The 69446-nt window shown below is 41.3% G+C and overlaps 1 protein-coding gene across 1 annotated transcript; it reads right to left on the minus strand.

Moving 5' to 3' along the window:
* Positions 1–15301: 15301 nt before the first annotated feature.
* IPCEF1 (interaction protein for cytohesin exchange factors 1) lies at positions 15302–58552 on the minus strand. Its single transcript, XM_009572285.1, has 10 exons — positions 58529–58552; positions 52471–52507; positions 51628–51797; positions 42883–42956; positions 41218–41289; positions 38490–38551; positions 34712–34800; positions 28938–29304; positions 19046–19236; positions 15302–15502 (listed from the first exon to the last, which is right to left on the minus strand). Exons 1-10 carry the CDS (start codon positions 58550–58552, stop codon positions 15302–15304), a joined length of 1287 nt encoding a protein of 428 aa, XP_009570580.1.
* Between the last annotated feature and the right edge of the window lie 10894 nt (positions 58553–69446).

The following is a 69446-nucleotide window of genomic DNA, read 5'->3' on the forward strand; positions in this document are numbered from 1 at the left end:
CCTGCTGGCCACGCTTCTTTTGATGCAGCCCAGAATACGGTTGGCTTTCTGGGCTGCAAGCGCACATTGCCAGGCAATGTTGAGCTTCTCATCAGCCAACACCCCCAATTTCACTGTTCTTTTCATCATAAACTTAGAGGAAAAAAGTGATGCCTCTCTTTACACTCTCATTGATATCCCTGCAAAAAGCCCAGCAACGGGTGTCAAATACGATACTAGAAACTATGCATTTAAAAGGAACAATCATTTCTAGAAAGGGATAGGACCGGAAAGAAAAGCATTACACAATGAACAGAAGATTGCTGCTGTGTTGGGGAAGAAGCAGCAGTAGGTCCACTGACCTTACACCAGACAGGAGGTAATATAGCAACTACAAAGCACAGGCAGTAATGTTAAAGGGAAAGGGGTGGGGGAGTGGGAAGGGGAAACCTTAGTAAAACAGCCTGTGGAGATAACCACTTACGTGACATTTAAAACTTGCCATGGGTTTTACACCAGTATAGGTAATCCTGATTTCACTGAATTTTCCTGCATAATAAATTCACTTATACTGTTCTGTTTGTTTTCTTTTTCTCACTCATTTCTAAATTGTATTTTATTGTTGATGTATGTTTGTTCAGGGCTTGTGAAAGATTTGCTGCAGTTTTGCCATGGTTACCTAAAATCTACTGCTACTAGTGACCTATATTATTACTTTTAAACCAAAACACTGAGGATTTCTTCAGATGGTGTTTTGCTCATCCCTTACAAGCAAATTCACCAATCCAGAGATTTGAAGGCCAAAACCAAATGCTATAACCTTCTGTCCAGACTTTCTACAAAACCATTCTGCTAGTCTTTTACCAAGTCCAAATGATCCCACAGCATGATGTAGCATGTTTTTTAAGAAAAGTGGGGAGGGAGGGTATTCTTGATTCAATGAGTTTAAAGGACAGAAATCCCATAATATCCTCATGATAGTTCTGTCCAAAACATGTATCTGCTACATATATTTTACACAGTGGAGCTACCTGAATTGGCCATTGCTTCACTTCCTGCCTATTGCAATCGCTTTTCTGAGAGTTTAAGGACCCCCTGCTATTAGAAGCCACTTCCTTGGATATTGAGTTTGTATGAGATGCTTCTTAGAGAGATAACTTTGTTCTAGTGAATTTATTCTCCCAACTTACCCTTGAGTAAATTCAAGGCAGAGAGGCAGGCTCCTCCAGGGCACGTATCCCTGGGAACCTCGTCTGAACCAGAATGAGATTCAGCCTCATTAGGAAAAAAGAGACCATTGCAAACTCTTTCTAATTCTCCGAATACATTAAATGAAACACTTTGCACTCCTTAATTTTCTTCCTACAAGGCATGTTTTTTTTCCAAATTTCCATTCATTGTGTATCGCTTACTGCCAACTAGCCTGCTAATACCAGTGTCTGTGTTGGTGTGGAAATGAGAACAGTACCCAAAGTTTCAGACACATGCATGACATTTCAGAAATGCATTCATATACTAGCCACTGTCCTTCCTGAAAAATAAATATTGGGGGCGGGGGGCATGATCATCCAGGGGTTATATTCTCCAAGGGCTTTATTCACTTTATCAGCATCATACCAGGAGCTCCTACTCATTTAATCTTTTATCTACAAATGTGTCACAGTTACTTTATTTCAGCAATTTTTTTGTTCCCAGATCCATGTGTCCTGGTTTTGGCTGGGATAGAGTTAAATTTCTTCCTAGTGCTGTGTTTTGGATTTGAGAAGAACGTTGATAACACACTGATGTTTTCAGTTGTTGCTAAGTACCTTGTCAAGGACAACTATCCTCTGCTACCAAGCTAGACTGGGAGGGAGCACAGCCAGGACAGCCAGCGCAGCTGGCCAACGGGGTATTCCATACCATGTGACGTCATGCTCAGTATATGAATGGTAGGTGTGATCCAGGAAGTACCGATCACTACTTGGTTATTGGTCAGCACGGGTGGTGAGCAATTGCATTGTGCATCACTCATTTTGTATATTTTATCATTATCATTATTATTGTTTTCCCTTTTCTGTTCTATTAAACTGTCTTTATCTCAACCCATGAGTTTTTCTCACTCTTCCCCTTCCGATTCTCTCCCCGTCCCACTGGGAGTGAGCAAGCGGCTGTGAGGTATTTGACTGCCTGCCAGGTTAAACCACGACACCATGATTTTTGTATCTTATGTATTAAGACATACAAGGATCAAATGAGTCTCCCTTACCAAGCTCAATCATCAAAAGCCAAAATAATAATGAGCAAACATAAGTTTGAACATAAAACCGAAGCAAACTCTTCAATCTCGTAAAAACTAACTTGAGAAAATTAAATAGTAGTAAAATAAATAAATGGGTTTTTTAAAAACTCTATTAGCTAGCCACATTCAAATTTAAAACTTCTAGTTGGTGAAGGGTCTGGAGAACAAGTCTTACGAGGAGCAGCTGAGGCAACTGGGGTTGTTTAGTCTGGAGAAAAAGAGGCTGAGGGGAGACCTCATCGCGCTCTACAACTACCTGAAAGGAGGTTGTAGTGAGGTCGGTGTTGGTCTCTTCTCCCAAGTAACAAGTGATAGGACAAGAGGAATCGGCCTCAAGTTGCACCAGGGGAAATTTAGATTGGGTATTAGGAAAAATTTCTTCACCAAAAGGACTGTCAAGCATTGGAACAGGTTGCCCAGGGAAGTGGCGGAATCACCATTTAAAAGACGTGTAGATGTGACACTTAGGGACATGTTTTAGTGGTGGACTTGGCAGTGTTAGATTTACAGTTGGACTTGATGATCTTAAAGGTCTTTTCCAACCTAAATGATTCTATGATTCTACTTCAGCACAGCTAATAGACAGAAACACAGGTGGTGTGACTGCGAGTGTGTAATTCTGCTGCTACTTCTCCTATTTTTATACTATTAACACGGAGTTTCTCTACCACCGCTAATGCATGGCTTTCTTAGGAGAGAAGAAAAGCTTTCTTACAATTATCCCCTATTCAGATTCCAAATGACAGAGATAATGATGGCAATAAAAAAGGCAACATAAACGCTCTATCAAATACTTTAAAAAAATCAGTCTTGTGTTGCTCTGTAATGAACTGCATTAAGCCAGAGACCACCAGCACAGAGGGAGGTTAGAGTTATTAGCAACACCGATGGGAGGCCTCCTATTCAGAGTTCATCTAGTGATGATGCTCATCTTCTCCATTACCAAGAATTAATGTCAATGTATGAAATCCTGATCCATCATAAGCTGATGCTTAGATTTGGTCTGATCGTCACTTGAAAAAAAGAATTATCATCTTAAACATTGTATAATAACTTTTGTGTTAGTGTTATGATGACACCATTCTCTGCTTTTATCTAATTGCATTATGATACATGAAAGCAATCTTGATTTGTAAATCTTTCAGAGCAAGAGGGTTTGACTGCCCTCATCATCAGACCCCTAACACATTTGGATCCACCAGGTTGTATTTATCCCTCTGACTCAACATGCAGGGAACTGGGAAGAATGTTTTCTTCTGATGCTGCATACTAACAGCATTACAAGAGAAAAATAAAATAAATATTTACAGAAAGAGGCTGTGACAGTAAACAGATGTGCAGAAACACCCAAGTAATGCATCATTTACATGTGAATGGTGCATGCTTTGAGCCCTCCTATTCCCTGTTCTTTTGTCTTCTGATTCTCTGGAACATCAGAAACAAGGAAATACTCCAATGAAGGAATACAAAAAAGTAATTAAATTTGAACAGCCTGTATCATCTCTGCACTATTTGACTAAACTAAACAAACATTCAATAAAGGAAGTTGAATATGTACATTCACAGACTTGCTAAGCAATGAGAGAGAATTTGGATTATCCTGGACTAAATTGCACCTTATTCACAAATACATTTTTTCTTCCAAAAATTCAAAAGAAAAGACTAGTTGTTAGAAATCTCAGGGAGAAAGAAGAGAAGAATATGATCCTGTGCCTAGTAAAAATTCAGCCAAAATATATGAAAGTACAAGTAGTTTTGCCTTCATTCTATTTGCTAAAATGTAATACATGGAAGCACTAATCAGGAGAAAATTTTAAAAAGTTCAAGAGAAACAGCAGATGGTCAAATTAGAAACTGGATACCAGTGGAAGGTAAAGTGTTGATCTTATCGCCTGGTTCGGAGATTTCAGTGTTGACAATCCCCATATGATGTATTTTCCAATCAGTTATCAGTCCTGCCACAAGAGTAATCAATTTGATCCTATACGATGCAGATAAAAGTTTGATACAAAGCAAAAACTGGAAGGAGGCCTTCGTAGGAAAATTACTTTGGACTAAATGACTTTTAAAGGTCCCTTCCAATCCAAACTATTCTATGATTCTGTATTGCCAGCAGCAACCCACATATGAATCATCAGTCCCCAAGATCTGAAAGGTTCACCATGTTACTGTTGATTATCACAGCCTGTATTGGCAACTCTATGTCATCCCCTATTTAATCAGTGGAGTAACACTGCTGGATTTACAGACCTCTGCAGTAGACACTTCTCATCATCAAGTCACAAACAGGGGTCTGAGTGACTGAGTAGGAGTGATTTAATCAAAATCACATGTGTTATCTGTGACTGGAAATTGAACTTTGGTCCTTCAGATCTACATCCAACACTGTACACCTTAAATTATCTTTTCCACCCATATGCATTTCCTTTGCAGAACAAAATTATTATTATTCAGAGTGTACCAGACTCATTCTTCTAGGGTGAAATCAATACATTATGTTACACTGCTACTTCTAACTTGCCTGACCACCCAGTGCCATGTCACACATCACTTCTTTTCACGCAGTGTTACCTTTGCTGCCCAAAGAAACACCCAGCATCACTTAGGACGCAGGACAGGAGGGCCAATCTCAGAGCATGGAATGGCTGTGGAACACGAATAGCAAAAGGGCTGCACTGTTGTCTCGTTTTGTGGTTCTAAAATATCCAAATACATCAAATTTTTTTCTTATTTTCCACAGCCAAATACTAACAGGAAGGTGGAAGTCCAAGGGTAGCCCTTTCATGGTGACCCCACCTATGAACTACCTCCCAGTGGCTCCATGTTCTCCAGACTCCTTTTTGTCTGCTGGGCTTCTCTGTCTCTCTGCCTGCACCAGACCTGACCCAGTCCCACCTTCTAGCTCAGTACTTTTAAGAAAACATCCACCAGAAACTCTAAAATTCATTCTGACAGTATGAATGTATCAAATATGACAGTTTTCAGTACATCTACATCTACAGGTGGTGAAGCTTTGTCCTCAGAAAGCCGTCAAAGTCCCTTTTTTTAACAGGAAGCAGCTGAGGTCACCTGAAAACACACAAGCCAGATACCACTCTCCAAGGCTGTGCAAGTTTGGTTTCCCTTGAGCCAGTATCTTCGTTCTTTTTTGCCGGTCCCCATGTACATTAAAAAGAACAATTATGCAACCCTTTTTCTTACACAGTCAAACCGTGACTTCCTCTGTTGGGTTGATCCAGGATTTCTGCCCTCTGCTTCCATCTTTTCCAAGGCACAAAACTGCCCTCTAGAATTGAGATAAAAGTTTAGGGGAATACTTACGCTCTTTGAAGCAGTATTCAGTCTCTGTCTACTTAGGGATAACACTCATGTAATCAAGGACTGATGAGCCTGCAGTAGTGCTGGGTCTAGAAAGAGACACCAAGTTACGTTTAAGGCTATTACAGACAAAAGTGACAATTAGGGCACAGGTAGAACAGGTCCAGGGTGGCAGAGACTAAGAAGCAAATGTCAGTACATGGCCTGACCCTAGCCCAAATGTTAGTTGTCACCCTAATCTGAGAATGCCACCCAACCCCAAATCAAAATTAAAAGAAAGGCAACGGCTTTTACTAACCCTAAGATATCCTCTGAGCTTTTTCTGCTACCTGGAAAATAATTTGTACCTTCAGCTCTCACTGTGCCAAACTGAACGCAACCCTAGAGACAAGTTTCTGTCTACCCCTGGACCTCCTATCTTAAATCGATCCCATTTGTTCATGAAGGACAGGTAACGGAGATAAATTATTTCTGTCCTGAACCCTGACACAGTCTAAGCCTAAATTCAATCATGAGCATCCCCTTGGCACACACCAGGGCCGCCACAGCTAGAAACAAAGAAAAGATAGGTGCATGATGCAGTGCTCACTTACCTCTGTGACCTCTCCTACGCCCAATATTAACTCACACTTTCTCTGACACAAAAGCTAATCTTAACTGTAGACTAATCTTTATCAGCAAGAACAATTGGACCAACACTGAAATACTAACAAGAAACCCTGGCCAGCCTTAGACACAACTGCAGTCCAAGGACTTGCAGAGGATGAGGCCAGTAAACGAGGCACTTCAGCCACTGCCATCCTGCACCCTACTGCAGATGTTCTCAAGCAGAAATAAAAATGCAGAACTAGACCAGGTGATCTAAGCTGGGCCCGGATCCACAAATCAGCATCGTGTCAGAGAACAGCTAGCATGGGTGCTAACGTCCGGAGGAAAGGCCTGGCTACGTTGTCTCTCATTCCTCTGGCCCAGCAGCCGGGCCTGCCTGGGGTATGGCCCGACCAGGTTGCCCTGCCATCGCTCAGAGCAGCCGTGCTCCCAAACCAGCCAACACCTTCCTGCATCTGGACTTTGTTCCCAGGGGTTACTTTGCACTCGGGTTTTTGTATGAACAGTGCTGTTACACAAACTCTGCCTTCATCATTCCTCTGATTCCTCATGGGATTGGTTTCCTTCCTTTGTTCAATGAGCGAGGTTCCCACATCCCCTTTTCAAGACATATACATCGTTTGTGTCGCTGTCTCCAGAGTGCTGAGCTTTGTTTGCTGCCTCAACCCTGACACTCGCACCTGCTTCTTCCAACCAGTATCAGCACCATAATTCATCCTTTTTTGTGTGTTAGAAAACACAGTTCAGGAAGAGCACATAGGACACAGCCACCTCAACTTGTCATCAGCAAGATGAGCAGAACAAATTCTTTCACAGAAAACCAATGGTGCTCATGATGAAATATCACATCAAGCTGGGAAGGTGATATGTGTGTTTTACAGCAGTATGAAATCTTATTTGGGGCTCCTCCTGGCATTTTTAGAGTGAAATTTTCAAATTACACAGGAAAGGACACCACCACCAGGGTCATCTTCATCACTGCTGTAATTTATGAACTTAAGTGCTAGCCAAGGTGAACTGAATTTACTGTCCGTAATAAAAATAAGATTTAAGAAAACACACCTTAGAAACATACCTCCTACTTCAGCACAGGGCTGCAAGAGCACAGATAGGCCTGTAGATTACCAGGACGTGGCTGCCATTGCAAGGGCTGAGGACATTGGAGATGCCTCTGAATTTTCAGCTGTCTTCCTGTGCCACACAGTGACAGTGGCTTTTGGGTTTTACCAGACTTGCGCAGACGTTTCATGAGGGACAGAAACACGCCCCCGACCTTAACACCAGCATGAGAGCATTTTCCACAAAACAACCTCTGGCCTCTCAACCCATATCTTTTAGGGTGGTCTGCAAAATAGCTTTAACAGTTACTGGCTGAGATTCATGGATGTTAGATAACCAGATAATAAAAATCATCCCCTCTGAGACATCAGTTGTATGGCAGGTTGTGGGTTTCCACCGATCTCATGCCCCTCATTTTCCTGCAGGCAATAATTACCCCTTTCCCGCCCAGATTTACGGCCTCTCCTTTCCTATCGCCTGCCTTGACCCCCCAGGCGTTAACTTGCTGTTCCTCGCAGAGCATCTTTATCCTCAGACTGTACTTGGTTTCAGTTTACTGCTTCTGTTTCAGGTCTGGAGAGGGCCAGTGTGCCAGACAGTGTCTCCTTTTCCACCTGCAGCAAATGCTGTCACCTCACTGTAAAACTTGCTCATCGCGCCTACAGCAGTAACACTATTACTTCCCCTCTTACATATAAACCTGTCATTTTCTCCTTTGCTTGCTGTCTCGCCAACAGCCAGCAGGCTGTGCCAAGGGATCAGTTTTCTCCATCAGAAAAACTTGCTGAAGCTGTGTTTTCCCACCGGCAATACGAGGAGAACTTGTGTGTCTGCCCAAGACTGACACCGCTCTGCCCAGAAGTGGAAAGAGGAAAGACACACGTTTCCCCACCAAAATAACAGAGCAGTTTGTCACCGTGCACAGTATCCCATGTACTACCAAGGCTTCTGTCAGACAATTTTACATATCCCCTAGTGACAATTAGGTCATTTCTTGAGCACAGGAAGATAATACAGGAACGTTCCCCCTGACAGTAGGTACTTTCTTTTAGCAATAAGAAATAGCCCATGATAATATCAGAAGAACGATGACTGAGCCTTTCCAAAATGTGAAGTGATGAAACAGGGACAGATGCTAGGAATGGCGCCTTTGCCCTCTGTGTTGCCAGTGAACATACTGACCCCAAGCTCACAGGGACTGTCTGGAAGCCCGGTGAAGCCCAGCGGTTTTTTTAAGCAGACAAAAGACAAATGTCCAAATCATGATGAGCAACTCATTTCTATTCTTATAAAACTTTGGAACCAGTTATGTTTTGTACTACCACAGGAGGGTGTAAATCAAAAGCCAGAGGAAAACCAGAGGCTGTCCAAGCCAGTGAGGTGCGATTTCATAGCTAGTGTAAACAGGTGCACGTATGGTGTTCCAGCCCCCACCACTGCCTCTCTCATGCCTGCACCAGCATCCCTGCAGCAAGCATGCCAGGAAGGATTCTAAGGAAACATAGCATTGTTTTTTGTAGAGTTTGGCTTTCAGGCCCAGAAACAACACGTTTGGCCATGCATGAAGCACAGAAAGCAAGAGCACAGGCTGAGATCACAGTAAACCCCGCATGAAAACCATTCCCCCAAGTTGTCTTCACAACCATGTGTTGCAGGGGGAAAAAAGGGAAATCATCACTTGGTGAAAGTGAAGCTATAGCTTTGCGGGAAGCTGATGCTCTGCTCCTGAAAGGAAGAGGTCCCCCTCTTCCCTCCCGCTTACGCAGCTCTTCTTCCTTCTGCTTCTGCCTACACAATCCAGCTGCCTCCCTTGTGAGGGCTCTGGCAGGCACTGAACCTCTCCATAAGCCAATTTTATTCACCATCTCAGTAGATAACTATCCAGCTTGCTGTGTCTGTTCCTTGCTGCCTGACTCAGCTGACAGAGGTGCCAAATGATGAGCAGATTAGCCCAAGGCAAGCAGTTGGAGCATGTAGGAGATTGGGAGAACACAGGGGGACAGGGACATTCTTCCTTCAGGGCAGCTGAGCCCTTAGACAAGCTCATTTCTTAGGAAACACACCTTCACTGTGCTGGCCTGTCCGGCTAAATGGAAACTCTTTTGACAAAGATCCCAATCCTCTTTTAATTGAAACAGGTTGCTCTGTGAGCTAAAAAAAATCCAACAACATCCCACGCCTGTCAGAAGAGACCATCCTTCCTTAAGGGTGGCTACAGCAACCGATTAAAGAGAATTAACTAATTTAACAGCAGCTTCAGAAATTACATTGCCAACTAGTAGAAGGCATTCCTCAGTCAAACCGTTCATTGACTCTTCCTGGTTCCAGATTATTCAACTTAATAGTAATATTAGTCCCAAGGGGTATTTGCTTGTTTAAAGAACCAGCAAATCCTTATTTTATCATATAGCAGTAACCTGAAAAATCTGCAATAAAAAGTAAAAAAAAGGCTGAGCAAAATATTCTCTCATTTCAGTGTTTAATTGACAAGTGCAAACATAAGGCTTTCATTCTGCAAGATGTGTGTATCATTCCATTAAAATCAAGTCACATGTGTGGGCAACAAGCAGTAAAAAGGCAGCGCTGAGTGCAAACATTGTGCTTTGAGCTTGAAACCAGTGAAAAAAAAAGAGACTTAGCAGATAAAATACCAAATTGGGATTCCATATACGCTCACGGTGCTGCAGGCCCTGCCCCTGCCTAACAGTTATCCTTGCAAATACTCCTCTATCCAGGGCTTTCCCTGTCAACACAGAGCGTAATGGAATAGACACCCCCATTCCTCCTTTTGGCCAGTCCTCAGCACTGAAAGCTTTGCACAAGAGCACTGCTGTTCGTATGCACATACAGCGTTTCACCAGGTGAGTTATTTTGCTAAACGTTCATAAACAAAGTGACTTACCTGAATCTTTGCTAGTCTAGTGCTAGTTTCTCTTCACATGAGAGTGGGAGACATGTTTTCATATCCTCTTTTCTTTATTTTTAGGTGGGAGAAGGTAAAACTGCCATAAGCAACTTCAAGAGTCCAAATAATTTGGGTAGGTCCTAAGGCATCTAGGATACAGGGAGTGTTAGAGTTCACATGGTTCCTAAGCTATGGTAGGGTGAATTAAGCTATTTGCCCTATAGAAATGCCATACACCTACATCCTCAAAATGGACCTCATGTGGACCAGATGGGGTACATAAGCCTCAGACACTGTGGTAGCTACAGTGGTTTCCCAAAGAAATGGATTTTCTGCATTAAAGGCTGAGTCGTTTAAAGTCAATCATTTCAAGGTAATACATCAAAGTTGATGAACTATCAATGAATTACATGCATATCTCATTTTTAACTTTCTGCCTGCTTCTAAACCACTCCCTTTGGATTTTTACCAGGAGGAAATAAATTAGAAAAATATTCATTTTTCCAGAGCAGACAGGTCTTGGAACTTCTCCCATAGCAAATTTCAAGGAATGTAGTACTCTCCTCAACACCTGACAGTCTTTTTTCACTGTTGAAGTGCCTAGCTTTTGGCAAGCTTAGCTCCCATTACCCTTATACACAGAGACAAGAATTTCAGCCTGATCTTAGCTCAGAGCTTTTCTTTTCTATTTTTCCTGTTCTTTTTTTCACCTCGGTTTTTGTTTTAGTTAATAATGAAGCCAGTTCTTAAAAATGCAAGAACGTAGCAGCTTGAAGCAGACCAAAATGGGATAAATCTTCAAGCCGTCAATGAAAAGCTGACTGACATCTTAAACTGTCTGCTGCTTCAAAATGCCCGTACAAAACAGGAAATACCACTTTGGCTCTACTGCAACAAGAAAACCACTTTGGCTTCCTGTTAACAGAAAGACATGTCTCATATAAATGAAGTAAGCCCAGGCCCTCATTGCAATTGGTCACTTTTGTACCACCAAACAAGCAAAACAACAAAAAAAGCCCAAACCCCAAACTTCAACCACAGTACATGGCATTCCTCACATAGAAGTATGCTTACATGGACTCCCTTGCTACTTTAAGAGTTAAAAAATACAAGTTTTTATATTAAATCTGTAATAGACATGTAAGTTTACAGGCTCACACAATAGACACAACATGCCCATAATTTTTCCTAGTTAGAAATAATTTTAAATTCTGACATTCTACATAGTTTTCAATCAAATAACACCTCTTTTCTTCCCCTCCTTTCTTGGCTGTCCCAAAACAGCCTTTTCTCTCAGTATGAAGGTTTCCTCCAAAAAGAAAATTATTTGCAAAAATAAAAGGCTGTAGCACATTATTTATTCCTGCTTATTCCTGTTTCATGTGAAACCCAGTATTGAGTAAATCATCAGAACTAGATGCAGAAACGATTCACAGTCCCCACATGAAACTTTTCCCATCTTAGGAAAGGAAATGTGATCCCACCTCATTCTGGTAGCTTGTGAGATTTACACCACCAAAACAGAGAAATCCATGTTCCAGAAAAGCCACCAGAGACAGGCTGCAGAAACAGCTGAAGTTAGATATTGTCATTAGTTACTCCAAAATCTGCATAGCTGGACTTACTGCACCAATACCAAAAGGAATGGTATTTTACTGGCAAAGGAATAAGTGTGATGTGCACACATCCACGCATACACACTTTCTCCTGAAAAAGTACATAAAACAAGTCCCATGAGGCAGACGGTTAAAGACTTTTGGACATTCACTAGGGATGCACAGTTCACCTACACTATGAGTCAGTAGCGCAGGCCTTCCAAATTCAGACCAACAGATACCATTCGCCCTAAGGGTCACTATGGAGCACAGAGTTGTCCAAGTTTCTCCTGCTAAGGTGGCTCCCCGCTGCATCCACTAATTGCAGCTGTCGGCTTGTGCACGCTTCTTTCTCCGACTGTGGCTTTCACGTTGCTGTGCAGCCCCTTGTGATGAATCCCGCACCAGGTCAAAACTGTCACCTTAATTAGCAATGCTGGAAAATGAATCCTGTTTTACTACAATTTTCACTTCACGTTTCACCCACTTTCCATTTGTTTTGGGTCTAAATAGTAGCTGAAAAGAATGGAGATAGACTCCCAGCACTGCACTTTCATAAAACTCATACATTTGTTTTCTTGAACACACAGAAATTTGTTAAAATAACAACTGCATTAAAGTAATCCCATTCAAGAATTTGCTGTTCTTTCAAAGAGGGTGATACAGCCCATCCTCAGCAGGTTTTTCAAAAACTCGATAGTTCAACAATAAGTATCTACTGACCATCTGAGAGAGAGTAATTTAAAAGCTGTTTTAGGCTATCTAATCTCATCAAAACCAGTAGCAGAGTTTGGGCAGTTTGAGGACATTTGTCTGCCTCTGTATTTGAGAAACCTGTTTCCTATATGCTTACACAATAGCCAACACAGCGTGTGCAGGCCACATAGCGCTTTCCTTTGTATAGTGCAAATCTACTTCAGCAAACAGAGTTGACTAGGACTTTGCTCAGAACTTTGCAAGGCACTGACTAGTCTGGCTCGGTTTGACAGGCCACTTTTAAGTTTGTGCTTGTTTTTAAGATCTAAGTGAAGATGCTTTTGAAGAAAAATGGTGTTTACATGCTTTGTTTCATGAGAAACTGAATGGTCTGCACCTGCAAGAGAAATTCAACTTGACCTCCACTATTTATCAATTATTTAGCGCCAAGTAATTAAAATTGGGATCGACCAAGCAGATTAACCCCTACACTCCTAACTTTCAGTGTGTGCTCAGCGGTTAATTGACATCACGTGAAATTCAGGGGCTATCCCTCTCCTACCTGTGCATCTGCTTTGAAGAATTTCATTCAGGAGTGGGACACTCACAGATGCCCACTGTCCAGAGGGTCTTCTGGGAACGGTGAAAGATAAAAAACCTTAAAATGGGCTCAATTTTTAGGAAGTGATTACTCTAAACCAAATTGCAACAGGTATTGAGCTTGCTTAATTTCTATCAACTTCTAGTTAGGATTAGTGAAGTGATGAAATCACTGCTTATATGACAATTTCCTGAAAACAATAGCTTTTTAACCAACCTGAGTTTTGTGTCTGCTTCCCCATTTAGTCGTTGTCACCCACTTGCAGGTCTCAGCTAACATTTGTTCTCCACCAGCAGACTAGCCCCAATATCAGCCCTTGCCCTCACACTCCCAAACCCTTTTATACCCAAGGCAGTGATGCTATCCCAAGCACAGCCCTGTTTCTGCAGTCAACCAGCCCCCATTTCCCCTGACCCTCTCCCATTAAAGCTTGTATCAAAGGAGCCTACATTCTTCCTTCTATTTCCCCCTTCTTATAGCTTACCATCTGCTCCTCCATTCTCACACTCAGCACAGCCTTAACTGCCATTTTTTGGTGCAATGGGACATAATTCCACGTCTCTTAACTTAAAAGAAAAGCTGCTGAGTGTTAAAAATGCAATAACAACAGTCAGACTTATCGCTACACAGGTGGAAAAGATTTCACGTTCCCACTAACACTATTAACTTTTGTTTTCTCAGTCAAGCTATGATAAAACATATAATGTATAAAGACAGGTGAATATGGCTGCATCTGTATAGTGTATTTTGCTTTAAAAGATAAACTGTGTTGAAAAGTAATGACAAAGAATATCTTCACGAAATAGCCAACAGAAGCGCAGATTGCCACAGTTCCTGTAGTGGCATGAATTTGAGAATGGCGGGCTAACTCTTGCCTTTAAAAATTCATCACTCTGCAAAGGTCCTCATATTTGTACACATGCAGAAGATGGGAAGGCAAAAAAACCAAACCTTGCACTGAGGACAATGAAGCCAAAAAGTTATGATCCTTCAGCAAAACCTCTTAACATACTTATTTTTGTTTGCCCAAAGAGAAATCCTGAAACTTTCTAGAAAATTTATTTTCCTGCCCTAAGTTGTACAGATTTTCTTCATCTAAAATTCAAAGCTAGAAAGACAGAAGAAAAAGTTACAGCAGATGTCCCAGAGTAGTCTTAGTTGTAGAGCCATTACTGTGATTCATAATGGAACAAAAAAACAAAGAGGCATTTCAAGTCAACCTGTAAGCACTCTCATCTGGGTGGGTCTGGTCTGTGTGTGCCTATCTACATTAGGAAATCCAGTATGTATAAATATATAAATAAAACATATATACAGTACATAGTCACATTCATACAAGCCATAAAATGACATATATTTACAAAAATAGTTGCAGCTTTTACACTTTCAGGTCCACATCAGGAATTTAATTATTTAGCTTCTGTCTTGTGAACTTGATCACCTTCCTAGTAGGAATCTGGGATGAACTTGTACCTTATATATTCACAATTGTCAAAAATAAGAAAGAAGAAAATAATCTTCCAAGGAATTCTGCCAAGTCCATAAGAAAAGTTGAAACTTGTTGAAGCATCAGCTGCCTCACTGAAGAGTAAATTACATGTTAGCAAGCATTGAGGGACCTTCTCTTCTTCATGTAGAAAGACAGTACCTCGGTCTAGTCCATAAATAAATTTGAAACTCATAAAACGTCAGGCAGAGCACAAACTGGGTGCCTGCCAGCTGTCTGTAGTATAAACTCATGCATAATTACTATTCTATTTGTCTCAGTTTAAACTGGTAGAGTGGTGAAAGTGAATGAATGTAGAGATGAAAATGCATACATCAGGTTACCTTACAGGGTAAAAAGGTAGAAAGTAGACTACATTCTGTTGGCATTGTTGTAGCTTCCTTTAACACTAAGTTACATAGGTAAAACAATCTATCTCACATTTATACAGTTTATATTATACAGTTCTGTGACTTCCAGGAGTTGGACATATTTAATTTACTTCTCCCAAGGTGGAAAAACATTTCTTCGCTGTTTCATAAAATAGTCTTCTTAGGTATGTAGCCCAGGTTCAGGCATGCTTTTTTAATTTGGGGGATTCACCCTTTTGACATGAAATAAGATTTGCAAGAGGAATTAAAGCTTTGGAGACGGGGTTGTTTTCCTTTCGAAGAACACTTGGAAAAAACAAACCTCAAAATGCAACAGTTTAAAGTGCCTGTCGTGAAGACCCGTGGGGAAAAATCTTGCCATGAACCATCAGACAATAGCCTCAGATAGCACTTTCAGTGATAGGCTGTGGAGTCATCTCTTGCTCCTCACTATTCTCTGTGGACATGTCCTGGACCTCCTGCTGCTGATAGATATCTTGGACCAGCATGATGTTTGTGTTCCTCCACTCTCTGTACTTCATTGCCGTCAACTTTGGGTCCTCTAGCAACTGGTTAATTGTGGCCAGGTCATGTTCCTTACACTGGAAAGAGAACAAGTGGTTATTTTCCACAGAAACTGTCAAGTTCATTGTCCATAACAAAAACACTCTGGGAACATTAGAGAACCCTGTCACAAGGAGAGATTATCCATCCTCCTGGCAACTTGTTCCCATTTTTAGAACATAGACTATGAAAGTTAAACCCACAGCAGAAATTTGTCCCAGTTGAAGGCAAGATTATGATTTCATGTAGATTTTTTATTTTATAGGAATCTTAGCAAAACTTCATGAGAGAGGATTCACGTGAAAATTAGACGTCGTTACGCTGTCTCACAAGAAGTTAGTACTTGCATGAAACTGGACACAACAGCATTTACTTCTGTAATTCACACCAATTCCAACTTTCTCAAAAAATACTTAATCCCTGGACATATTATAAATGACCCTTCTCTGGGAGCTAGACAGAAAATAATTTTGGATATAATCCATGCACTGACAGTAAAGTTTATGGGTGAATAGAGCACATGTGGCTGCTAATACATCTACCGCCAGCTACTACTAACAAATCTTGTCTCTACTTTTAGACAAGAGCAAGTCAGACCATATATTGCAGGCACCCTGGTTCAATCATAAGACACGAATAGTCACTGATATAGGGACACTGAGACCCTTTATGTCACAGATTCACAGAATGGTTGAGGTTGGAAGGGACCTCTGGAGGTCATCCGGTCCAACACCATTCCTCAAGAAGGGCCACCTAAAGCAGGCTGCCCTGGACCATGTCCAGATGGCTTTTGAGTATCTCCAAGGAGAGAGACTCCACAGACTCTCTGAGCAAACTGTGCCAGTGCTCAGTCACCATCAGAGTAAAAAAGTGTTTCTTGATGTTCAGAAGGAACCTCCTGTGTTTCAGTTTGAGCCCATTGCCTCTGGTCCTGTCACTGGGCACCACTGAAAAAAGCCTGGATCTGTCTTCTTTACACCCTCCTTTCAGGTATTTATATTCATTGATGTCCTCACATTTTCTGACACAACAAACACTTCGCTTTTCCAGCCCTTATGGCCTATCCATGCAGTGGATCACAGGGTAGAAAAGCCCTAGTTAGCAGCTACAATTAATGGAGGTACCATGCTGCACAAACCTTTACCGCTTTTGCCTAGCTCCATCCCCTCAGTCTGTATGTGAAAGCAATGGAATAGTTCTCACCATCTTCTCCTGCTGCCACCGATTTCATCATGCCTGAGGACACTGTGCTAGTGGCTGCCTTGAAAACACCTTGAAAATGCTCCCACACATCCACAACACTTTCTGGTAGTAGCAACAGTATGCTCACACATCCGTATCCCACTACTACTCTAATGAACTATCAACTACTCTAATCCCTGTGATGCCTGAGTTGCTTTTGAAACACAAAAACTTGTTCAGTTGTTGGTTTACACAGGTCCGACCCTCAAGACCTGGTGCCAGCCCTTGCAAGAGGGCTTCTGGCATCGATGCAGAGATATGTGCAGTTAGCCTAAGAGAAGACGAGGAGATAGGGAGGTAGAAGGGAGAGAAGAATATTTCCAGTGGACAAAATTGGTGGCAAAAAGCCATGCTGTGGAATTTTTCTGTAGCACTAAATCTATTTCCCACATTCATGAAGCCTGTGATGAACTTGCACACAGCTTCCCTCTCTTCCAAACTATCCAAAGCATGTTTTGTTAATGATATATTGTGGCAGCAACATTAATCTGTTGTTAAAGATGTGGAGTCAAAAGTCCAAAATTAAAATTGCACTGAATCTTGCATAAATCACTTGTCTCAAACTAATAGGGTTTTAATTAAAGCAGAGTAAATATGGATCAGATGCAAAACTTTCTGATTTTTAAATTTCCAGTAGATCATTTCCAATTATCTCACGTCTCATGTTATATGTTAAGAAAGTTGACTTTAAAAGCATGTAATCCCACTGATGCAAAGAATATGGAACTTTCCCACTGCAGGCATTTGCCTTTCAGACAGGATAACTTAAACACTGCTGTGTATAGCACTCTGTTTGTGTCTGTGAGAAAATGTCTGTGCGAAAATGTCTGTGCTATATTTGTCTTGTCAATACTCCAATTTCTTAGTTTGAAGAAAGCAGAAAAAGATCAACACGTTTTATACATTATGAACACTCCAAAAATGATTTTTCCACATTAAATACAAGTGTTAGACAAGCCTGAGGTTATAAACACTGCTAATCACAACTTATACAATACTCCCGTGCTAAATCAATGCAAAACTGTCCTCCTTGCTCATGTCTGGCAGGAAGGCTTCTAGGCTTCCATTCAGCTCCATACTAATGAAATTGTCCCACAAGATACAACTCCATTTTGTACTAACTGGTTCTTCAATTTATTAGGGAGGCTCCTATTGGGGAATACTTTGCAGTTTTTTTCTATATTTAGTTTCCTGTCTCATAAAATAGGCATACTTTTAAAACTAACTTTCTGTTATATGATGGGCTCACTTTATTGCTGATGCGGATGAATACTGCTATAGTCAGCACCATGTCACTGAAGACTCTTTGATACTGAGGAGAGACTTCACCAGGTCTCATAGGGAGCCTGGAAGCCCTGCAACAGGGAGAATGCCTATATTCCCACTTATCTTTTCAACTGTATCTTCAGGAAGTTTAACACAGGCCGGGGTGCCAAAGCCAAGCCTTCTATTGCAACTAATAATCAAGTCAATGATTGTGCTGATAGGAGAAGTTTTTCACGCATTTCTCCAGCATACAATGCCTGAAGCCAAATACACGGACTTGAAGCAAGATACTCAATTCCTGCTTCTAATGCATACAAAAAGGAACAAGTGAAGCCCCAGGTTTGCATTTATTCTTTCTTCTCCTTACAGTTTAAATGTTATGGTTAAGCTCTCTGTTTCCCTCAGTACCATTCAGAAGCAGGCTTTGAAATCCTGTGACACTTGATGCTGGCGAGTAAATAGCCTCATAAATAAATCCCCATATTCCAGACAGATTTACTGGCCCTTTAATGGAACGTCCCCTGGACCCCTCCACCGCTCCAGTTCATTATATATTTCCAACATAAAAGCAGGATGCTTTTGTTATTAAAAATATTTTAGTTACAGGAGGCCTTTACAAAGCCTTTACAGCTTTGGCACATCCTGTACATTCTCCAATAATCGCATAAGGAAAACTTTTTTTGGCTCAGGGTCATTTTCATGTCCTTTATCATCAACGTACTTTGTTTGCTCTTCCTTTTTTAAGGCTCCCCTGTTTAGTGCATTCAGCCGAGCTTGCAAGTTTTCCAGCTAACTGTGAGAAGCTTTCTTTATTAAATTTTCCAAATGGGCTGGAACTTCTGCAAGAAGGGTCCCTTCTGAACTATTGCGTTCATTTCCAGTTCAAATTTAACAACAAAACAAGGATCAGTATTCAGAATGAAGTAGAAGACAATTTCAAAAACTTAATCAAATTCTCTGGGGCTTTAAGTAAATATGTAATTAGAGTTTGGCTGAAGTCTAGGGTTGCTTCTTTTTTCATCCAAACTGTTTCTTTCTCTCAGGCTTTTCCTTGGCTCGCTTAGCAACCTCACCTTTAATGTGCTGTTCAGCATTCGAATTTTGTGGAGTTTCTCATTAATGGAGGGGTTTTTGCTGCGTTTGATAAATGACTTCCTAAGCTCCTTCTTCGTTGACAACCGACGATCACCAATGGGAGACAGGCTCGCTTGTTCTAATGACTTGTAAAGTCGCTCCATCTCATCATCATCACATTTTTCCTGATCTGCAAAGAAAAGAATAAATTGGGTATGAGAATGTGAATATGGCAGCAGATAGAAGAAATGTTAAGTTCAGCCATCAGAAAGGCACTTCGCCAAGTCAAAAAGTAACTGTATTAGAGTTAAAACCAAGGGCAATTTATAGGGTAATAATGCGTTTAAGAATGACATACTACCAAACTCAAATGTTTTTAAGAATCAGGTCATGATCTAAACAAGCATGATATGAGCATGTATTTCCACTAATAGAGTGCTGCTTTAATGCTCCAAATATATCACAGTCTTTGAAAAACTGTCAGTAATCCTAGATTTGAATGAAAACAACTTTGATAACATCTACGCCCATTGACCTTTTCCAAAAAACTGCACACAGTGAATTACATTTCTACCTGGCAACTCACGGGTCAAATTCTATTTGGTGTACCAATTCATCACCAGGTTTTGGTAATTATTGAAACCAGATGTCCTGGTTTCGGCTGGGATAGGGGTAAATTTCTTGCTAGTGCTGTGTTTTGGATTTAGTATGAGGAGAATGTTGATAACACACTGATGTTTTCAGTTGTTGCTAAGTGCCCTCCTAGTCCAAGGACAGCTCCCATGCCTACTGACTGAGCTAGGTACACAAGATGGGAGGGAACATAATCAGGACAGCCAGCTCCGCTGGCTAATGGGGTATTCCATACCATGTGACGTCATGCTCAGTATATGAATGGTAGGCGTGATCCAGGAAGTACCGATCGCTACCTGGTTATCGGTCAGCGCGGGTGGTGAACAATTGCATTGTGCATCACTTATTTTGTATATTTTATCATTATCATTATTGTTCTCCCTTTTCTGTTTTATTAAACTGTCTTTATCTCAAGTCATGAGTTTTTCTCACTCTTACCCTTCCAATTCTCTCCCCGTCCCACTGGAGGGGGGGAGTGAGTGAGCGGCTGCGTGGCATTTGGCTGCCTGCCAGGTTAAACCACGACACCAGCATTTAAAAAAACTGAGCAACGAAACGAAACATAGGAACGTTTCAGGGGTCCCAAAAGAAGGTCCCTAGAAAACAGATTAAAGCAGAAACCCTGGGGGAACCTGATGTTTAACTCCTGCTATTCACAGATGGCAGCACAGAATTTGCTTGTGGTGCCTCACAACAAAGCCTTGATTATCTCCATCTTAATTATTCTGATGGCTCCCAAACTGCAGCACCATCTTCCAGACGGAGAGGACATGAAAGGAAAAGGTAGCAAACAGCTGAGAATGAAATAGCATAAAAAAAGATAAAAATTGAAAAAAAGACACTTTTTCAGAATAAACCAACTTAAAAATGAACAGTCAGAAACTCTATATATGTACCAGGCATATATAGGGGCATTTTGGCAGAAGGCCATTTTCAGCAACAGACCGTGCTGAAGACAACTTGCTTCTTGTCCCTCAGTCCACACTGCAAGCTTTTCTACTTCAGTGTTTGCTAAAGGAAAATCTTAAAGTTATTGGTGTTTTCAGGGTGCTAACGAGTCCCTCAAGATCCGCTGGGATAACATTCATTTTTATTTCACTGGGGATGGTGGTGGCGGTTCTTCTCAACTGCAGTCCTCCATGTGCCAGTTGAACTGGCTGGGCATTTTTTCTTTTAATTAAAAGTTAACCATTGACTTTTCTAAATCATCTTCAATAAGCAAACGTTTTCCAAACAAAAGGAAAAAGCCCTTTTGCTCACTCATGCTGCAGCAAAAAGACTTCTCCAACATGTCAGCACATTTAGAGGCTGCTCTTTATCTTTTCCATGTTTTAAAAAGTACTGTATCCTCCTACACCCCGTTCTTTCTAAATATTTAGGCTACAAGAAGGTTTATGATATGCTACAAATACTTGCCTTCACTGTGTTGCTGGCCTTTTTTTCACTACTTTGTAATTATAAAAAGCCTGCTGTAACTTGACAAGAACTAAATATAGCTTCCAACATTGGTACAGTGCTGGGGGAGGAAAAGGAGAACTGTTGTATATTTAACAAGCTGCGGGAAATAGAAAAAAATGCAAGTGTAAGGCATAATACACGGCAGTAGTATTTCCTGAAAACTGTCGGCTCATGCCATGAGGCTCGTAATTATAACTAGCTTCCTGCCTATTTTCTTGGGATGAAGCAGCTGTTTGTTTCATTAGCCAGCTCCTGCACAGGACTGGCTCAGCTCTATTGAAGACATCACCCATCAGGACTGTGCACAGTATCACTTTGAGAGATAAATTGACCTTTATCAGATATGCAAGAAAGAGTATATAAGAAGAAAAAAAATTGCATTGATCTTCTCCGGCAACTTTAAAAAATAGTCAAGCCATGGGGGACATGAGGTCCCTGCTCCAGATATTTTTTAAGGCTAATTCATGATGCTCCTCGGTGTCCTAAAAGGATTGCAAGGCAGCAAGCATGAGAAAACACCCTCGCTGAACACTCTTCTTCCATGCTAAGTACTCTGATACCTTCCGTGCACTTGTGGGTGAAGGTAAGGAGGACAGTAATACTCAGCACAGAAAAAGATGGAGCCAAAGTCAGAAAAGCCCAGCAAAAGGCTCCCAGACGATGCACTTGACCAGCAATGTGCACTCAGCTCCTGCATTCTTTCAAGATTGCAACCTTAAACTCCCCTCGTATTTCTTATTCTTCCATCACTCCCACCCCTTAAAGGATTGATCATGGTCAGGTAATTTCAGAGGGAAAGGAATGTGCCAGATTCTTCAGATCGGGTGGATAAAAGGAGTGACAGTGAAGTGGCTAAATGGGATTTCAAGAAACAGTTGGAAAACAAGGGTGAGTGAAGCCTACAGGCGATGTAGAGCCAGGCGTAAGTCATACAGTACTTTTGCCTCTGTCTTTGTCTACACTGATAAGCAGTGAACTTCTCCCACAACAGTTAAAAATAACAAAACAGTATCTTAATATTGTGCTTTTGAATAGAAGCCAATACTGTTGCTATTGTCAAAGAGTATGTCTGCCAATAAACCTCTATAAATTGAGGCCAGACTGTCTGATACCTATCTGGACTTTTACCTTCAATGTCCTGAGTTCCCCTGAGCCAAGCTCAGAAAGCAAAAGCCCATGTTTTGCAGGCTTGAAGCTGCCACTGAACATGTTAGATTGATGCTGTAAATCTGAAAGGGGGAGAGGTAACGGAGGAAGGGGAGAGGCATTATTTCTAGCAACCAATTAACAAGACCAATAAAATGATCTGTGATGAGAAAACATATTTCTCCTCACTCAAACAATGGTGCATTACCGTATTTCACAAGCCTCTTAATGCCATGAAAGTAAATGAAGAAAGCACTACCTATAGTTTGCTTTCTTGTTTTCCCCGCAAAACATCCAATTAAGCTTGGATAATAGAGATAAAGCAACCTGACTCAAGCCTTAAGCACAGACCAGACTTTTTCACATTCAGATTCAAATATTCACAGCACATTTTCCCAGAACTTGGTATTGCTGAACTCCCTTGCACCTGGAGTCAGAGCACTGACCTGCAGATGAACAAGTCTCTAACAGAAGCAGAAGCATTCACCAGTTCTGCATTTAGGCCTCAGTGACTTGGATTCCTCCTATGAAACCCGGGCTGTCTAGACCGTACTACCGAATTGTTACAGAATATTTGCTTTGCATCACAAAGTAAAAATTTATGCTAAAAGCACACAGTACTCAAGCTCAGGCACTGGTGTAAAAACGAACAGATTGTCTGTGTCAGCCTCCCAAAGATAAATGTACCACCCCTACTCTGAGCTTTGTTAACCTCAGGAGGTTTATAATGATGGATATATTCTGCTGGTAAAAATTTTTAGTAACATGGACACGTTGGGCCCCACTAGCACTCCTCTGAAGTGAGTCTTTCTAGCTGGCTCACACAGCTAACATCAGGCATGTTCAAAATCACTTCAAAATACAATATTGCAAGTTATCTCTTCCACTGGTACTCTTCAAGCTAAGCACTTTCTGTCTCAGGCATGCAAGTTAGGAAACAGAAATGCTACTACAGCACTTCTTTATCTCATCCTATTTTAAAGATAAAATACATTCATTTTTCTCTCAGGACCTACTGAAGGATTAGTGGTAAGGAACAAACAGCAACAGTGGAAGGATATTATATATCATGTGCATTTATGAGCGTGTACATGCACGCAGGGGAACGTGTGCATTGTGCACTTTTCCTTTCCCTTGGCAGTATTAACCATAAGCAATTCTGTTGAGTGATGCCACTGGAAGGATCAGTCTTCCTGGGCTCCTGCATGATGCCCTTCACTCACAAGCCTCGCAGCTTGCTAAAGCTTCATGGCACTTCTGGAAAATTCTGTAGTATTGTACAGCTCTTAACTTTGTCAGACTCCACAGAGGGGAAAGTGGAAAAGAACCAGTGCTGACCTGAGGAAAAGGGAAGTCCTGCCCTGAGATATTTTAACATTCAAGAGAAAGAGACCTGCTAGGTTGCAGCGAGGAAAATAAAGTAATATTTCAGGCAAGTCAGAACTCCTGACCAATTCTGTTTCAGGAGAAGTAAAACACAATTTTGTGGCTTGATGCCACTTATCTGGAATTTCCCTGTAACTAACAGGAGATATCATAGACAAGAGCAAGCTGCCAGAAGTTCAGCACGCCAGCTCTTCACCTCCTCAATTTTCAGCTTCCACTGTCCTGTCAGCCAACTTGCCACAGGTGGGAGACATTAAGGTATTGAGACTCCCCACCTTGCAGCAGCAGTACGGGAGCCTGCCTGAAATCTCAACCTTAATGCTCTTTAAGCCTTCAAAAGTGAAATTACCCAGAACTTTTCAAAAAGCAGCTGTGAAAAATCAAGCTGATTGTTTCCCAGCAGTAAAGATATAGAAATTGGCAATGTTTGGAAGAAAGAGCATTTTGCATTAGAAACCACCTCCAACAGAACATATCTTACCAACTCTAAGCTGAAATGTAAATACTTGTTCTCCCATTCTCTAACTGAGATCTCACAGCTCTCCAACCGTGTATTAATCCCAGGAAAAAAAATCTGCTTCTTCCTACTGTCTTTGCTACTCTTATGAGCTTCTTGTGGCTGTGCCAAAACCTCTATTTCCGATTCTGCCAAAACCTTTGATGCCAATGGGACAACATATAGACCCTAACTGGGGAGAGGAGAGGAAAAAATCATAAACCGCTTTTGCCTTTACCTACCTACCCACACACACCACCCCACACCCATCCATTCTCCATAGTGGTAGTAGACTTTTCAATGGGAATATGATGACACCTCGAGGAAATCACATTTTCCACAGAACTACAGAACAGAAAAGACAGGAAATATTTGAATTAGGAGGGCATAGTTTAGGCAAACTCCTCATTGGCAAATGCAGAACTAAAAGTAGGAGACAGTGGGAGAAAATAACAGGAAAAGTATGTTACCACCAACCGTTAGATGCTCTTGACTATAACGGTATAGCGGACTCAGCAGTGAGGGATGCCATTTTAACAAACTGTGACTGAACTGGAAACGACACGAATAAGTATCTCTTTTTCAGAAAGTTCACAAAACCGTAACACCATAGCTTTCACAGTGATTTCTAAAGCCTTTTTAATGGGTAGCAAAATAATCATTCAAACACAGTTGTTTCTCTACACAGTTGTTCTCACCATAGGCATACTTCTTGGCTAGTCTCAGCCACAATCTAGCCATTTTCTGTAACTTTTGCAGAAGGAACAAAGGGGCCAGAGCACACCAGAGGATCTGTTCTGGCTATTACTGGCACAGGCAGACTCCAGAGGGGAAGAGGATGTCAGTTCAGATAAAAGAAGGAATTGACTGCATCCAGCTCCTATTTAACCAACTCCTCCTCACAAAACCAACCCAGATAAAATTCAAGTGGTGTGTGAAAAGCTTTCCAGGTTTTTGAAAATATCAGCACACACCACATCTTCTACCAGCTACTGTGAGCTAAGGTAAAATAAATAAACCAGTAGTGGTACCATAAGAATTCCTTGCCAAGATGCATTAACTTCACATGATCATAAAACCCTCAGAAAATGCAAGGAAGAAGGATGTTATTGCTATAGTAGAAGATGCCTAAATAAATACAAACACACATTCCTGTGTTCTTATAGTAACCTCTCAGTTTCTGCAGCTTCCTTTTGTTATCGCAGTTTTTGATGATGGTGGTGGTGGGTCATAGTCAGATACTTTTTGTTCCAGTGGTTGCCAGAAGAAATACAAAGGGCGGAGTTTGGCTGGAGAGTGTGTCTAGCCATCCCAGACAGGGTAAGGCCGGCTTCCGGACATAGAGCACGTAGTCAGATAGTTGTTTGTATTCTCAACCATTTCTTGTTTACCTTTCAGTTTCTTTGTGTCACAGGCAGCTTTGAATCCTTTGTCACTGTGCATGTAGCAAGTTGCAACATGGAAGTATTAAATATTCCCGCAAAGTAAATGGAAAACTAGTGCTGATCTCCCTTCAAAAGAGAAAACTGTTAAACTCTCCTTTTTTGTACTTTTGTATTACCCTCTGCTACATAACCTCTCCCCAGTAATCAGCACTGAGAATTAAGGCTGAGAATGGTCATAACACCACTAAGAATGGCTGGAAAGGTTCTTAAAAATATCATATGATACAGCTCTTTGCACCAGACAGTTACAGTTGCTTAGCAGATTTCATTAAATAATTTTCATTGAAAAAATAATCCATGATCATTTAGTTGGATCTGTAGTTTCTCTTAGAGAGATTCATTCATTTATCTCTGAGAAACTTTTTTTTTATTGTTTAACTCACCGCTGAGGTTGCTTCATTATTTTTGTATTTTCATGATAAGCTGTTCCCTGAAAGCCACAGCTACTCTTTCTTCCTTCTAGGTACCAACTTTTTGCTCATTGGCCTCTGTTTCTGACTTTTGTCAACAAAAGTGCTCTTCAGTTCTTGAAAACTTTCACCTCAGCTCTAGGCTGCTATCAGCTACAACCAAAAATTCCTCGTGGGGTTTTACTGAGCAGAACATGGCCACAAAGCGGAGTGTGTGACAGGTTTTTTCTATTCTTACAGGGAGAAGAAGGGAGCATGGATAGACATGAAGGCTCTGTGGGGGTGGGTTCAAAGACCACATAGCCGATAATAGCAGGGCCGGCTTTACGCACGTGGGACATGCACTTTCAGGACAGGTGCCGATGCAAGACAGACCTGTCTCCTCATGACGAGCTGTCAGAAATGCACTATTCAGAAGCCTTGTAAAGCAAATAACACAGACTGCACTGAGGTATGCATTCTTGTTTCGCATCTGATAACAAGGGTGTTCTTACTAGTTATTGTAAATCATGAGGTTTTGCAGCTAGCTTTTACCCCAAAATTTGAATTCATCTCACAGTATTTGTGCACATCCTTATCAACTAGCTAGAGGGGGAAATTCTTGGGGGATAAGCCACAGAATCAGAATTGCATCCTTTTTGATAACTTTCATTTGGAACTGAATTGCTATTTTACGTTAATCCTTTTTTCCACCTCATTCTCAAACTGAAGTAGCTTAACTAATCTCCTTGCAAATTATTTCATTTATTTTTTCAGTGGCTGTTGAAAGAGGGGAGATACACAACCCCACACACCAACAGTCTCCATCCCATCCCCATACTATGCAGACTGATAAAGGAAAAATGCGTGTATGGTGTACGTCTTACTTGCTCAACAACAGGTTATGATGCAGACAGTAACTAGTGAGGTTATACAATTTTCATAGTGACTGTCTCATTGAAATGATCTATTTCTGGAATTCCATCAGAGATCACCAATGTGGTTAGAATGGAAGTGTTCTGCGATCAGGGTCGTCCATCAGCTAAGCAGTGAGCAATGGAAGAATTCATTTCCCCAGGAATATTTTTGGGAAAATTAAACCACCTTACAAATGGCAGGAATATACCAAAATGTGCCTTGATTTACATTTTAATCCCATTTTTATTGTAAGTATTACCAAGTCTATCAAACTGTGCTTTAAATGATTACGAATGTGTCATGCTAATTCTATGACCATCTATAAATGTACTTGTCACCATTACGATGGAAAGCATTAATCTATGCATTATTGCAGGATTGCTGACAATAACAAAGTAACATATTCTAAGCAAAAGTTTAGATTTCTGAAGAGCAATCACTGAATCTTGCTCCAAGGGATCTGTAAGACACCATGCCGTATATGGCCTACACTCCAACAATCCACCTGAATGTACCTAATAATGTTTCCTAAAGGCATTACTTGGTCAAATTTAACCAAGAAGGTCAAATTACAAAATGCAGTGCATTTACTACGTCTTTGTGACATTTTAATTAGGGACCCCATTTCTGCCAGCCCCAGCCATTTCACTACTTGCAGTGCCAGAGCTTACAGGAATTAGATTCCATAGAAACTCAAAACATCCACTCTTTTCCACCACAGAGAAATACCACATGCACTTGTTCTCGGTTTTAATTCTTACTGACCTTCATTGCTACAGAAGTCTCTAGCAGAGCAGCCTAGAAGATGGATAATGAAGCTGAATGCAAAACACACTGAAACAAATTTTCACTTTTGTTAAAATCTGTACTTCTCTCAATTTGGGGTTTTTTTTTTTTTGTAAAATCAGAAAAACATATGACAAACTAAAGGGGTGCTGACTGTTGATATCTGTAAAACAACCGGGAGACTGACAATGTGACTAATACGCCTTATACTATAATTTATGTGACTCAGCTCTCAGTGCCCAGTTCACTACAGAGAAATACCCTAAATTCCCAGTGAGGCCAGTGCTGTTTCTTTCCATCTTTGCTTTACCTTCAGCCTGAGCTTTTGGATGCACCTTTGTTTTGCATTGTACTGAGAAAACACTGCTCTTTCAGCAAAGTACTCACTTCAAATCTTTACAAGGATTTCAAAACATGGGTAGAGCCGATGCACAAGAACATCATTCCTTCCTCTCTAGGCAGCATGCTGAGTATTTTCTCATTTCAGCATATTGTATGCAAGAAACTCCTCTTACGCTTCAACCGCTTTTAATGCAGGAAGAAGCAGCTTTGCTCAGAAGGCAAGACACATTGCCTCGCTATGGTAGGAGAGTTATTAACAGTAACAATGACCAAATTCTGGAACTGTGCCACCTTTTTAATTTAGCAGTACATTTTGGTAGGAGGATACCAATGCAGATACCCATTTGCTTAAACAAAATCCAGTCTTAATGGACTTTCTGATTCAGGATTGCAGTTGTTTCCCCTTGATTATTAAGAAGCTCAACGAAACAAATAGGGAATATGTACTGGAAGTAAACGCAACTGCTTTTATTTTTAAAATTGTATTGACCTAACCCCACGTTCACCACTTCCTACATATGCCATTTTGCTTAGGGTGTCAGTTCTGTGACACACTTTCTTAAAATTTTGATTCAACTCTGACTAATAAAAGACAGCTGTAGTGAAATAAAGCAAGCTAATAAAAATATGTCTATGTTAGGATTTTATACAGAGGCTATGATCTTAACATATTAGTAAAATTTGAGAAAAGCTGTAAAGGTGCTTACCAATTAGATACTAGGTTATATATTTAATGCACAATAACCCAAATGTTTGTTATAAATGATGTGCCACTGGAAAACTCTTCAGTGAAGAGCATAAAGGAAGGAAGGGGAAAGGAACGTGAGGAAAACCCCTGAACTCCCACATTGTATGGCTCTGCAGAGAAAAATCTCCTCTCTCATTAGCTCACCTTTGGCTAGTGATCTCTGTCCTGTTGCATCTGGCACAGCTAGACAATGTGTATCCAGACCTAAAAAAGAGTTTTGGGATCCACCACCGGGTTTGGAAAGCTGGACCTCCTGGCTTTCTGCCGCTTCTCCATAGTCTACTTCTGGCAGCCCATCAGAGTGAATCTGTACGCAGAAAGTTAAAGGCTGATCACCCTCTTCTGTGGCAGAGCTGTTAACTAGGTCAAGCCAGGACTGCCTCTCGGAATAAACCACTTTGGACGTCAAGGAAGAAGACGACTCTTGGGAGTTGAAAGTGCTTTCAGGAGAGGAGAGAGAACAAGATGCTTCACTTGACAGAGTTGAGGTGAAAGAAGACTTCTGCTGATCCTGCTTTCCAGAAACAAAGTGGGGGGGGGGGGGGGGGGAAAAATTATTTCCAAGTTATTCCTGTTCCTAGGTTCTACATGTTATAGGTATGCAGCTGAAAGGCTAACTGACCAAAAATTGATGTAATCTGATTAATTATCCATCCAAACAAGCTGAGGTATGGCAGCCAATCTCCTACAGAGCAGTAACTTCAGAAACTAAGCCATAAGGAAGCCAGAGGTAAAACAGATAAAAACCTGACAATGCCTAGAAACAAAAGACCAAGGAAAAATATTGTCTTGAATGTAGCCTTCCATGCTAGGTCTCACACTCATGTTCACTCTTTACTTTGTCTTCACTTTATTAGTCTAATCAAGAGTGCAGAAGAGAAACTGAATTAGCCATTGAACATGAAGTTGTCTTGAAGCATTCAATAAATCCACCAATGTCATAACCACGGATAGACAGAAATGGGCCCAAGCACTGAAGTACTTTGATCTTCTCAGCACACAAAGCCATTTTAGCTGGTCCATTCAAGGGACTAATCATTCACCAAGGCAAGAAGGCTGACAGGTAATATGATGGCAAGTTAATGGTGGAAAGAAAAAACAGACAGCCATGGGGTACAGGGCAGGAAAAGGGGAATGGTACAAGATTTGTGCTGCTCCTTCACCTGCTAAGATTCATCCTTCAGCACATGAATCTGGAAAGGGACTCAAACTTCACTAGAAACACATCAGAAATCATTAAGACATCCTAGGGCCCTCCATACTGTACTTGTCACCCTGCCTCAACAAAAGCACATGCAACCAGAGAGGTCTCAGAGACATCTAACAGTCACCATTAGGAGCTAGAAGTTGAATTAAAGAGGGTATGAGAGATGCACAATTCCATGTAAAGAAAGGTTGAGAGAAAGAACAAAGTTTTGAAAAGTATTTAGCTTCCCAGACAAGCAAATAGATGCCTAGGTCTTTGTCCACAGTAGGCATTTACATTGATTGAGTTGTACTACTATCTGGTCACCAAAAGCAACTCACACAAGAAGAACTAGCCCTAGTCTGCTTCTTAGCCACCAACCACTGAAAAGATGAGCCAAGAGAGTCAAATACACAAGTAATACATATGCAAACACACAAATATACATACAAATACCCAGAAGAGGATTAATTGACAGTAATAAATAAAGTAATGGAAGGCAAGGGGAGACAAAGCCTTACAGTGAGGCCCTTAGGAGAAACTATCAGAAATCATGATGAGATCATCACGATAAGAAAGCCAGATTTCTTGTATCTGCTACTGCAGAAATTTACTCTTTCTTCAAATCACCTGCTACTGGCCAATACCAGAATCAGAACACCAGACTTGATGGACCACAATTCTGGCAAGCTTATGTTCTCAATACATATGTAGAAGAGATCTATATAAGGATTAAAACAGATAATAACTAAACTGGAAGTACTGAAAATTACTGAGAAGGTGTTGCTAGGGAAACCCAGACAAGCTGCAAACACAATAAAGGGACTGGCCTGGAATACTTATTAATAACCCGGTAAACTAGAAATAAGACGTATTCATATAAACCAAACCAAGAGTGACAATTTTTTGGTTTATGATATATAAACTTCTGCAATTCAATGTTGCTGTAATGTATACTACTTCCTTTTTACATTAAAAAAAAGCAAAGTAGATTTGCCTTCCTGTGCTTCTGATCTAGCTGTATCGTGTAGCTACCAATCAATTCAGAAGATGAGGAGGACCAATATCAGATTGTGGGTCTCCATTTGTTCATAGCATTTTCTTCACTTTTGTAAATTTTCAAAGCCATTCCTCCAAGACAGTCCCAAACACTGTGGGACCAGCCTTAATTTATATTCCTATTATGAGAAGTACAACACTGTGTTTCAGGTGCATTTTTGTTCTTAGAAAGGAAACCTTCACAAACGCACCCTAAAGCAAAGGACAAGGAGATGTTGTCATAAACTACATGTATGAGTGACAAAAACATCCTTGGGAACACAGGTGACCTGAAGCATTTAATCTCAGAGCTACTATCACAAAGACAAATTGTTGAAGCGTTTGTACAGCCAAGCAGAACAACCGAACAGTAAAAGCTCTTGCTCACATGGTGTGGATGGTCTAATCTCAATTGTTCAAAGACAGGAAAGGAAAATGTTAGATCTCTCCTCTATTTTTCTGGCATTTGTCCATGCAAAAGAAAGTGCCATTGAAATGAAAACTGTGCCTTACTGAGTGGAATATATTTTTGTTTTCATTTTCATTGTGTGTTAAATAAAAAAATGTGGGTGAGAATGAAGATGACTGCCAGAATGTGCTTCTCTTTCTCTACATACATGTTGTGGTTTTTTTTTCTTTGGCATGACAAATGTTTACTTAACTTACTCGAGTGGTTCCTTTGGAAGTTTTGCAATCATCCATATAATAATAAATCTCTATTTGGGGACATTTTAAAAAGCAGATGCTTGAGCCAGCAGATCATAAGAATTCCACTGGAGATCAGTGAGTCTCTAGGTATTTTTTAGAGAAAAATTATCACTATGGAACACCTCAGCTGCTCTTTTGGGATTGCGGCAATCTATTGTCTCAACATAGCTGCTGGGTTTTGAACTGTAAATCCATTCACAGGTGGAGAAATTAATGCAGATGGTCAGTTCAACTTTTGTCCTACAGATGTTAAAATGTACTCGTTCCTCACTTGCTTTTTTCTTCCACAGTACCCAAAAGCATGCATAAACATAGAAAGCTCATGTTCACTGTTTTTTTCTTTTTCAAGTTTCAAAATGGTTTGGGTCAGCAGAGAACAGAACAGCAAGTGAAAACTTTGTGCTAGAAGTACAGCAATATGTTTGTTGCTCTAACACGTAACAGAGCTTGCACCTGTGGCTATTTGTTTGCAGACTAATAGTTTTCATTCTGGAGTTGGTCTCAAGAAGTTTGGAGACCTTTCTGCTTAAGACAGCATTGGTTTGATTTTCCAAAATGTCCATAGCTCCTAATTCCTATTTCGCAAAATCCCTTTGGCACTCGGGAGGAAGCAGTGCAACTTTAACAAAGATAAAAATAATAAAAAGAAATTAACTCCAGACAATGCCTGTGACATTCTTGATGCTGGGCTGGGTTTCCAGGATGAGTGTCTCTTCTACTAGGAATCTGAAAAGATTCAAGCAGGCCTTCCAGAAGTGGTGTACCCACCCAACCATCAACCCAAATCCATCACATGTTCGGGACCTCATAGCTTGGTTCAGAAACTCCGCAGTGAATGATCAGATGGCAAGCAATGTTTAACCAGCCTTCCCTGAGACAACCAAGAGCTCCACTCCTAGAATTGACTTCCCAGTGAAAGCTGTGCTTTCCCAATCCTTCCAGTCGTTTTCTTGCTCCGGTACTTGTCCAGAAGGGGCAGGGGCATTAAATTGGGTGTTTAAAAGACAACTGACTTGCAGTCAAACACAGCTCCATTGGTACCTAACTGCTCTCCACCCACCACATGAGCAAGCTGAGCATAGGGCAGACAGACAGCAGCTGGAGCTTATTTCAGTAGCCACTTCTGGGGTGAAAAGATGACAACTTTGCTCAGGAGACACTAACCCTTTGTCCACAGGGGAAGGGATTTTAAGCTGGGGATGAGGAGAAGGGATATCAGCTGAGAGAGGCAGGGGCTGGACGGAAGATAATCTTTAAGGGAAAGGCTGAGGAAGCAGGCCCCCTCAGCACATGCACCGTTGCCTGCCTCCCACACGTCCCCTGCTAAAACGTGGAGGCCAGCACTCAAGAAGAGCATATGGGAAGGAGACAACCGGAGATCGCCTCTGCAGCCACAGACTGACAAGCTGCAGGAAGCCAGAAAAACAGCAAACTAAAAAACAGCACCTGTTTAAACCTCATCATCTGGAAAAATGCAGGCGTTCACTCAGAGGTGAGCAGACGGAAAAGATATCTACAGCCTCTTAAAGGCAAACCATTGAGGTTTAAAATTCAAGACGCTTCATTATCAGCCCTCAGCGCAGAATAACTTTTGGAGACGTATTGCCAAGGTTCCTATTTTCTCTGATATTTATAGCCACTTAGCCACATTTACCTTCCAGTTAATGCAGGCAATAAAGAATCACGTTTTACACAGCAGTGAACACCACAAGTGCCAGGTGGATTGTTTTACCGTGATTAACATTTCAGGAGAGGAAGTGAAGACTGACTTATCTGACTGAAACAGAAGGGGGCAAGTAGGTGACAGTGTGGCATACGCTCCCAGCTTTATGCGAGCTAATTCAAGATTGCCAGACAGGCAACCTTGTGCACGACATCTCCTTTTATTATTGCCTCTGACCACGCAAGCGTCTCCAGCTCATCTGTATTTTCAAATTTGTTCCTCTGTGCCCACCCCAGCTACTGGATGTCATTTCAGCGTGCCATACAGGAACCTGTACCACACCAACGAGGCAGCAGATGCTTCTTTTCCATGAGATGCAATGAGATGATTTAGTAGTAAGTATATTACTGCATACCCCTCGATGTTAACTTTCAGCTGGGGAAGGGGAAAGGCTTGAACTCAGGATTCCTTATTTCAGCTGCATTACCATCCCAAACCGGATTAGTCATTTCTAAACACAGAATTAAGTAAACCTCGTATCTTAAAGCACATGTAAGGGAGATGAGATCACCAGGAAAAGCAACAATATAGAAACAAGATTAATAGGATGATAAGTGGCTAATAATTAGGCGAGTCAATTTGATTAGACACATGAGGTTGCATAGTGCTTATTCTAATTTACGAAATGAAGCGAGGCAGGAAGGAATATTCTGGACAAATACAGCAAGAGAGAAAAATACTATAGATTTTAGGAGGATGCTTATTTTCTTTTTTTATAGTCCATTTTTCAGAGGTAGAAGGAAAGAACCAATTTTATCACTGTAAGAAGAGGCTTCTTTCCCTTCACTTCTCTTCACCGCCACAAAAGCAGCTTCAAATTCAGCAGTCTTAAGAACAGCTCACTCAAATAAATACAAATCTGTTGGATGATGCTACCAGAGTCACAAAAAGAAAGAAGGTTTGGGACTGATTAAAAAAAAAGAATAGTACGAAAATCTTGTTATGGCAGTGTGTTAAAAACCTTGTAAAGAAAAGACGCAGCGTGTGTACGAGGTAGAGTGACACTTTTCTTTCTCCAGCAAGATCCCCATCTCCATCTGAGGGAGCTGTTCTTTGCAGTGCGAGGCTCCCAGCAGCACGGGCTGCAATAACTGCGTGCCCTGCCTCGGGGCAGGGGCAGTCAGCACATCCCCATTTCACAGGCACACAGGGTGAACATTTCCAGCCGCTGTTTTAGGTTATTCCTCAAAGGTCCACCACCTCAAGAAAGTTTTGTTCCAACTGGCTAGCAACCAGAAACAAGGTAATTACTGTAATACTTACCGAAGGAGGAGGTGGTGGTTGGACTGTGTAGGGGGGAGGTGGTGTGTCTGTTATTTCTGGATCATCGTGTTCACTTTCACTGTAGCATTCTGAGGCAGACATGGAAAATGAGCAAAAACAAAGTGTTAGGCCAACCCTCATTTATTCCTCACAGTGCTGAGGTAACCAAAGATCACCGGGTAGGATGTTCTGGGCTGAGGACCACGCTGTAACAAGCCAGTGTTATTAACACTGTATAACACTATATTTTCCTACAGTGAAAATTAACCCGCTTGTGGTAATGCGACACAACTTCATGGCAACCTTTTTTCTTTTTTTTAAGTCAAAAAATCTGCGAATTTGCTATGGCAGGAAACACTAGGTGGCACTGCTCTAGATAGCTTCACAAATAGGTTTGGGGTGGGTTTTTTCCCTCCCTTTGCAGCCTTTAAAAGAAAGGCTGCCTCATCTGTGGTATAATTAGGGAGACCTGTCGCAAATAGTAGATGCTGTCCCTTAATCTCTGGAACCAGTAAGTTTTCCTGGAGCTAGCAACAGGCATCGGTGTTTTGGCAGCAATTTTGGAGAAAATAGATTGCTCACATGGTGCTTTGGAAACCGTAGAGCAGCCTCATGAGAGTCTTCTGTCACCACAGGGTAACTCACACAGGCACGCCATGCAGCATGGCAGTACATGTGCAGAGCTAGTACTAAAAGTAAACTCTAGGACTATACACCCCACTCATCTTTTTGTTTTTAAATGAAAAGGTGATAGAGCCTCAGTATCTTTTGACATGTGGCAGAGAGGCAGTCAGGTTGTTATTTCAACTACCTGTGTAGCAGGTGAAAGCATTTTCTCAGATGTTTTTTACAAGTGGATTAAATGAAGTTATAATCATTGATAAAATGAGACACAGAAAAGGGGAGGCAGTAAATTGCTGATTCCTATTCCCAGGGCCTAGCTGTAACCACTGGGCAAGATCACTTCCCTCTGCCAAATCTCGCAGCACGCATCAGCCTTTCACATTCAACCTTTATAGGAGCAAGTGCTTGCATCCTGCCCGGCACCATGTGTGAAGGGTGACAGCGCTCACCCCACCCAACTGCACTGGGGACATGAAAGGTTGCAAAGACATAGTCGGAGCTTAATGAGGACAACATGAGTGGGTGAGGATGTCACAAGAGCAGAGGATGCCCCTGTGGTCCCCACGGGAGCCGGCACTCTGCACTGCCTCTCCCTCCTACAGCTGCACCCAGCAGCTCGGGCTGTCCAAGAGCAGCTTGGAAGCAACCCTCCAGCTCTCTCCCCAAGCGGGCAAGGGTTGTTTGTGTTCTGGGAGTAATTTGTAAGAGCTGGACTTCATGGGTTCACACCACTAGAAAGCAGTGTGTTAACACGGTCTCTGGGAAATCACCTGTGATTATCTCATCTTTTAACTAAATTAATACCTGCACACTTTCTTTTTGTGCATGTCATTTGGGGGTTTTAATAAGCACAGTGTGAGGGGAACAAAGTTTTAAGAGAGAAGAATTTTATACACGAGAGAGAGGTTTCTGAGATGTTAACAAAGTGAAACTTAAAGAGATTGATTACTTCTTCTCCCCATACAGTTTGCAGAACTATAGGGTTTTTTAATAGCATAGCTGCTATTCTGTTTACTGGAAATATGTGCTGGCACATCTTAGCATAAAGGACTGAGACTGGCTGCAATAAGGCCTGTATCAAATTCTAAGGCTCTATTAATGCCTTCTTGAATAACTCTTAGTAAAGAGCTTATTGTTTCTACAGCTCCCCTTTTAGGCACACAGAACAACTGAAAAAGAATCAACAGCTGTTTCTGATACTCTAAATAGGCAAATGGGGCTGGGGGGGTGTTAAAATGCATAGAAAGTACATGAATATACAAGAACTGCCATAACAAGAGCCAAGACCCTCCTGAAGAGTTATGGTGTGTGATACAGAGGGGAGAACCAGGTCAAAAGTGACTGTGGGTAATGACAGCATTTTTCTGAAACATAGCAATGCCTCTGCAAGGGCATGTCCACCCAGGCGCATCGGTGGGGTGCTGAACCCATGCTCAAGGCAGCTGCTGGAGCACCTGTGACAAAACACGCATGGAAAGATGAGGTGGTGTTTGACACCAGAATCAAAGTGCCTTTTCCTGAAGGGGAGACAGGCCACCAGTTTCAAAAGCTGAAGAGATCTTGGCTACGTTATGTTTATTGCAGGGTAATCAGATAACCTGCTGCAGAGGTTATTGAGTGGATTATTTTGTATCTTTCTGTCTTTTTTTTTTTAATTAAGATTAGTGGGCTGTCACATTTTGAATTGCTTTATAACTCTCGATTCAGCCAACACAACCAATACTACGTTTTTTGAGGCTTTAAAAAAAAAATTGTTTTCATGTATAGAATTTTGACCATCCTCATCTTCCATCAAACTCCTCCACTGTGAAAACAGGGACAACATGTTTGGACACTTCCTCCCCGAGTAAAGTTACCATGTGGTACTTGCTACGCAGCCTAATACCCAACATCGCCCTTTATCCTAATTATCTCAGACTGTTTTGATACAAAATTGGGTTCAAAAAGGACACAGGCATTTTGCAGGAATTTAGGGGTATGGGAATTAACACGTTTCCTGACAAGAAATAAAGAGGAACCATGAACAGAAAACAAAAATTGATAAGACTTGCTGGATCTCCAGAAATCCGTAGTATCTATGTTTACCAGCCCAGAGCTGCTTTTAGTGGCAGAGTATAAATGGAGCCAGAGTATAAACAGAGCCAGATCAGACTAATCAATAATGGCATTACATGTCCAAAGCCTGGTCATAAAACACAACTTTATTCTGGAAAACAGCAGAAGGGATGCAGAGAGGAGCATTTCAGTGCTTAGACAAAGCGGGCTGCATCACCTAAGCGTTCATACTACTACAAATACCAGTTTCTTTTTCATAATGCCTGCTCCTTCACAACCTGAGCAGTTCTAAAAAAGGCACAGGGTACCAATACTCTAAAAATGGAGGTTCGAAAGCCCAGAAGAAAATACATATTCCTCAGGTCAGAGTCCATCCCTGGTTTGCTAACATAATACTACCTACAGCACTTCCCACTCTAAACAAGCTCCCAGCACGTGTGTCCTCACCAGCAGCTTCTCCAAGCACTCTGACAGGTGATTTGCTTTGTCCTGTGCCCAGATTTGTGATCTGAGTGCAGGTATCCTCTCACCGTTAGGTCACTGTGCAAATTAAGACAATAAATAAATTTCTAGGGAACTTTTAAAATTACTCATTCCGCAATTAACTCTTGGGCTTGGCTCTGAAGGAAATTGTAGGCTTCAGTACACCACTACCACCCGCACTCCCCGACATTGCTGCTGTTGAAACCCCCAGAAATGGAGGAGACAGTAGGGACAGGTCTACATTGCACGAGATGTTCCCAAGCTAGTGAGCTCCTGGGCCGTAGACAACTCCTGTAATATACCTTACCAACTCAAAACCCAGAGTAGCACAGTTGTTTCTCTTTGCACTTGTAGGCTTAGCAAGCCAGCAAACTGCCAGAAAGTAGTTACGCACCTCTCACAAGGTCACTGAGTGTCTCTCAGTGGCACTGTTTCTCACCATTGTTTCTTCTGTGATTACTCTGTGCTGTGTCAGTGTGGTTTCTCTGAGCTCAGTCGGTAGATGGACCCAAGTTGACAATTTAAAAGAAAGAAAAGAGCTGACAAAAATTTGGCCAAGCAAAAGCTGTGAAGAACGTGATGTAGTTACGCACTGAAACCACCGTTAGGAGCATACCTTCCTCATTCTTCCCGTTGGGTGCCTGAGGGTGTACAGCCATCCCCAGTTTACTTAGCCACCTGAGTTTGAGACAGAGGGAATATAGAGTTAGGGATACTTGCATGCTGTTCAGACAGAGTTTTGCCCCTTTCAGATGTGTTCTACATTACTACATCTGTTTTCATTAACCTGAAGACTAAATGTCAAAGTTTCCTTCTGTTTCTTTGAGCACCCTCTAGAAAGGCACCAGTTACCTGAACACTAATATTCCCCATGGTGAGCAGGACTAGTTGCCTGGGACAGCTTTCCCTGATCCTGAAAAAAGCACTACTGATGACCAAGGAGTTGCACTTGTGGAAGATAAAGGAAAAATGTGTGTGCTATAACACAATGTCAGTGGCTTAGTCCTGCTGTTGAGGTGTCATCTTTCACCTGAGATGAAGCAAAAGGCACGGGAGCCATAGAAGATGATGTCAGCTGCCCTGGTAAAAGCTATTGTAGTACAGTCTAAGAATCTAAGCCATTTAAAACTAGACTTTCTAACTATTATATACTGCTTTCTTTAACTCTCTATGTATTTTTGTTTTTAGTAAATCTCACTTCCTGTGTTGCTTTAAGCTATTAACAGGTTTTTTTCATTTCTCTTCCTAGGTGGCTGCATTTTTCTAGTGCTAGAAACAATCCCTGGATATACTTTTTGTATATTGTGTTTGCCTGTAGGTCATTCAGATCTATCCAGGTTTTAAGAAACTAACAACTAAAAAAGCTCAAGCCTTTCAGATTAAAACTCAAGGCCTAAAGAGGGAATGTAGAAAGGGCAGGAATTAAGATTCATAACTCTGAAAAAACATTGTGTCTGAGCACGCATTTACTTTTCATGTGTGTATGACAATGGCAAATACATGCTAAATTAATGAAGCAAATGACTTTATTAGTAAGTCCACTGTTGATTTAATAGATATATATGCATGAATAGTTATGAAAGGTCATGATCTGTTGAGCATTTATGCACACCAGTAACTCGACACATGCAAATGCCCCAGTGAGTTCAGTGGAACCACTCGCATGCATATGTATTTGTGGGACTGGAGCCAAGAGAACAGATGTCTTTTAGTCTGTTTTGACATATGCATGAGTATGCATGTACTTTATGTATTAAATGCATGTATTTTATACTTTGCCAAGGAAAACATCATCAGTTACAACAGTGAGGAATTAGAATTAGTGCAGTATAATGCAAGCTGGTCTAACACTAAGCTACCTAGCTTTAAGCCAAAATGAATTTTACTCAAGAAGTGGAGTTTGAAGAAAATCATTCTGCGGGCATAAGAGCTGGGACACCTGCATAGATTTCACTCACTCACTCACATGAGACTAAACAGTTAAAAAATGTCATTAAGACACTGAGAATTTCCAGCTGGGCTCCAAACTGGCTGCTAGCACTCACTAACATCCTCCATTATCTCTAATTTTCCTTTTCCTTCTCCCTACATCCTTCCCTCTCTTCTCTCTCAACCAGGGTTACTCTCTCTACAGAAATATTCCTGTCCAGCAGTCCGTCATTCTCAGTCATCCTCAGCCCATCTACCTCAAGAACTTCTCACTCTATTCAGGAATTCCAGTAGGAAATGCAGTGATACAGAAACGGATGGTTATCTCCTCAACAGTACGCTCTGTGCTGCTCCAAGTTGCAAAGGGCAACACGGTCTTTCCATCTATATTTACTTGTATGCATCTATAGCGTACAGATTTATGAATATATATGTACATACACTACTGTAGTATCGTACATTTCTGCATCTATAGCCCTTTTGGAAGGTCACACACATTCTCTCAACCTCTATCCTTTTCTGTTGTGGTAAATATGTATGAAGTCTCATTTTTATAGAGGAAAGAACAGTCAATGCCCTATGAAGAATCTCACAAAGGTCACCAGCAGAGCCGTGATTAAAATCCTATCACAGGAGCTCTCTTCCCATTTAAATTGTACTGCTTTGTATCCAGTATTTGGCCACTTAATGCAATAGCATTGTGAACGGACTGCAATCTGAAGCAAAAAAGACAAAGATACAAAATGTATCTAAATCAGCCAAAACTGGGTCAACAGCAAGTAGTATCTACTTCTGAGAGCTCAGTGGTTTCTAAAATGGCAGTTTCATATCCATTTTTATTTCTTGCATTAAAAACTGCATGAATGAATTATTGTTCTTATTGACATTTGTGGAAAGAAAATTCCTGATCTGTCATGAGGATCATTTAACTGCAACATGGTTTGGCAGTGAAGCAAATGCTTACTTACATTAAAGAAACAGCCCTTTCTATCCCTTTAACCCTCCTTGTTAACTGACATGCTACCCTGAAAGCAGACAATATTATATTCTAGTCTTAGTTCACTTTTGGGACAAAACTGTATTAAGCTTTTCCCTCTTTCCTTTCTTCCCTCACTTCTCCCAAGGTGATGAGCTTGTTATCAAATCTTTGCACCTCTCTAACAGAAAGGGATTTATACCAGCAAATGTTGGGAAGATTAGTATCAAAATCAGGCTAATAATGCGATTCTGATTTCAGCTGTCATTAGTGAACAAATAGCAGTATTTTCCTTCTATACAATGACCAGAAAACAAAACAGACTCAGTAATTCCCCAGATAGCTTTGTCAACAACTGCTTGACAGTGAGAGAATGAACTTTCAAAGGGTGTTCTCAGGCGTGAGACAGGATGAAACATGGCCAGTTGCTCCTACTTACGTGTTCATTTCCAGAACATTTTCTGCTGCAAAATAAAATGTCTTGATCTGTGGGTGGCTGATCTTAATAGCACTTTAAGAAAAGAAAAATAGAAGAGATATGAAGAAAACTGGTTTACATAAGAAAAGAAAAAAATAGCTGAATGAATTATTTAAAATATTTATTCACTCCACTATATTAATCCAAATCAGCTTATCCATCCATGTAGCTCTCTCCTTAAACCTCTAGTCTATTTTTAGCTCACTTCCTAGGCCACACATTATTCAGAGAGTATAAACTGCAGGAACTAAAAAGGAAGGAATGAAGAATAAAACGTGGACTTTCATTATGCCATTACATAACTCACATCTCGAATACTGGGTGCAGCTTTGCTTCCCACAACTCAGAAAAGCATAGTAAACCTCGAAAAGGTTCAGAGAAAGCACCAGGGGTGACCCAAGGTGTGGAACAGATTCCAGGAGTGATTAATCAGGCTAAGACCCCACAGCATGGAAAACTGATGATTGAGGGAAGGGAGATATAATACAATAAAATCACAAGCAGCATGCAGTGGGTGAACAGGGACTGACTCTTCACTGTCTTTTCCAAGACAAGTTTTAGGAGGCACAAAAGAGGCAACTCGGCAGCAGGTTTGAAACAAACAAAATGGAGGTAGTCCCTTGACATACCAATAGTTAACCTGTTGGTCTCAGCCCCAGACTATGCTTTAGTTGAATAGCCATCAGTAAGACTCTTCAGAGGTTTTTTTTCCCCTAAACCATAGCCTCCGATCCTGAGACTGTGTGGCTTCCCTCTTTTGTTCCTCGTTAGGTGACTGACTCTGTCCCGCAGAAGTACACACTATTTGACTGGGGCCCAGCAGCGCCAGTCAGTCCTCACAGTTCTCCTAACTTACCCCAATCCCAAATAAGTGATGAGCACATGTTTTCCTCCCAGGCACTGGCAGCCAACAGCTGCAGAAGTGAAAAGCAACATTTTCTCGTGGTCCCATACTATGTGACTCAACCTTTCCTCTGAGAAAACAAAATGGAGCTCCCCATATTCAAAATAGCTGTCCTCTTTCTTTGGAGGAGTCAAGCCCACAATTAGTCTCAAGAACACCTACAGCTTATGTCACCGTGAGACCCGAACAGAACAACAAAGGCTTTCTCTTGAGGGACAGAATAAAAACCATGCTGAGCTTTATAACTTTGAACAGCAGCAACACCCCTCCAAACCTTAGAATTGTACTCAGAAGCAGCTGGAAGCATGTGGAGTTTGGCGAGAATATTTTGAAATTTGCACCCTGCTAAACAAAGTTGCACCACAGCAGCCTAAAGAATAGTCCCAACTCAGAGGGAAGCAGCATTACTTGCACCCCTGTTCACCTCCCCACCTAAGAGAAGGTAACAACTTATGCATAATCAGTGATCAAAGAGAAAAAAAAAAAAAGCATTTGGCATACTGATCTACTTTTTTATTTGTAGTTTTAACAGAGCACATCTGGCAGAGAATTTAAAAAAAATATTTTTGCAATATGGTTTTCTTTCAATAGCTCAATTAATATCTCATTATTTATACAACACAGAAGAACTCCCCACAGCTTCATTGTCAGGCACTACTGAGATTCAATTCCTTGCAACATCGTAAAAGTCATGCAAAACTAGGGGCAAGAGATAAACTTACTGCTTTTTTTTGCATTCAATTGCTCGGTCCACACTGAAGTCTGGAAGTCTGATGAATCCTTCTGCTTTTTCAGCCTGCAATAAAAAAAAAAAATTAAATCACCACATCAACCAACTGATGAACTACCAAACTCCAATGCGCAACAATATTTAACATGCAACGGCATGTTTCTGACAGCTTTTTATAGCGTGAAAATATATGCTTATCACCATGGGGACAGATTAACACCCGATGTTTTGGCTGATATTTGGGAACAAGGAATATTCCTATACCAGCTACACTTTGTGCAAGTCCTGGATGCTAGAAAGCCACCACTCCTGTTTGTGCAAGCGGCAGAGTGTGAGCATAGGATTTGTTGTACGCTTCCAAATATCAAAGCTCCTGAAAGAGGAAGGATCCTCAAATCCTACAATAGTGCTGAAGTAGATTGCCCCTCCTCCTCACCTCGAAGCATTTGTGTCAGAGCACCCTTATCTAAGATTCATAAGTAAGTCATAAGTCTAGTCCAGAGTCTGAAATTATGAAGGGCAAAATTTAGGTTTGGATCAAACCAGGACTAAAAACAGGTGGAGGAACCCAATTCCTTTGCAGCCATCAGTGATCACACAACTTCTTTCAACAAAGAGACCAGCCACGTTTTGTGCAGAGACCACAGAAAATGAAACTACTGAATGTCAGCTCTAAAAACAGAAACCTCTCAAAAGAGGTGGATGACATAAGAGAGAACAAATAAGGGTTGTATCATCCGTTCAGGTCTGGATGTTACATACAATCTCAAAGGAGTGTTTGTTCCGTTATACAGTATGCATGTGTGTTACACAGATGAGTAACAGCACCACATATAATGATCTATGTGTATTTGAAAAATACATGTCTATAGCGATGGGAATTCAAAAGTGACCCAAAATGATCCTAGGTAGAGATGGAGGAGGGTCTCACCTGGATAATTGTAACATGGACCGTTTCGTAGGGTCGCCTATGTATGCCTGTACGTCAGCAAGGCAGAGGCAATACGGGCTGCTCCCACGCCAGGAGGTGAAACAGTGCAAGGGGATGGTCCCACGCAGCTGAGCTCTGTTGTTAAACACTGCAAACCAGCCTCAGATGGCTTTGGCCACCCAGCTATCACTCCCCCCCCGAAATTTGCAGGCATGGTACAGGAGGTAGCTAAAGCCAGGCAGACATTTATAGAAGACTGTTTATATGCAGTCACCCCTTTCTGGACAGGAGAGGTTTTACTGGGCAATGGCATCTCTGTTCTGGGTCAGCTGGACTCTGTGTCAGAGAGTGGCTCCAGCAACTGGAGTTACCAGTTAGGCTCAAATCCCTGTTCTTGCTGCCTGCAGCTGAAACATCTTCCTTTACTACATCTATCTACATTCAACCGATCAGCTGCAATACGACTAGGACTCCTCCTAAGAGAAGCAATAATGTAGACAAAAGTCTGTGGCATATAATGTCGGGAAAAACTGTACTTTCCAAAATACAGGAAGTGTTCATTCCTGAATCACTTTTTTGCGGCTCCCAGCCCTTATTCCTGGCACATTAAAATTCTGAAAACGTACACTGAGTTAAAGCAGGTAAAATATACACAACAATTACAAAGACAGAGGATAAATGAAGATAACTGACAGCATCTCAAGTCACATTATGCATGAATATGAAGAGACTATAAAAAGATGTTCATCGAGACAAGTCTTTGAGCTTTAATGCTTGGAAGTACGAATCTCTGAAAGCAGAAATATGGATACAGAACGGATTTTTCAATGGGTGGCTTCCCTGCACCTCTGCATATCTGTTGTTTGGTATACAATAAATCACATAACCATCATTCCTGCAGTTTACAGGTATTAAATATTCATATGAGAGGTTTATATTTTGCATCTTCACCAGTAGATGGTTTTGCCTGCTCCAGGAACAAAAAAAAAAAAAAATAATTGGTAGAAGGGGGTTTTTTTTGTTATTTTCTTTCAGTACAGAAGAAACAATGACGTTTATTAGCATCTGGGCTGAAAAAAATCTTGATTTTGCAATGTGGCTTCGTTTGTACACAAATGTGCTTATTTGCAGTTGTGGGTTTTTAACTTTCTCTGATTATATTTGTACCTGCCAAACTTGTTTAGAGCCTGGCTTGGGGAGCTTTTTTTACCATTCCACAGGTTCGAATCTAGTGAGACTAAACTCAATGATACAAAATAACAATTAACTAAGGAAAAAAAAGTAACAAGAATTTTTAAAAGGTGGGGGTTTTTTTTGTGTATATTTCAATCACTTACACCTTGAGCTAGTATTTCCATCCCAGATCCATAGTGCACTAAGTATATAACAATGAGCGAATGAGTAGGAGCAAGTAAAGGACGAGCTCTATTCATGGGCTGCATTGCACTAAAGAGAATGTACTATCCTGCTTTTCTGTACCGAAAAGAGTGGTCACTTACTAGAACAGGTGCAGCAAGAACACCAAAATTCCTGTTTGGTTCCTGAGACCAGTCTAAGAAGAGCGGAGACCAACCTCAAAAAAGCAGTTCATGGGGTATCAAAGACATTATTACACACATTGAGGGATGAGAAACGTTTAGAATGCCAGTTATTTCTCTGCAGCATCAATCAATAAGCCCAGTTTAAAAAAAAAGAAAAGAAATAAAGACCCTTTAAAAAGGAATATACCCAGGTACCCTCTCACCCATACACCAATAAATTCATGGCCTGAGCTAGGTAAACCATCAGGTGGGTGAGTGGGTGACTAGGGTTTGGGGGGGGGCGGGGGGGAGGGGTTGGCCTTACATGTTACAGCTGTAATCACAGCTCAGCCAGTTTCATCTATTGGTGCAGTAGCCATTGGTCTAGACTGTACCCTATAAATTGCACAGACACTTTTGAGAAGATTAAGTCCATGCAGTGCCATTAGATAAGTCACTGTCTCTGCTGTCAATTTAGTTTTACTTTACACAAATACTTGACCATTCAGGTTTTGTATTGGGCTACTGAATTATCAGGATGCTGTAAGACAGTGTGGGGACGCTCACCTGGGGTGCTTCCACCCATGTGGAGATGGAACTGGCATATCCAATAAGTATCTAAATTAGAGGAATACTTTCTAAATTGCTAATGGAAATAGGTCTATAGGCTTTGATTTTAGTAATTTACATTTACCAGTTTTACAACAGAGAAATCTCCAGACTTCTTATGCAGTATTTGACACGTTCCAGTTGGTAAAAGATTATGTTCAATGCAGTCAGGTTTTATATGAATTCTGCCAGTGATTTTGCATTTGCTCATTTATAAGAAAAGGTTAGGGTTTCATTTTATGTATGAGTGAAAGGAAGGAGGATGATGGTGTGAATTTTAGGAACCATATCTCCTTTTTTTTTCTTTTTTTTTTTTAAATGCACTGTTGGTACACATCTCAGATGTGCCATCTATGTAACAGAAAACAGGGGTTTGATGGGTATGTCGTTACATAATTATCAGAAAAAAGGAAGGAAAAAAAGGAAAACAAAACATAGCAGTAAAACCTTATGAGTGTTATTACAGTCAGCAAATAGAATTCCAAATAAACACTAGGAACTGAACATGTGGAAGTCATTTTTTGGTCATTCTTGGGATAAAAATGACATTTTAAAATATTAAAAGTATACAGAAGTCCTAAATGTTTTCTTTTCTCTGAAATGTTATCTTTAACGTGACTTTAAGCATGCTATTATTTAACTCGCACATTTCACTCAAACTTCCTTCAGATTTTATTGCAACGCTGTAAAATAGCCCTAAAAAACCCAGATTAAAAGAACCTTGACCTGTTTCCTATTTAATCAGGATGTTTAAAAGAATAAGCTGTTATCTCCTGTGCAGGTTAGCCTAACATATAAATCTGCACTTTTTCCTATGCCCAATTGTAGGAAAATAATTTCAATAATAACAGTCTCTGCAAATGTTTCGGGCAAAAGAGAAAATAACCACTTTTTCACAGAAAAAACTTTTCACTCAAAAAAAAATTCGAACATATTTATGAAACATAATGCACGAATCCAATGAAAGAGGCTAATGTCCTTTTTAGCTTGCCTCAATACATTGTCTAAATTTTGTGGTTTAGGAGATTTAGTAAATCATTTAATAGACCTTTTTCGACATTTAAAGTGAATGTAATGATGCAGAAAGATTTTAAAAAATAGTGCTATAAAGTGAAAACGTCTAGTTATTGTGGAAGAGCTCCAATCTGCAATTCAGGGTACTCCTGATGGCTTCATCACAGTGTTTCAGCAATGCCCCCAGAAAACCCAGGAGCAGTTCAGCCCTCAAGCCTTTTTAGTCTTTTTTCTCTCTGCCTAGTACACCAGTGAGGCAACCTATAGAACTGTGAAAAATTTGTGTAACATGTAGGATCAGAGGTCCCTGAAGCCCTCGGCACAATCAACCGACATCAATGACTTTTTATCATTCACGTAAGCAGCAACTATAACTCAAAGTTGAAAGGTTTCTGTTTTAAAAGACTGCAATTATACAGCTCCTGGCAAAACTGTTGGAGTGAGGACCAATTTAAATGCAGTGAATGGGGAAAAACACCCCAAATATAAATAGTGACAGTAGATCACAGCCTGCAACCCTTTGATTTTATATTTCTTTTCAGCTGAATCCCCATGACAACCATCATTAACACATCCTGCAAAACTGTATTTCAACTCTCTTGGAAAACCAGCCGAGCTATCCTAAAGACCCACAAGACAGAAGCATTCAGTCCTCTGTCCCTTTCCAGCCAACACTGTCCAACATCATAGTCTCAACAAGTGCAAGGAGCCAGGAGCCTATGATGATATGTGATGATCTTCTTACCCCTCTACCCCTCTTCATATGTAGGAGTACTGATTCACTCCAGGGTTTCTGTATGAGAACTAAAACTGCTAAAGGGGTAGGCAGGATCACACACTGTCCTCTTTAAACACTTGTCTTCAAGGCAGCTGCCTACAGAGAACAGTACTCGAAAGAGGGAACCAAACGCTAACAAAGAGCAGTTGTCCAAGGAGTCTGGTGTTCCTGAATGCACCCAGAAAGTCTGACTGCTCACATTCATTTTCTGACATTTTTTGTGTTTCCACTGCAAAACCAATCCTTCTGTGTTTCTTCCTAGTCCAAGCAGCTCCCCCTCCCCAGGATGGGGGCGCGTCCATGCTGCAAACAAAAGTTTACCTGCTTCATGTGGTATCCATTTTTTATAGAAAGAGCAAACATACGTGGAAAGAGGTTTCACGGCAGTCTACCCAAGCCTGCTGAGACCACCGGGGCCCTAACTTCACCACTCCCAGTACCTCAGCTAGCTGGTCGAAAGCTAATTTGGATTTGCCTGTGTGCTCTGGTTTGCTTTCAGTGAAGGAGAAGCTTGACTCTCAGGGTCTCTGATCTGCTGTTGCTGGCCCTTCTTGGCATTTTGTTATTTTTTCTTTTTGAGCTGTGGTTTTCACAATGTATTTTATGTTAAATTGAAGGAGCTCCTGTCTACAAATGTCACCACAAGTGTCCTATATCTCCTACCCCAAACTGCCTCATGTGCAAGACCCAGAACCAGAGTGGCTTGAAGGCAAATTAAATCAGAGTGACAGAAACATCCAGAGCTTTGGAGGCGCCTGAAGACAGACTTCACTGGGAACACGATGTCAGCTGAGATTACCTACCCAAATCCGCACATTCCCATACAAATTCCTCCCTATTTTCTCCATCTCCATTAGAAAAAAAGGTTAGGTCCAGCACCCTGTTGCTATGCTACCGTTGCCAGTGTCTGGTTGACTGTGGTTTCCACACAGCCACAAATAAAACGCGCTCATTTCTCACAAGAACAAAACTGGCCGGGCAGAGCTGGAGGCAACCAGCGTGCCCCGGTTTCTTCGACCTCAGCCCCACTCCTCCGCCACCACCTTTCGCTTCAGCCTCAAAGAGGGCCTGTCACGGTAAGCCTCGGGCACGCGAGGAGCAGGACTCCTCCTCCTTCAACACAACTGTGAACTTAAGATTGTCATCTTGGATGGCCTGTTGGGACCGAGGATTAACTCCACTGAAGGCAGCGGAAGTGCAGGCAGTATTAAAGCCAGGCCAGATACAGAAGTAAAAAGAAATATCAAGCAAACCGGTGAATATGTCACTGCTATTTCTGCTTCGTCAACCTAGAGGTGAAAATATCTGTGAAAACACAATGGGTCTAATTCATCTCAGATGAGACTCTGAGCATGGCTCTGGGTCTCATCAATCTAAGTAAGCAGATCTTAGCAAAGGACACCTCCTCTCCTTCCCACACCCCCTAGTTACTGCCATTCTGCAAACATTGCCTGACTCTACAATCATGCAGAGGTTGCACTTTAACTTGTCCAAAGAAACCTCAGGTTTTTAATGTAAAATAGTCTGCAAAAGTCAGCAGAAGTTGAAAGCAAAGAGATGCTACCAGCCAGCATGTTTACAAGAAGAACTGTGATAGGTGAGAAGTCAGTGCTGACATAAGCCAACAGTATTTTGAAGCCATAGGAGCTCTTTAGAATATATGAAATAAACTGGAATGAGGCTGCCACCCGTTCTTCAGCCTTGTTCATTTTGGGGCATCAGTGACAGCAGGAGAGCAGGCATGAACCAAAAGGACGAGTTCCCCCAAATGGTGAATGCTGTTTAGTAGCACTGGGATCAGCATGACCATGGCTGCTCTGGATCCCAAGAGGGGAATTTAGCCAGGCCACAAGAAGTAACAGAATTGGACGACTTTGCTCCTCTCCCCCACGACCCTTCTCCTCCCAGCATGCAAAATTTGCCTAATCTTGCCTCGTTTTATTTCCTCCCAACTTCATGTCAGCCAGCCAGCTCACCTTTCTTAGTACTGCTTGGCCAGAAGTACAACTGCAAGCAGTGATTTAGAATAGTCAATGCTAATAAGGGTTTGGAGGGTATTAATGCCACTGATGAGTATTTCTGCCAGGCCATGTCTTTCAAGCAGAAATATTGCAAGCATTGGAAAAACAAAGCCTTTTTTTTTTTTTTTGTCTATTTTTCCTGTTTCTTTTATTTCTTTCTCTTTCTCTCATGCATGTGTTTGACTTGGTCTTGAAAGGAAGCTAAATCAGACTACCACAACACCACAAAAAACAACAGCCCAAGACCATCATAGTTGTTTTCACTTTTCCCCCCCAAAAAATAGCTAATACCATGTTTAAATGCCATTTAAGAAAGGTCAAAGTTTTTATTCTGTTAAAAAAATCCCAACACTGTATCCACAACTGAAGGGAGAATATGAAATACTCTTTACATGAGTAAAGTTTTGTTTAGGATTTGGGGTGGTTTTTTACGGTTTAAACTGTTTTATTTGTAACTTGAACGAAACAGTTAGCAAGATTTTTAATGGGGATTACTGCAATAGAAATAAACAAGTGGAAACAATCCAGATTGCATTTAAATTCTTAGAATGTTCTAAGAATTAATAAGGGTTTCTTTAATCTTTCATCCTTTGCTGGGCCTGGGAGATGCTGATTTACAGAGCAGCCCATTTGCGTTTAGGAAACCTGATGCCCGTCCAGAACTCCACACTGAAGCTCCTCAGTTTCAACTTTTGTTGCTGATGTCCCCTAATCCTCTGCACACCCCAATTCTGGGCTCTGTCCGTCCATCATTCGAACATGATAGGAGGTTTTTTAGAGGTAGAAGTGCAAGAGAGCAAAGTGAAGAGAATAATTATGTCTGAATCTTCCTAGGATGGGCAAGACACCACCTCTGTCCAGTCAAGCCGAGCTGTAGCAAACAGCCTGGAGTAAAGCCAGCTGTTCCCTAGGGCTCACAGCTTCTTTGCACTCAGCCATAACTTTTCATTAAAAGGGTTACTCTGGATTTCTCACTATGTCTTCCCCCCCCACCACCCTTTTCAGTTTTTAATTCCTAGTTCTTCGGTTGATTACAAGAATTCAGGGCCTGCTGTTCTTTGTCTCAGACTGTTTCCCACTCGCACTGTAAGTGGAGTAGGCTATTTGGGCTGAATTAGCAGGAAGAGAAATGCCATCTATATCGGCTGTCCTGAGGAAAGCTCATCCTCGGAACAGAAAGCTGGACCTTGAATTCAAAACATTGTGTCCTCCTGCAGATTTTACTTTTAGCATCAACTCGTCAGAGCAGGAAGTTAAAAATCAGCAGAATGTGATTATTACAATGCTCTGGATGAGACACCAGCAAGACCAGGAGTAAAAACATCACCAAGTGACAGTGCTCATACCTGCAAGCTTGCCAGTGCAAACTGGGAAAAAAAGAAAGAAAAAAAAGGAGGAGAAAAAAAAACCGAACAAAAAAGCAAACAAATAAACAGATTAATCTCAGTGTGGAAGGGCGGGGAGAGAGAACAGGAGAGAGACTTCTGAAAATTAAACTAATTAGTGAAGAAGTGTTCCTGTTTTAAGTCTTGATAGCGAGTGTCTGCAAACTGCCCAAGCCAGGAAAACCTTTCCCAAATTCAAATGCCACCAACGCCTGCAAAGAGCAGCTCTTTAAAGGGCAGAACAGACAGCAAGTTAACATTTCACAAGTACTTACTGAACTAGAAAACACATAGTTTTCTGCATGTTTCACATTCACATAGACACTTCCCGGATTACAAGAAATGTCAGGGCTGAGAAATAAACCCAGTCATTTGTACATCTCCAGGGTGCATTTAAATTGTGACCCCAGCTCCCCTTCTCCCGGTCCCAGCAGATGCTGCTTGCCCGGCACCCAGAGCTGGATGGACGCTGTACTCACCAGCTGACTGCTGTACCAATACAGCGATGACTCCTTCAGCACGCACCAGAACTTTTTCCATTTGTTGCCAATGAAAGCTCCTTTTTCCTTCTTTTTGTAGAGCCATCCTTGGCAATCGGCTTGCCCCAGCTCTTTACACGATATCCTCCGTCGGCTCATTATAAAGAACCCTGTGCCATTAAAAATACAGTGTTCTGCTTGTTTAAAAGTGCATTATCAGGAAAGATCTTGCTGCCAATTAAAGATATCAACCTTACTTAACAATCTCAGCAAGTCGTCCAAGCATATCTTAAAATATACTTAGAAGTAGTTGAGTTTTATAATGGCTGTGACAGTAACACACATTCATTTGAAAGGCACTCTGATGTGCAGAAACAAAATAGTAAGCTGTAGATAATGCAGACACTAATTAATGCTAAGATAACCATACACAAGTTTTTGTAAATTAAAAATATATCCTTTGATCCCCTTTTAAGAGAAGCATGCATATATATTTCCTTTCACACAGCTGCACTGAAAAGAATACATCTATTTAAGTCAGCTAGAGAAAACTATTATGCCAAGTGCATGAAAACTGCTAGTGTGTGTGTGTATGTGCACGCAGCTGGTTCCACCTCACTGATTTCCAGCTTTGATTCAATTAACATACCACAAGGATTTAGTCCAAAGGAACAGCCTGTTGTCATTTTTCTCAGAATCGGTGCAAGAATCAGTGGAGTTAAAAAGCAGCCTTCCACCAGCTGAGTAGCAGTATAAAATCCTCACCCTCCCAAGAATAAGACATACTAAGAAAATAACAAAAGAGGAACCCAGAAGAGAAAAGAAAAAACAATCTCTCATTACCTTGACTTTTCTTTTTTGTCTTCTGACGCAAGGGAACCTGTAAGAAATGCAGGAAGGAAAGAAAAGAGGAAATTTCAGATTGTGTTGCAACATTTGTGTAGAAAGGGGAGGGGGAAGATAGAGAAGGACGTGGTGGTGATGCTGGTGGTATATGCAGGATGGAAACGCATAACCCACTCACTGCTGAAGGGACGTTAGTAGCTGAAGCATAAAACGTGTTAATTAAAATTGATGTATATCTAGTTGAGCAAGAGCAAACGTAACTCTATTTTACATGTGTCTATCTACTAGTGCTTCCTGTTTCACACCCACGGGCAGCTTCTACTTTGCTACGTGCTTGCCTGAATTGTATTCTGTGTTCAGAAGTTAAAAAATGGAAGTAGAACTCCAGCATTTTAATGCTTCATTACACTCCACAAGAGGGATTTACAAACATGGGGAGATTAAAAATACATGCCAGGTGTTCGATTGTCCTTTAGCTCATTCTAAGCAATCCTGAAAAAAGAAAAGAAAACTGGATTTTCCACTCATCTTTTTTTATTTAGTGCAGAGAATGTATTTCCCCGATATAAGAGTTTCATAACATTTCTTAATAAAAAAAAAAAAAAACAAACCACCACACAAACCTAGCAGATTATCCAAAGTGTAAAACATAAATATGCCAGAAGTTTGCCATGCCATATATGACAGTTTTAGTCACTGCAGAAATAATGCAATTGAATTATATTTACTCATTTGCAGTCTTTATATTTCATCCCACATAAACACATAGAAAATGAAACTAAAACAGAAGACCATGGACTGAAAAAGAGGTCATTAGAAATTTAAAGTCTGGCTTTTGGAGTAAATTCTCCCCAGACAGGCTGGTTGGTCGTGCGATTGTGGACAAAGCACTTGACTTCTCTTTGCCTCAACCTTTCCGTCTCTAGCATGGGAACAAAAGCATTCACCTTTTTCTATTTTTAGGAAGGTTTTGAAGCCTCCAGATAACAAATGCTGGATAAGGTGACGTATGATTTAATACGCTCGGCCGCAACGTTGCTATGCAAAGCCGGTAACTACCTGATCCGCTGCAGAGCTACACTATGAACATCCCTAATGCAGCCCCTCTGCCTAGCCAGCCAGCTTTTCAGGAAAACCCCATTTCATATTATTCTTGAAGGATTTGATGGATCTTCTCACAGGCAAAGTAAAGGTGAGTAAAGCCACACCATCTGGAAACAGTAATAGAAGAGACCACTGCCATCAGTATTTACAAGAACTAGAACTTTCTCTAACCAGTGATCTTTGCAGCATGTATCACAGAGTGCAGAACCGCATATCGCAGCCGTGTGCTTATCTGGTGCCTATTTGAGATGACCTGAACAACACACTTGTGGGAGGCTTCACCAGGAATGAATAATCACAGATTCCTGTTTAATCATCACGTATTCTTTTTTCCTTGTGTTTTTTTTCTCTCTTTTTTTTTTTAAATTCTACCATTGCCTCTCTCTCTCTCAGACTATTCTCCATGACAACAGACAAAGAAAAGCAATGAGAAAATACAGCGGCTCTATTGGAGGCTCCACTATTTCCCCATCCTACACGGGCCAGCCTTTGTGTCTTCATTCCAAAGAAAGTATTTAGGACACGCGGAAATAATACAGGGCCTCAGTGAATCAATGGGTCACGCAGTCACACTAATTACTTTCCTTTAGAGCTACCCAAAGTGATATTAAGAAAAATAAATATGAATCAGCTCTCCTTGCACAAGAACTATGTAGTGGGGCAACATCACATCTTTTCAATGATACGACAGTGGGGTCATTTCATCTTTAACCAGCATAAAGTTGTACAACAAGAAGAGCGATACTGAGACAGGATGTGGCTCTCTGTAAACAACCGAGGAAGAAGTACATCTTTCCACCAACCTTATTGATGATCTAAAGCAAAATAACATGGTCTATGGTTCACCTGTCAAGAAAGGGTTAATATCCATATTATGTAAATCATCTCTTAGGATCCGCTTTATATACAGACTGAGGAAAAAACTGATTACCTGGTAAGAGCTCGGGGTAGCAAAAAGCATTTACAAATGTGCATTTATTATTCAGCGGCAATGATGGTATCCTGCTGCAAGTTGACAGCGGTGATGGATCGCCATCTCTTCATATTTTGTGGGAGGAGTTGGGAAATTAATGGGGGAAGGAAGGGCAGTTTCCCCAGCCAGCATGGCATTTAATTTGCCTGGATAAAATCAGTGATAAATCTGTAATAAAATAATTGCTGAGTGAGATTTCGTGAATTAAGATACATTTCTGGTTTTCTTTCCCAGTATTCCTGAGAGCTGAAGTAAATTTTCAACAAATTAATCCTAAACCTGGAATTCAGAAGCTTTTAAATGTTTTTAGTGCTGTTCAGAAACCCAGCATCATCTTATAAAAGATGATAAAAAAAAAAAATCTGTTTTGCACAAAAGAAACCTCTAATCCCAGACTGCAGCAATGAAATCTGGTGTTGTTCACAAAATTGCCTTCCCAAATTTTGTTGATTTATGAACAAACAAAAGCAACCTCTTTCTCCAAAGCACCAGTGTTTGGAGTCAGATAGATATTTTATGAAATAAACAAACAATTTTCAGAAAAACTGTTTTAAACCAATAGAAAACCTATATTTAAATGAATCTACCATAAAATTCATTAAATGCCTCACCAGCAGGATTTGGATTCAGTTTTCCATGAGAATACAACACATTAGCAAGTGTCCAGTGGCAAACCTTTCCTCAAGAAGTAAATTATAGTTTCCTCCTCTGAAAACTTGCTTATGAGAGTCAACAGTCTTTCATTTCAGTGAACCTGGGTGAACATTGATTAAGAGATACTTTTAAGTTTCACTCCTAACAGGAGACATTAACACCAGTGCAGAACGAAGAGAAAACTGTGGAGGGCAGAGTTATTACCAGTAAAACCAATGGTACCAACTAGGGGTGTGACAGCAGTTTCAGATGTGAATGTACTGTAACTACCAGACATAGTCACTAGAACAATCCGAAACTGAACCAAATGTCATGATTTTACTATGCTTCTGACAATGGTGGATGTTTCTCTATAAAGCTCAATTTCCTGATGGCAAATGATTTATTTCATTATCACAGGTTCAACTGAAAAACAAACCAAAAAAATCAGATCTATTTCTAGCTCTTGTTGTTACCAGGGAAAATCCAAGAGCAATAACCCTCAAAAAGCTCTGAAATAAATGGAAAACATTCAGTTATTTGCAGCTTTAGGAGGGTTGTCATTTTTGTGCAAGGCTGGCAATACAGGCTAGGTTTTAATCTCTTCTGGTAGGTTTTGGCTTACTCATCAGTTTACTGAGACCTGAGGGCTGAACAGGATGAGTGATCCTGTAGGACAATGCAGGCTTCAAGCTTGCTATCCATTACTCCTCCACTTGGCAAATACACCCGTGAGCCAGTTGCAAAGGGAGCTGTACAACTGAGCATTGTTCACAGCCACTTCTATGCCAGGCAGGCTCCATGGATGAGCAAAGACATACAAGAGAAGTGACAACTTCAGTGAGAGACTTCTGCCAGTTTAGAGATCCTCTTTTTCCACAGAATCACAGTATGGTTGAGCTTGGAAGGGACTTCTGGAGGTCATCTAGTCCAACCCCCCTGCTCAAGCAAGGATACCTACAGCCGGTTGTCGTTGTCCAGGACCATGTCCAGACAGCTTTTGAATATCTCCAAGGGTGGAGACTCCACAGCTTCTCTGGGTAACCCGTGCTGGTGCTCGGTCACCCTCACAATAAAAAAGTGTTTCCTGATGTTCAGAGGGAACCTCCTGTGTTTCAGCTTGTGCCCATTGCTTCTGGGCCTGCCACTGGGCACCACTGAAAAGAGCCTGGCTCCATCATCTTTGTACCCTCCCTTCAGGTATTTACATGCATTAATAAGATCCCCCTAAGCCTGTTCTCAGCTAAACAGTCCCAGCTCACTCAGTCTTTCCTCATATATTAGATGCTTCTGCCCCTTAATCATCCTTGTGGCCCTTCATTGGACTCTCTTCAGTATGTCCATGTCTCTCTTGTAATGAGGAGCCCAGAACTGGACACAGTGCTCCAGGTGTGGCCTCACCAGCACTGAATAAAGGGGAAGGATCACCTCCCTTGACCTGCTGCTAATACTTTGTCTAATGCAGCCAAGGATTTGCCTTCTTTGCAGCAAGGGCACTTTGCTGGGTCATGTTCAACTTGATGTCCACCAAGGCTCCCAGGACATTTTCTGCAAAGCTGCTTTCCAGCATATACTGGTTTCCCCTGGCAGTATCATTTGCGCTCACATGGAATAACAGCAAGAGGTAGAAGTCAGAGGGCTGGACAAGCTTTGGCAGTCCCTCTACAACATCCTGGATCCTGGCCCCTGCCAGGCAGCAAACCTCTCTAAATAGTTGGTCGGGCCTACAGATGGGTGCCTCTGTCCCCCGCAGCAGGGAGTCACCCATTGTGATTACTGACTGTTTCTTCTTGGTAGCCTTGCATGGTTTACGGTTAGGTGAACCAGGTCCTTTGCTAGTAGGCACATCTGGCTCCTCTTCAATTTTGAGGGCAGTCAACCTATTTTGCACCTGCAAGTTCTTAGGTGGGGCAGGAGCCTTCCTCTTGGTACTAGAAGTCATCAACTTCCATCCTTCTCCAGAGGTTTTGCTTACTTTGATAGCGGGGGTAGACACTGCCTGCTTCTCCACTGCAGGTGGGGACTGAGGGTCTTCAAGCTGTTGTGTCTCAGAGAAGACCCTATCTATCTCCCTTTCATTTTCTCTGATGCTCCGCTGTCTGCTCACTTCTTCCCATATCTCCTCCACTTGCCAGCACAGGTCCTCCAAGACGGCGCATGTCCTGCAGGGCAGAGGGCCGTCTCTCCTGGCCTCAGAGAGAGGTCCCAGGCACTTCCTGCAGTCTGGGACTTGGAAGCCTGCATCCGCCATCTGAAGCTCAGTCTGTGTGGAAGCTTCTGCCCTAGCAGGGACAGCTGCTCCCACATATATTGGGGAAACTGCCCTGTTACCACCTTGTCTAAGACTGTTGCAGCAGCATGATTTCAACTGAGGCCCCCTTACTTTGCTCCTTCTTCAGACCCTGATGTACAAATTGCTGGGTCTGTGGGCTGTGCTCTGGGCCTGGTTCTTAGGTCCCTCCGAGCACCAGTTAAAGGGTGCTTGACCCTCCCTAATCAGAAGGAGCTGCATCAAAGGCTCCAGACACCCTGGGTCAGGGGCAGCTGATCACAATTATTAGAAGCTGCCAGAGCTTTCTCGGGCCCACACCCTTGTGGCTCCCCTTACCTTGTCCTTGCCTGACAGCAAGGATTTACAAATATATAGCATGGGGGCTATATGTTTCCAGCCTCCCTTTCAAATGGGTGACCTTGAGCAATCGTCTCTGGGAACCAAACTCGGGTGGGCAGCATCCCTCTGGGGAGCTGCCAGGAAGAGTCAAGGATCGCCCCAGGGGATGCTTCTGCCTAGAGACTGAGGGGCTTGCAGCCTGCAAATGCCCCAGGAGAAAAAAATGGGGTGAAATAGGTGCATGAGGCTGTTTTGGGGGAAAGAAAAAAAATTGTTTTACAAGCAAAAGCAGGGGCATTGGGCTAATACCGAAGACCAGACTTCACGTCTCATGAAGTTTGACTCAATGCATGAGTCTGAGAAGGCACCGAAGGCAGCTATGATCAACAATTCATCTTCTACAGAGCTGTACTTTCCTTAAGCTTCTCAAGGGTTAGAGAGATGTGTGGCTAAATCCTTTGCTAAGCTCATGTATCCTAAGTTACTGCTTTCTTATCCATTGAGGGGTAGGACTTGGAAGTGCAGGCACCCCGGCATCATACAATAGACTTCATTTCATCTTCAGAGCAGAACTGGGGCAGCCTGTGGCAGTCTTGCCACTTGGCCTGGCCTATAAGCAAGATCTTGTTTGGATATTGATGTTGTCCACAGTCTTCTGTGATTACAAGGGCACAACCCAACATACGACCTCTTCAGCTGATCAGTAACTCTGGCATAACTTCAATTATACTTACGAGAGCGTTGCCATCAGCTTCCATGAATGGTTTCAAAGCTTAGTAGGAAAGCTGTAAAAAGAGAAAGTTTTGTTTACTAAAGTTCTGTATTATATTTTCATATACCATAAGTCTTGGCAGTAGAGTAAAAAAATGTGTTAATATGCTTTGACCTGCCAACTTTACCCTCCCCACTCCGCCCACCCCCTCAAAAAAAAAAAGACCTATTCCAAGGATAACGCTATGTTATGTGAACTGATTTTACTGATTTAAAGTCAACCGGTGGTATGGAACACTAACTCAAAGCTATCCAAGGTTTTCTATGAAATAAACAGAATAAAGCTCATGGGTGTGGTTGGGGGGTTGCTTTTTGTTTGGTTGGGTTGGGTTTTGGGGTTGAGTGGGGGTTTTTTGTTTGTTTTTTTCTTTTTTCTTTTTTTTTTTTAGGAAATGCATAGAGAATAAATAAAACTGCGGTTGGTTTGGGTTTTTTTGTTGTTGTTGTTGTTCATTTTGGTTTTTACTTTGAAAGAAATCTATAAGATTTTGATTTCTGTTTTGGCTGAGTAATTCCCAGTGTTTTCTTGGAATTCTGATTAGGTAATTTGCTGGCTTTCCTGAACAGGATGGGATGTCATACTGGACTACCCAATTTATAATGAATTGCAATTTTCCATTCTGGAGAGAAAAATCTGTGCAGTCCAACAGTAGACACTAGGGTTTATTTTCCAAAGATACACAAAGTTAGTAGTTATCCATTTAGGTGACAGTTCAGGTGATTTCATTTGGTATACACAACCAATAGTCAACTCCCTACATGATTTTCCTTTGGCTGGTAGAATGGACAGCTGACGAAAGAATCGGTGCAGTGTACAAGATGAAGGACAACTTAGCAACGTTTTAGTGCCAGCAAAGTTCCTATAAAACTCACCCCTCTGGGTATGAAAGAATCATTGAGTGGAGTGGGAGACGATACAAGACTGTTGAAGTGAGCAAGAAAGGATTTCCAGAAATAGAGCCACACTTCAGAAGAATTTCTAACAAGAAGTTTTTCCTGTTACTAAAACCAGTAATTTAAGATACGTGCCATTCCTCATACATAATATTTGTTTTAGTTTGAAAATAGAATCTTAAAACAGAAAATAAAAACCCACCTACTGGCTTCCAGCAATTTCAAACCAAAAATAGAAAGGTAAACAAACACATATTTTTCTGGCTCCCAACTGTTTCTGTTCAAAAATAGAAAGAAGCACTTTCCATAAGTGGCTCAAATTGAAGTAATATCATGATGGGGAGAGATGTTATGGCAAATAATTTCAAGGATGTTTAGAAATCATAGCTAGTATAAACAAGCAGAGGAAACACCTTTAGTTATACAAGCAAATTAACATCAAGCCTCAAATACCGAGCCAGAAAGCAAGGGAATAACAGACCAAATTATAGTAATTATTGTGACATGTGGCCTTTTTCCTGTCATTTCTTCATTTCATGTGTGCTTTGGGTTTGGGGAGAATGGGGTGTAATTATACGAACTGCACAGATTTGAATCAGCCACGGTACCAGGATCAAGAAGAGGTGCTAGTTAACTGGCAAGGAAGTGTTTCCGCCTGCGTACTCTGTGCCAAAGGAGCTGAAATGGATTTCAGCAGAACCTTCTCAGTGACTTTAACGCAAACTTTTGTTTTGTTTCCAGAAACTGGATAAGCAATCTTTGAGCCAGCATCCAATTTTCAAAAGCAGCACTGACTTCTGTCTCATTCTAGTTAAGAGCATAATTTATTATTCCCTGTGTAAAGAAAGATATTAAAAAAAAAAAAAAAATCACACATTCACTGCAGAAATAACTCTCAAACACATAGCCTGAGTTTATTTCCCCTAAGTAAACCCAACGTGAGTGAGATTAGTTACACTGTGAAATAGCACTAGGATTTTTATGTCCGCTCAAGTGTACTCAACTGTTGCAAAACCAACATTTCAGAAGGGCATAACCTGTTTATCTCTGCACTACTGTAAAATAAGTGTTTCTTTTCAATTTTCTGCAGGTGCACTGTGGGAAAACCATCTATTCTTTGTAAACAGACAGGTGAATTAGGAGAAGGAGCTGGATAAATACGGACACTCAAGTAGAGCTAGTCTATACCTATCTTACTGGATGGTCCAGCATGAATCTGCAGGGACTGTCTCTGGGAACCATAGCCCCCTACCCCTCAATATTCCCCTCCCAGGGGCTGCAGTTAGCATCCCCTGCTGAGCTGTGCCCCTCGCGTGCCCTCTGTGCAATGGTAGGTGGTCACACCATGGCAGCCCAGGAGCCTGCCCAGGGCTGGCGGTTTTGCTGGCAGAAGAGCTTCCCAGCCCACGAAAGCTACACCTGAGCTCAGGAGCTTGGCAAGCCAGCGAGAGGTTAGTAAGAGACAACACTTGAGTTTATGCCACCAGGAGTGTGTCCCGATTCCTAACTGGAACAGCTGCAGCAGGAGAAGAGTTGGCCCAGACCGCCTCATTGCATAGCACTCAGGGTGCTGTATTACAGACTGGAGACACCCATGTGTGAATCCTTGTCCTGACTTAGGTGGACATTGAATTTGAAGCAGGGTCTCACCCACAAAGGTGCTCCCTAAGCACCAAGGTGAGGATGTGGGATTCCAGCCCTCTTCCTAAGCCTCTCCATTTCCAACGAGATAAGATCTAGGAATAGAAGGAGAGGGAAACCCTCCAGCCTACAGATAAATGCATCCACAAGGAAAACATACACCAGGATTGCAGTCTACTGCGATGGATGTTCAATTCACTAAAATTGCAAAGTGGAGCAAACCAAAGAGAGAAAATAAAACAAGGCACAGTGAAACCTCTCCCACTTCAAATTGCTTTATAAAGGAGAAAACAAACTTGAATCTCTCACTTCCTGGAGGATAAAACATAATGGATAAAACATAAAAGCAAGGGGGATGGATTTACATTATCAGTTTGTAAACCATATCTACATTTCTTCGGCTTTTCTTAGAGGTGCCCGAAACAACTCGTTTAATTTCAGTCTGAATTTAGTACAATATGTCAAAAGTGGTTTCAGCTAAAAAATTTCTAATTTGAGTTTTTGAGGGTTTTTTATTTTGATTCAACAACTGGACTATAAATATCAGTTTGCATAGCTTTATTAGTCCTACTTCACTCCTGCTCTTTCAAGAAGAGTAATAAACAAATAAGTACATGAGTAATAGCTGATGCAACAAATGTGGAAACACACCAAGTGACTTATCAGAAATATCTTGCAATCATTTCCATTTGACTACATCATCTCTTCTGAAATAAATAGAAATGTCTCTGTTAAAGATCAAAGGCAATGTTAAGGGTGGAAAAAATGGAAGAAAAACCACTGAGCTTCCAATGACTTTAATTGCAGAAAACAATCTTAATTGATTAGTAATATTCCTCTTGTGGAAGTCAAAATCCACAAGGTCTTACGCTGTCTCTTACCAGTTACAAGCTACAGTGAGCATGTCGATCTGCAATGATATTGGTATAAGCCTGCCAGACATGCCTTCCAGGCATCCCTCAGATGACATCCAGAGTGGGCATATGCCTTCCTGCTTCTGAGCAAAATATTTGAGATATGTAACATGACTCAAACTATTTGTGTTGCAGAAGCACCCAAAATGTGCACAGCTCAGCTCCTGTTCAGATGGCATTGACACAGACTACTCAAAAAAAAAATTTGTCTTTACCAAGCGCCAAGTCGGGGCTACAAGACAACCTGGAAAATAAGCTTTTTGCCTTCCTTCTGCTTACATTTCTCACAATGGTCACCAGCTTTAACCTCTCTGCTTGCTTTCTGTTTGTTTGGTTGCCTGCAACAATCTGCACTGGGCAATGGGAAATGAATTGACAGGCGATATGAAACTAGGGATAGAGCTACAAAAATTTCCCTAAAAAATCAATGATTACTTAATCACATATCTCACTTACCAGGCATTAGGAATAGCATTGCCCCAAATCATAGCAGCGCTTGAAGCACTGTCCTGTGTCAAGGAGACAGCCTTATATAATAGTCCTAAATTATCGCATTACCTCTAACTGGGGTTCTTGCAACAATGCAAGAAAAATAATCACAGTGATTGTAAGCTCATAATTGTCCTAGTTACAGGGATCAGTTTAATCTGATAGAACCTTACCATTACCTACTAATTAATCAGAACTAGTCAGTAACTTAACTGGTTAATTAGCTGTGTAAATCAACTGTCCTACTTGTACAAGGAGTTTCTTGATCTGCAGATTTTCTCTCATTTACTGGCTCACCAGGAAAGTCGGATATTAAGCTGGTGCTGTGCCACTGGGCAATGACGAACAGACATTAAGGCACTTTTCACAAAACCTCATGGACTGTCCCACCCCGGTTAAATTATGTCCCACCCACCTTGGTCCCCATGACTTCGTGTTTCCTATTGCAGATGAAACTACAGATTCACCATTGGCATCGGAAACAACCAGCCCATTAAAGTATAATCATAAGTCATAACTGTCAGAGTATACCTTCAGCTCAGACCACAATGGACAAATTGAAGCTTGTTAAATAAATATTACCCTTTGAAAAGCCAAAAGCGTTCTTACCACAGGCCTAGCAGCAAGAAACTGCATTTGTCACATTATAAAACCATTAGTTATAACCTTATTTTCAAATGCATTTGAAATTATTCAATCCTCTCACCTGCAAGCAATTCAAAAAGACAACTTCTGACTCTGTTTGGGAGAGGGCCAGGAAAAACTGGAACAAAGTTCACTGCTCCCATCTCAGAGACAGAAAGGGTCTGGAGACCTCGCCCTGCTTGGATCACGGCCAGGTCCTGTCAGTCCAGCCGGGAAGCCCAAGAGCAGCAGGTTACAGGCCTTGACAGCTCTGAGCAAGCAGTTGCAGGAGCCCACGCTCACCTCCCTGGGGAGGAGAGGGGCTGGAAAGAAAGAAGAGGTTCAACAGAAGAGAGGTGCTCCAGCTGCCTCTGTGGCCTCACAGACAAAAACAAGAAATCAAAATGGCATGCTTAGTGAAGTGTGTCTGCCCCAAATGTGAGTTTGCATGCAGACTCCTTAGAGTGTTGAGCTGATTCCTAGTGCTGTTATGTTTGAAGGCCAAGGAAGAGTTTGCAGAAACGTTAAGTGCAATACTGAATTACTACTGCCTCCTAGCTGGCTCTTTTGCTGTGGCAGGCAATAAAAGCAGGCAAAGTTAAGTTGGCTGCAGAAATGGATGAAGAGTTAGTGCAGTTGAGGGGTAAGGAAACACTCCAGGTCTAAAGAAACACTTTCCTGGTGTTCTGCTCTCTTCTAAAGATGCACAGTTCTTTGCTAGCCCAGAAGATGGAACACAGAGGGGGGGGCAGGAAAAAAAAGCCCAAAGCCTATAGCCCCTCCTGAGACAACAATCTAAGAGGTTTCCCTTGAAGCAAGACTCTTGCGAAAAGATACAGATGAGGGAAGAGGGAGCATCATTCCCTCCCCTACTTTTTCAGATCAGCCGTTCTGCAAACACGTTTTTGAGGGAACACTGCAAGGTCCAGCACCTAAAAAGAGAACAAGGGGGATGTTTGCCCCCAGCACAAAGGCACAGAACCGCTGCACTAACCGTAAACGCGGCTCATCGTGGTGACAGGAACCTGAGACATCCTCACTGGAATGCAGTTCTGACAAACATTTGCTGTCAAGGCATTGCAGAAGGTTTTATGCATCCAATGGAAGGTAAAAATTGAAAAAATTAATCACAGCAATAAGCTGCTGCAAAACATTTTGTGAATTGGAGGACAAGGTTCAGAGGAAAAAAAGAAGAGAAAAGGTATTGTCACCAAAAGGAACCATGTTTCCTAAAATAAGACTAATAGGAAAAATTTCTGCCAGATAAAGCTGTCATGAGGAGGCTGCCTGGCATACCCCAGCTTCCAGCTCTTCCCCGCACCATTTCAAGAACAAACTGACTTTGGGGCCCTTTGCCCAGCACAACACAGTGGCATTTTCCTTTTGGAGAATTTTTACTATTTCCCCTCCAGTGGCCACCAGGATGAAAACCCACCTCAGAGGCACGAGTCCCCCGGTGGGGAAAGGCCACCCCTCAGCCCCGCAGCGCTGCCGGGCTGCCCGGAGGGGCTCAGCCCCCACCCACACATTGCCAGAGGCATCTCGTGGACAGTGATAATTTGATTTAAGGCAGCAAACTCAAGGCTAGAGCAGAAGCCGACCAGTCTTTCCTATGTTTACAGCTGTTCTCCAGAGCACCGTGGATGCAGTTTTCTCCAACGTCAAAAAAAACAGAGTTACCTGAGCGATATTTTCCGAGCCCCACCTTGATGAGAGATGTAACAAGGAAATTCAGTCCCATTACAACTGCCACAACTGCAATGTAATTATCAGGATAACAGGAGCACACTTTTGGCTCCTGCATTTGAGAACAAAAGGCAAAAAAACTTTGCTACTGTTTGCACTCTCTGAAGCTTAGATGTGAATCCCCTCCTCCTTTCTTCCACCCAGGCAATGTTCATTATATCGACAGCTCTACACAAAAGGCCAGTGTTCACACTTCCAGAGAAATGTCAAGAGAAGAGCTTTTAAAGAGTAAAGCAAAATTGTTATGCTAGTGATTATGAGGATGAAGTAAGGAAGAAACAGCTGGGGGACTTGCTGCTTCTTCCATCCAAGACTTGCACTCCATGCTCACAAAGTTCACAAGAAACAGAAGTCTTGAGAGTCCTCTTTGATTCTTCATTAGATCAGGAGAATTGAAGCGTTTATCTTCCTTCCACCCTTCACAGTACACAAAGTATATGCACTGTACTCAGAGGTCACCTCTGCAATAGAGCAATTTCAGTATGGCAAGGTATAGCGGTGGCAAACTGTCCTGGCACCCAGAGGAGGGTGAAACTGCTCCTACGCTACAATGAAGCCTGGTCAGTCGTAGAGATTTACATGTGGTCTTCTTTTCCCCATGGGTGAAAACCATTTCCCCAGGAACAAAAGAATGGAGAAAACTCACATCAGAGCTTTTCAGGAGAAATTTAACTGGCATCCATTCCTCAAATTAACATCCAGGTCCACGTGCTAGTATATAACATGGAGTTTCTCCAAGGTCCAGGACAGGCAGGCCAGCAAGCTGGGCAGGCGACTGGGAGCCCAGTGCTGTTCTCAGTACATCTGAGTTAGACAAGATATGGACTGCTGAGAGGCAAAAAATCGCTACCAAAAAATCTAGGATAAAAGCTCAAAGATATGATGAGAAAGTGCTCTTAGAAACACTTTGCCCTGGGAATCCAGTTTAATCATTAGCAGCTTTGCTGCTTCTAGACTATTTCAACTGTAGATTTGGTTTTCTTTTAATAACATTAACCCTCATTATCTGTCCAAAGTGCTAGCAGCCGTCTTTAACTTATGTTTGCAATGAGCAAGAGAAGAAAGCCTGCTACACCACACAAGAAGAGCATAGTAAGAAATATCTGCTAGAAGATAGCCTCCCACCAGTGTGAAAAGGGGGTCTTGTCCAAGATGGGTAGCACCACAAGCTGGTTGGCCCTGGGAGCTGAAATAAAACTTAGAAAAAAACTATCACTGGTTGCAAAAGATTGCTGCAATACTTTTCTGCAGCCATCAGTGCCTCTAGGCATTCAGGATTTACCATGATTCTTGCTTCTTAAATACTACAGCCTTTGCCAGAACATCTGCACACAGAAATAAATCATTAAAGATGACTATTTGCTACTCCTGCAAATGCATCAGACACTTGCTTCTTAAATCTTACAGAAATGAACACTTTTCTTGACTCCTTTTCTCTGGGGTTGCCCTCATTTTAGTAAAATCTGAAAGGAAAGCAGTGAGCATTTTTCTAAAGGAGAAGGTAATACAGTGAAACTATTTACAGAAAACTAAAAACTGAACTTGTTCTTTCATGGGAACGATATCCAGGTTTTCTCAGAAGATCTGGGTTCTTCTGATGTCATGAGCCATATTTCACCAAACTTTTTCCCATAAATTCCACCATATTATGGCTCTCCCAACACTTTATACAAAGTCAAGTCTCTGTCTCTCTCCTTTTTCTTCTAAGGAGAGATTCTCTCTCTTCTCTGTTTTTCTTCTAAACCAGTCCCCAGCTGTTTATGTTCGTTTATATTTAGATGAGTGTATTCCAATATAGAGTACCTCCATTTTTTAACTTAATTCTTATACAAATATCTTTCAAGTTTTACATAAGAAAAGCAAATAGACAAAATAACTTTTAAACTTTCCAGTGATAAAAAAATATTAATAAAGACAAAATAAAATTAGTATTATCAACTATTTAATGGCAGCGTATAGCTCACAGTAATTGCAGCCTCAATAGTTACTTTTACTTTTATGATCCTCTTTAAATAAATTAGTTTTAATTGTTACTTCAGTTTTCCCTCTCATACCATGTGCTATTTTGGCAACGAAAAAATTTGGCAACAAAACCCCCATGGGTCATACAAATAATTAACGAGCAGTAAATGCTTGGAGAAAAGCAACCCCACGCTTGGTATTTCCCATTGCAGCAGAGCTCTAATTTAAACCAGTTGAAGAGTCTGAGGCTAACACAAGGATTTGAAACACCCATAATTTAAGTTGTCTCAGTTTAAATCAACTCACTCGATGATACAACTTTCAACACACACTTTTTCTGACACAGGGAAGGAAAGGTGTATTTGTCTTCCTAGCTGATCTCTCAGACTTTACTCAAGTAAGTGCCACGACGCATCCTCTTTCTGTTGGCAGCCAGATGGCTTCTCATGCCTTCTGACCAGATATTATAATTTAGCACGTCTGTTTTGCAAGCATTGTTGAGCACAACAAGGTTGTAATACTCCTGTCTTGTTAAAGTCATGGAAAAGACTGGAAAGATTGAAAGATCATCGAAAAAATTGGATACGACTCCTCTAGGCACATCAGTGGCAGAACACAACTGAATTGCTGCCTCATGATGGGTAATGGTGCTTTTCAGACATGCAGGCATGACCAGAAACACCTCAGTGAGCACATAGAGCTCCGAGGGGAACATCTGAATGCAAAAGTCCTACTCAATACCAGTAAGCACTTTGTCTTTCTGGGCAAGAGCTGTTACTATCCATTCCACCCTCATTTTTTCAGCGATGAAGAAATATCTTGAAGAAAGTCTAAATGTGAACAAGATAAGCATCACACTTCAATGACTTTAACACGCCAACACGACAAATCTTAAATCCCATCAACTAATGTGAGTTCTATTCACTAAGAAGTTAACAACATAATCATGACCACAAAGATTTCTCGTCTTCAGGCCATGATTAGTTCTACTTTATACTTCTCTTCCACAGAGAATCTCAGAGAAAATAATGTTTTCATTTAAAAAAAAAAAAAAAATTTTGCTCTCTGCCCAAAATCCAGAGATTTTAAAACAGAAAATATAACAAGCTTCGTTAAAAAATATACAGCTTTGAAGGAAAAGTCTTGTTTTCTTATCATGAAAAAAATGAATGGAATTGTTTTTATCTAAAAACACAAATTAGATAAACAGTGTAACAACTAACTAATTAGATAAAAATAATTTTTTTTCAGTTGTATGGTCTCACAATATTATTTCCTTTTTTTCATTAATCTTTCCTTTTGCTAAAACCTATAACCCAACATAGGGTGACAAAAACATTAATTGGAGTCAAGTCACAATATCATGTCTAAAGTTCATTATGTCCTGATTTTAAAATATTTATTTTTCAAATTCTATTACAGTCCTTAAATTTAAATTTTGTAACCTACATACAATTGAGTGATAATATAAAATGCACCCAAATTCCTAAGAAGGTTGGCATAAGAAACCCACTTCTCATGAACTGGACAGACTTTTGACCATCAATCTGTGATTTATTGAGATCAATGAGGAAGAAAACCTCCAATCTATTCCACACAAGAAAATCAAACTACTCCAGAGGACACACTCTCAAAATTTTTGTGTTTGTTGGGTTTTTTTAAAATGTCTGCCACTCCAGAGTTTAAGCCCCGGTTCTTAGCAGAAGAAAGTGAGCTGACCACAAATATTAGGATAAAAGAATGCTGAAATGTTGAATTCAAGTTAGCCAAGGCTGAAACTCCACAGGGCTTTGTAAGTCGGGTCAGAAGGCTGAACAGCTGTTCAAACTGGATGTCAGTCAAGTTTTCAGCACATTTCATAACGTGCTGCATGTGCAACCAATATGTTCCTACTGTGTCACTTCATTAAAAGTGAAAGAAGGGGGAAGCAGCAGCGGAGAAAAGATAGAAACTTTAACTGAGCACCCGATGTCCTTGCACATCTGCAGGCAGCAATATAGGCCCAAATATAATATGATGTGATATAGTATAAAGCAATCCTATGGGCCAAAAGTAGGAGCAAAATAGTTAAGCATGCTGAGTAGCTGTCTCTAAAGCTGTCCAAAAGTTTTTGTCAGAAGACAATCAGGCTAGAACACAACTGCCATCTGAAAGTAGGTCTCATCAGAAATTATCAAAGTGGAGGAATAGGAGAAAGCCCTACAGACTCAGCAATTAACCAAAACAAGACCAAGATGTCTTCTCTGTGGTCGCAAGAATCCAAGACAGGAGCTAAGTTGCTGTGATTCACTGTGTTTCTAGGACTGTATCTCCACAACACATCTTTACTGGAAACGCAGTTTATGCCGGGCACAGACAACGCATTCAGAAGACGGAAAACTGCTGAAGGATCTTGCTTACCCCTGCAATGGCATGTACTATGTGACACTTTACAGCATAGCTTCAATCTTCGTCTCAGCAGGAGGAAAAGTGCTTTAAGAGCACTGGTAGTGCACTTGGGTGCAATGCACAAGACTCCAGATATAGACACAAGACAAAAATCATACCTGAAATGAACCCCTCCAGTGCACTAAATTGCTCGTACATCATTATTATTATTATTATTATTATT

Source organism: Fulmarus glacialis, unplaced genomic scaffold (assembly GCF_000690835.1).
Source record: "Fulmarus glacialis isolate BGI_N327 unplaced genomic scaffold, ASM69083v1 scaffold19152, whole genome shotgun sequence".
Classification (NCBI taxonomy): domain Eukaryota; kingdom Metazoa; phylum Chordata; class Aves; order Procellariiformes; family Procellariidae; genus Fulmarus; species Fulmarus glacialis.

Coding starts and splice junctions, on each gene's coding strand:
- IPCEF1 (XM_009572285.1), bottom strand. CDS start 58,552: ATGGAAGCTGATGGCAACGCTCTC. Junction 38,552..41,217: donor AATGTTCTGGAAATGAACAC/GTAAGTAGGAGC, acceptor TCTCAAACTCAG/GTGGCTAAGTAAACTGGGGA. Junction 34,801..38,489: donor CAACGGGAAGAATGAGGAAG/GTATGCTCCTAA, acceptor TGTCTGCCTCAG/AATGCTACAGTGAAAGTGAA.